The sequence below is a fragment of the Cnephaeus nilssonii genome (assembly GCF_951640355.1).
Source record: "Cnephaeus nilssonii genome assembly, chromosome: 8".
In the NCBI taxonomy this organism is placed as follows: domain Eukaryota; kingdom Metazoa; phylum Chordata; class Mammalia; order Chiroptera; family Vespertilionidae; genus Cnephaeus; species Cnephaeus nilssonii.
This window is the reverse complement of record NC_137079.1, coordinates 34060563-34132651: the sequence shown is the minus strand read 5'-3', so window position 1 is coordinate 34132651 and position 72089 is coordinate 34060563. Positions and strand designations below refer to the sequence as shown.

Here is a 72089-nt window from a genome sequence, read left to right as displayed (position 1 = left end):
GTAAAGAGAGAGAGGGACCGAAGAAGGAGGAGAGGTTTGGGCATGCAGGGCAGGGGGGCGGGAGGGGGAATCTAGGAGAAGCAGGGGGAGGTGGGCAGAGTGTGCCAATATGAGCCATAGAGAGAGCCCGGCTGGGTACTCTGTCCTAAGGACTTTTATCTGAGGTCTCAGGGAGGATCTTAATAGAATACTCATCAGCTTTCCCAGTGTGTCTCCTTAGCTCCTCAGGTACAGGGTTTCCGCTGACTGGTTGGCGCCAGGGGAGGGATTATTAGTCATAGCAGCTGGTCCTGATGTCACCCATGGCATTGCTGTGCCTGTTTTTTGCTGCTTTTCTGGGCCTAGAGCTGAAACACAACTGAGGCCTAGATGTCATCTCCAGGGGTTAGTACTGAGAGAGAGTGCGTGGTGGTGCAAGGCCTTGTAGTTTAGCCCGCTGCTAGGCACAGGGGGTTCTCTGCGCTGGTGACTCTCTGCACCTGGCCCATCATTCCTACGCTGCGCATGCCCATCTGTCTACCTCCTATTTCACTTCAATAAGGACCAGATTCTACATACACAGACTTCTTTTATCTTTCAGAAACCGAGCACATGTAGAAAATAAGTTTCTGTTTGTCTGACTTCTAGTTTTGTGTTTATTCTTTCGAACAGGAGAGGGAGGAGATCATAGCTGGGCCTTGCTGGGTCCTGCAGCAGAGGCGCCTGGCGGAGGAGGGACACCAGTTGGGCCAGGGCCTGCGGTAGCCCAGACAGGTTAGGAAGGACGGAACTGAGGCACAGGAGTGAACGAGGGAAGGGGAGGGCAGTTTGCCTAAAGTCCCAGGCATCAAATTTGATAGAATATGGGGAGTGATTGAACAGAGAAGAGAAATAAAAGAATTTAAACCATTTTTGTTATATAATTGTTATAATACTCAAAAACAAAGTAGTGTAAGGAACTTGCATTCTCATCTCACAAATTTAATAATTATTGAGAGTTTTGTCATATTTCCTTTATCTACTTGTTTGTTGTGTGTGTGTGTGTGTTTTATTTATTTATTTTTTTGCTCAAATATTTTATAGGAAATCCTGAAGAGCATGCCACTATACTTTCAAGTATCTGACAAGCACGCTGATTCCCTTATAGGACTGTAAGGCCATTATCACACCCCACAAAATTAACACTAGTCTCTTGAGTCATCTAAAGACCAATCCATAAAAAGTTTCCCCAACTGCCTTTAAAATGTCCTTTTGTTCAAATCAGGGTCCAAACAGGTCAATATATTATACTAGAGGCCCGGTGCACAAAATTCGTGCATGGGGGGGGGTGTCCCTCAGCCCAGCCTAAACCCTCTCCAATCTGGGACCACTCGGGGGATGTCTGGCTGCCGGTTTAGGCCTGATCCCTGCGAGGGGCCTGGGGCAGTTTGCAGGCTGGCCACATCCCCATCGGGGTGGGGGTCCTCACTAGGGGGGCATGGCCAGCCTGGGTGAGGGGCTGATGGCCGTTTGCAGGCTGGACACACCCACTTCAGGGTGAGGGTCCCTGCTGGGAGGCATGGCCGGCCTGGGCGAGGGGTTGATGGCCTTTTGCAGGCTGGCCCCTCCCCCATCGGGGTGAGGGTCCCTGCTGGGGGGCGTGGCCAGCCTGGGCAACGGGCTGAGGGCCATTGGGGGCTGTTTGCAGGCTGGCCAAGCCCCCGGCTTTATCTGGAAGGTCTCCAGAAGGTTTCCTGGTCTAATTAGCATATTACTCTTTTATTAGTATAGATTTGCTTGCTATGACTTGTAAGGCATGTGTCATCTAGAGCCATCTCCCCTGGTTTTTATGTTTGTCCATATCATTGACTTTGAGGAAATCTCATTTTTTGGCTGTAGAAGGTCCCACATTTTTGAGTTGTGTGTTTGTTTCCTTTTTAATCCTCACTGGAGGACATGCTTTTATTGGTTTTTGAGAGACAGGAAAGGGGAGAGAGAGTGAGAGAGAGAAAGAGAGAGAGAGAGAGAGAGAGAGAGAGAGAGAGAGAGAGAGAGAGAGGAGAGAGAGAGAGAGAGAGAGAGAGAGAGAGAGAGAGAGAGAGAGAGGTGAGAGTGAGACATTGATTGGTTGCCTTCTGAACATACCTTGACCTGGGGATGGAACCCACAACCTGGGTATGTGCCCTGGGAATAGAGCCCATGACCTTTTGGTGTATAGGATGATGCCCCAACCAACTGAGCCACATTAGCCAGGACCCTTGTACTATTTATTTTTACTATAGTTTTGAGCCTGGATGATTGCAAGAATATTGAAACCACTGGCAGAAATAGGGAAATCGCAAGGAGAATGCTCTAGTCTAGAAGAAAGGTAGGTTGTGTTGCTTTTTTAAAAATAAGATTTATTTTTAGAGTAATTTTAAGACAGCAAATTTGAGAGAAAGGTACAGAGTTCCCATATAACCCCTGTCCCCATACATGCATAGACTTCCCCACTATCAACATTCAGGATGGTACATTTGTTACATTCAGTGAATCTGCACTGATATATCATTATGACCCAGAGTTCACAGTTTGAATTAGGGTTCACTCTTAGTGTTATACATTCTGTGGGTTTGGACAAATGTGTAATGATGTACGTCCAACATCATGGTGTCATACAGAGTGTTTACACTGCCCTAAAAATCCCCTGTGCTCCACATATTCATCCCACTCTTTCCTCCCCTAGCAACCACTGATCTTTTTTATTGTTTCCATAGTTTTGCCTTTTCCAGAATGTCATATAGTTGGAATCATATAGTATGTAGCCTTTTCAGATTGGCTTCTTTCACTTAGTGATATATGCATTTAAGTTTCCTCCATGTCCTTTCCTGGCTTGAAAGCTTATTTGTTTTTAGCACTGAATATTATTCCATTGTCTGGTGTACCGCAGTTTATTTCTCCAGTCACCTACTGAAGGACATTTTGGTAGCTTCCAATTTTTTTCAATTATAAAACTTCTGTAAACATTTGTGTGCAGTTTTTTTGTGTGGACATAAGTTTTCAAGTGCTTTGGATAAATATCAAGGAACACGTTTGCTGGATCATATGGTAAGAGTCTGTTTAGTTTTGTAAAGAAACTACCAAACTGTCTTCCAAAGTGGCTGTATAATTTTGCATTCCTACTGGCAATGAGTGAGAGTTCCTATTGCTCTACATCCTCGACAGCATTTGGTGTTTTCTATGTTCTAGATTTTGACCATTCATGTAGTGGTATCTCCTTGTTTTAATCTGCATTTTCCTGATAATATATGACATCTTTTCATGTGCTTATTTGCCATTTGTACATCTTCTTTGGAGGTGTTCATTAAAGTCATTGGACCATTTTTTAATTGGGTTGTTTATTTTCTTAGTGTTGAGTTTCAAGTGGTCTTTGCATATTTTGGATAACAGTCCTTGTTCAGATATGGCTTTTACAAATATTTTCTTCCAATCTGTGTCTTGTCTTTTCATTCTCTTGAGAGTTTGTTTTACCAAGCAGAATTTTAACATTTTATTAAAGTCTAGCTTATTGATTATTTCTTTAGACAACTGTACCTTTGGTTTTGTATCTAAAACACCATCATCAAAGTCGTCAAGGTTTTCTCCTATGTTATCTTCTAGAAGTTTTGTAGTTTTGCATTTTACATTTATAGCTGAGATCCATCTGAGTTCATTATTGTGAAGAGTGTGAGGTCTGTGTCTAGAATAATATTTTTGCATGTGGATGTCCAGTTTTTTTCCAACAATATTTGTTGAAAAGACTGTCTTTCCTCCATTATATTGTGGTATTGATGTGGGTCTATTCCTGGGTTCTCTACTCTGTACCATTGGCTGTTTTGTCTGTTCTTTCACCAAAACCACAAGTCTTGATTACTGTGGCTTTGTAGTAAGTCTTGAAGTGGGGTAGTGTCAGTTCTCGAACTTTGTTCTTCTCTTCAATATCATGTTCACTATTCTGGGACTATTGTCTCTTCATATAAGTTCAGTTTGAAAAGAACACTTTAGACCAAATCCCCAGAATTAATTCATCTCCAGTTTATTTTTGTTCCAAATAAAATCCTATTGATTACACCAACAATAAAAATAAACAAACAAAAAAAAACCCCACTATGCCTCACCCCATGTTAATGCTATTTATGGCTGTAGATGGCTCCGCCTTAGGAATATCAGGAATTGTAAGCTCTGCAATGCAGGAAGGGCCTATTCAGTTTATTCCCTGCTGTTTATGCCCAGCTTTTCCTAATTTTATGAATTGTTTTGAGGAAAGTTAAATAAAAACACTTTCTGCTTTGAATATGTTAAAATGGATAAAAGAGGAAACGGTTAATGCATTATCTTTACAAGCATCCCTTTTCCTATTTCCAGAGAAAATATTTTCATTGAAAAATAAAATTCTCATATTCCCAGTTGTGCCAGTGACCATCACAGTTCCTCCTCTGTTTTGCTTTGTTGTGCTCTGGCCCCAAGTATTTCCCCATTCTCCTAGGATTTGGGACAAAACCAGTCCCCTCGGCTCTCTGCTGTGTACTGAGGCTTCTTCTCCACCAGCCCATTTCCTTCCTTGAACTCTCTCCCTGTTTCTAAAGAACACTCACCCTTACTGATGTTCTTGTTATCAACACTCTAACATAGCATTTGGCTAAGTCATTTGTGTATAACACCAACATAGGAGTTTATACGCAAACTATACCCCTTAAATTCCTGCTCATTTGAGCCTGTGTGCTTAGTGTCTGAATAATAGAAGATAAAATAATAAGATGTATTAAGTGTGTAGCATGTGTTCAGCTATGTGCCAAGTGCCTTGGAGCATGGTCTGAGGCTACTGGAGGTAAAGAAACTTACCTCTGATGGCAGAGGAAGTAGATGATGGAGCCGAGCTAGGATTGCAGTAGGTGGTCTGACTGCTTTTAACCAAAACAGTGTGTTCAAGCCATTTTTATTTATTTTTTATACTAGAGATCTGGTGCACGAAATTCGTGCACGGGGCGGGGGGTGGGGGGAGAAGATTCCCTCAGCCCAACCTGCACCCTCTCCAATCTGGGACCCCTCGAGGGATGTTCGACTGCCCATTTAGGCCCGATCCTAGTGGGATCGGGCCTAAATGGGCAGTCAGACATCCCTCTCACAATCCAGGACTGATGGCTCACAACTGCTCACCTGCTTGCCAGCCTGATCACTCCTAACCACTCCCCTACCAGCCTGATCGACACCTAAATGCTCCTTTGCCGGCCCAATTGCCCTAACTGCCCTCCCCTGTTGGCCCAGTCACCCCTTAACTGCCCTCCCTTGCCAGCCTGGTCGCCCCCAACTGCCCTCCCCTGCAGGCCTGGTCCCCCCAACTGCCCTTCCCTGCTGGCCTGGTTGCCCCTAACTGCCCTCCCCTGATGGCCTGGTCCCCCCAACTGTCCTCCCCTGCAGGCCTGATCGCCCACAACTGCCCTCCCCTGTTGGCCATCTTGTGATGGCCATCTTGTGTCCACATGGGGACAGCCATCTTTGACCACATGGGGACGGTCATCTTGTGTGTTGGAGTGACGGTCAATTTGCATATTACTCTTATATTAGATAGGATATTTTTTTATTAATTTCAGAGAGGAAGGGAGCAGGAGAGAGAGATATAAACATCAATGATGAGAGAGAATCATTGGTTGTCTGCCTCCTGCGTGCCCCCCACTGGGGATCAAACCAGCAACCCAGCCCGGGAACCAAACCATGACCTCCTGGTTCATAGATTGACGCTCAACCACTGAGTCATGCCAGCCGGGCCAAGCCATTTTGAATGTTGCTCTACAGCAACTCTCCTCCTGTAGTTTCCAACTGAGAAATGGGATGTTTGACTCTCCGAATTGAATCAGCAGTATCCATAAATGCCACTTTTTCATGAAATCCCCCCAGTAAGCTCCATGTTATTCTATGAGAAGCAGAGAAACCCACCCTCCTTTCCCTAAAAGAATGTGACAGAAGTGTCGCTATATCACCAATAGGAAGTGTCGATATTTTCACAGCATATTGCAGTTTTGGCAAACACCTTGGAATGCATTGCCATTCATCGCTACTTCTGAATTACATGCAGATCTTGCTACTTGATAAGCTAATAAGAAGGTACTACTCTATCACGATTATTCTAATATTTTGATAACTGTATTTCAAGGTATTTGGTTTCCTGTGATAAGTCCATTGTAATTGGTTTCTTTGGTGTCTTATGTGTTTTATGTTATGGTTTTGAAAATACTGTTCCCAGAAGCGGTCCAGGGGTTTCACCAGATTGCTCTGGGGTCCTTGGCTCAAAAATTGGTTAAGAACTCCTGTTTGACTGCCTCCTTTACGTTCAGAAATCGTTCCTCCTCAGCTGTGAAGCAATATACTTAAAAATGGTCAACTAGCTTCCTCACTGAGAGGAGTGTGTGTCACATGGATGAGGTAAGTAAGCCTTTGCAGACAGAGGGTGGGGCCTGCGGGTCTGCAGTCACTTAGGTCTCACCTGGGAGGGCGGCCCCACCAGGGCTGAGTCAGAGGGAGGCTAGGCAGCTGTACCCAAGGCTGTGGGAACCAGCCAGGTAAGGAGCAGCGCCACCCCCAGGCTCCTTGGCATTGGCATTTCTCTCTATCTACTTCTGACTTCTGGTTTCCCAGACTCTGTTGGATTCTCCCCAGTTGGGCCCCATTTCTTCTGTCTGGAGTTTCCATCTCTGCTTTGACTCATCTTCAGGGGCCCGACTCCTGGCTGCCAGAGCTCCTGCTCCCCCACTGCTCCCTGATGAAGCCCACGTCTCTAGAAATGTCCCGTCTGACCAAGCTGACCCCTTGCCCTGATATAACAGAGAGATGGTAGAACGAAGCTCTACTTGACCATGGAAATGCTTCTATCCACAATGGGAGGAAATGCTAAGTTTCTTCTCTTTTTTGGTCTCCTTCATCCATTTCTCCACCCCCACCTCCAGCTCCCACTCTGGCTACCACCAATCTGTTCTGTGTATCTAACCTTGTCGGGGTTTTGTGTGTGTGTGTGTGTGTGTGTGTGTGTGTGTGTGTGTGTTTTCGATTCCACGCTTAAGAGAGGTCATTCGGTACTTGTCTTTCTCTGTCTGACTTATTTCATAAAATGCCAAGTTTCAATTAGAGGTTCGTGCAAATAAAGATGCAGGCAGGTTTGGTTTGGTTTGTTTTTCTGTCTGCGTTCACAGATCCCTGAGTAATATCCACTAACCCATCCATCAGCCGAGTCTCAAACACCAGCCATGAGTGACTGGAAAGGTAATTCGTGTTTCTGGGAACATACTCATCGAGGGGTACAGCGCTCTCCATTCCACTCATGACTCAGTATTTCTCTCACATGTCCACCTCCCTTTAAGCTTCTTAAATTCCCCTTAGTGAGCGTAGCGGTTCCCCGGGAGGGCCGGATGACCACTCCAAAGATTCCTTGGGATTGCCAGGAGATGCCACTGCCTCCCTCCCTCCGCTGCCCGTCGATGCCGAGGCAGAGGTGCCCACTGAAGTCTCACCCTGTGACACTCCTGCCCAGGGCAGTGCCGCTGTGCTGGCCGCATGAGATGGCCCTCGTGGGGCTGTCATCATGGAAAACCCTGCTGCTTGTGCCACCTGTGCCTTCAGAGGCGGGCTTAACAAAGTGCCTGGCAGGTGGTCAGCATGCTTAGGTGTTCTCTGCATTGAAGGGAGGCCTTGTGTTCTCACCAGGCAACGGGGATTTGGGTAAAACTGCTCTTCTAACTTGTAGGTGGCTTTGACCTCAGCCCCTTGCCCAGGCCTCTAATGTGAGCATGTGAGCGCTAGACGGGGGCTAAGGAGGGAGCAGAGTGTGAGGTTCTGAATCACGCTTTCCCTCAGACCTTGGCACATGGCCTTGAGTCAAATTGACAAGCCCATCTCTTTCTTGTTTCCCACTGATCCTTTCCAGGAAACCCCTCAGCTCCTCATGGATGCAAATCTTGGGCAGGCAATGCCCTGGCCCTCAGCAGCCCTAGATGGGAATGCATCTGGGGTGATAGAGTTCAAGCACAGGCAGAGATCCCGAACCAGAGGGGAGGACAAAGCCCAGTCCTGCAACTGCGCCTCCAGCTGTCCTAAAGTTCAATTAAATAAGCCACGCGTGAGCTGAGCCTTTGGGGGAGGTCTTCGTAGCAGAGGTGGGATTTGTGACTTCTGTAAAATAAAGGATTGCCAATATTCTTTTCATTGGCCTACTGTGCTATTAACATATTAGTGGAAACTGTCGGTTGTAATGTGGTAAAGATTATTAAGATGAACCCATGGGAGCTGATCATTTGAAAATGTATGTTAATTGCAATTCTTATTGGCTGCCCTAAAATGAGAAGGAAGTGAAAGGAAGCCAAATCCTCAGTTATTGTTTTTTAAAAAGTTAAATAACCATTTAAAAAATTATTTTTATCTTTACCCATTCATTAAATCTGCTGTATGTAACCACCACAACAATGATAGCAGTAAACACTAATAATTTGACTATAGACAGTATTGTTTCAAGCACTCTACTGTTATAACCCACCTAGCCACTGCAGCAACACTGTGATTGGTAGTATTACTGGTAGTTTACAAATGAGGAAACTGAGGCACAGACTCAGTTAGAAACCTTACTTTATTATTAGGCAAGATTTAAAGATTTTAAGACTATCTTAAAATGGATGTAAGAATATTTCTCACTTTGTTAATTGCTTTAATGATCATAATTTAATGCACATATTACCCTGAATTCCTTTGTAGAACCATGAAACTCCTCTACCAGTAATTTCCAAAGTGTGGATTTGACCCATAGGAAGTTGGAAAAAGTTGCAAAATAAATGTGGTTACATTGGGTTTTAAAAAAAAAAAAAAAAAAACTGAAATAGAAGAGATTCATGGAGGATCTATGTAATACTTTCAACAATAAAGATTAAAATAAAATAAATAAATACGGAGATAGAACAAAAAAAAGTATACAAAATATCAGATTACATCACATATGATAATGGTAAATGTTTCATGAAACTTTTAGTTGTATAGTACGTGTCTGCCTGTCTGTCTGTGCTAGGTCACATATAACTGGGTTATAGTCAAAAGAACTTCACAGAATCTCCAGCCTGTGCTTGGCAGGGGCGGGACTGTGAGGGTTAGAGCTCATGCTGAGTTAACTGGACCTGCCTGAAAATGCTTAGCTGGTTCCTTATCCCAATCACAGCTAAGGTATCAGACGCCCTTGCCTTTGGAACACAATAACAGCTATCTGTCTATTTCCTTCATGGTGAGATCAAAAGTAGCATATTATCTTCATGGCATGAGTTAATCACAGAACCCCAAGAAATGGAGCCACACACACAGCATGATTCACATAGGATGATACTCACAAGGGAACCATGACAAGAAGGCTTCCTTGCCCCTCCCCCGGGACTGCCAGTCCTGAGCAGATCTGCATTGTCATCCCATTGAGGGTAACTGTCACGAACCTGGCAACTAGAGAGCCCTATATAGGAGCCTCTGGTGGATGTTACCCTAGAAGCGACAACACCCATGACGCCCAACCTCATCCCCCCTTGGGTTATAATAAGGAGCATCCTTGCCTACATTCTCTGAGGCGTGAAAGCCTCCTGGTGATTGGCTAAGCCATCTTCATCTTGTATCCCTTATGCGTAGCTGCCGTTCCCTGCATACTGGGTGAATGTGAGGGGGGTTGCTTTTGGTGTGTGCATTCATTTTGAAACATAATTTGAACAGAACCATTTAAAAAATAAGAATTACTTAAATAAATGCACAAAAAGTAAGTGACCGATACGTAACATATTTTGAGACTTGATGCATTCAGAGTCAGCACTTTTGTAAACTAGGAAATAAAAAGCAGCCCTGAAGACAGACCTTCTGGCCTCTCGTGCCATATTATTTTAGCCCAATGTTGCTGTCAGACTCAGAAACTTCCCTGGCTGTGCTGGGTTCAGCCACAGCACTGGCCGCCCTCACCCACAACCCTTTGTGGGAATAGCTGTGAGACTGGGTGCTTTTGTTACCAACTTACCATAAACTTTGCAAGTATGAATCATTGGCAGAAAATTCCCAAGGGAATTCCTGACTATTGTCAGTTTGGGAGATATGAAAAAGTTACACTCTTGGCCATGGCACCACTTGCTGCTCGCAGTTCTCTCGAGAAATGTTATGCTGCCACGTAGATAAAATTAAGAATAGGGCAAACATTTTTTTCCTTGCTATATTTCATATCCTGTCGAACTCTCCCTCTGTGTCCTCATTCTTGACTTTATGATAATAACTGCCTGCGGTTAATTACCTAATGTTATTTATCACGCTCTTAGAATGTGCTGCACTTTATGACAAATCTTTTATATTCACTGTCTCGTTTGATTTCTACCACACCTCATGTGGTAGGTACAACTACTATGCCCATTTTATGGTGAGAAAACTTTGGACTACAGAGTTATGGGAGACTCCCAAGGTCACACACAGTGAATGCAGACCGAGATCTGTTGAATTCTAGGCCCCTGATCCAAGCTGTGCATCTCTCTGTTTGGATGCCCAGGTTCCTGGTTGGCGTCCATCAGCCCAGTACAAAGAAACAGCCTGCTTCCCTGACTCTGTATTAGTCACTTGAGCTTTATTTATTATACACTTAAGCTTCTCAGTGTGTTATGTTGTTGTTGTTGTTGTTGTTGTTGTTTTAGGACAATATAGCCAACATTTTAATCTACCTAGATAACATAATCCCTTCACCCAGATTTAAAGCATAATTTTTCAAAACTAGGTAGAAGAGAAGAGAATCCTGGCTCTCATACTGATATGAAAACGAACACGCATTAAAGATTTTACTTAACACACTAATGAGGCAACTGGTAAGACGCAGTTGAAAAGAGAACAGGAAGAACAGAACCGTTCTTACAGATCAGGAATATTAAAATGGATGTGCAGACAACGGCAAAACCAGCCCCTTCCACAGTGGAGCAAACAAGTCCGCAGAGCTCCTACCTCTGGATAGAATTGATCTCGGCGTCTTTAGACAGCGTTGCGTTGCTATCAGTTATCTATAACTCATGGAGTTCTGCTTCAGCTCAAAGGCAGAGAAAAGCATGAATCGGATAGCCTGGTAGTACACTGCTCCAGGGAACTGCAAATCCAGCCACCACTCTACCTGTGAAGATTCATTGGATTCATTCACAGCTTCCCCCTTTGTTTACTTATGGACCATAGCTGCCTTCACACCACCACAGCAGGATGGAGTAGTCACAGGAGACTTCTTGTGGCCCCCAATGCCTGAAATGTTGACCATCTGGCCCCTCACACAAAACATTTGCCAACTCCTCCTCCATATAATGTCTAGTTTTTCTCTGAAGCATCTTTTTTTCCTCATACCAACTAAAGCACATGGCTTAATAGGCTATGGAAGGCGGGTGACAAGGAGCGTAGGAATTTCTTTCAGAGCAATAACTAACTGAGGGAGGTACTTGATGTATTAGTTGGCTAGAGCTGATATAACACAGATCCAGAGACCAGGTGGCTTAAACAATAGGTATGTGTTTTCACACAACTCTGGAGTCTGGAAGCCTGAGGGCAAGGTGTAGGTTCCTTCTGAGGCTGTGAGGGAGAATCTTTTCCAGGCCTCTCTCCTTGACTTGGAGATGGCTGTCTTCTCCCTCAGTCTTCACTCCCTCTTCCCTCTGTGTCTGTGCCCTAATTTCCCCTTTTTATAAGGATACCAGTCATGTTGGATTAGGGCCCATCCCAATGGCTTCACTCTAACTGGATTACTCTGTAAAGACTCTGTCTTTAAATATGCTCACCTTCTGAGCTACTGCGGATTAGGACGTCTGCACATGAATTTGGGAGGGGACACGATGCAGCCCATAACATTTGGTTAGAGGGGAATTTGGACACGCATTAGCTGTACTGTGAAGATGGTCAGCTTCTCTACCAATTTGTGAGAACTGCACTATTGCAGCCCGTCCAGACACAGAGCCATTCCCATCGCACTGCTTCTGGAACTCAGTGTCTATTGGAGAACATCTCTACAATTGTACTTCCCTGTGTTTGAAAAAGTTTTGCTCTCTGGCTGCAGCTAGCAAGTGTGGAACACTGACATATGAGCAGGAACCTTAGCAGCAATACATTCTACGTATTTCTTATAATTTTACAGCTACCATGTGTCTTGGTTTATTATAATAAAACAAGAAAAACAAGATCTTACTTTGGGTCTGAATCAGTAGCACCTTAAATAAAGTGTATTTTGCCATTGGCTTAAACAATAAAGGCAGAACAGCGAAATGCAAAGCAGTGTGTTCTTTTCTTACTCTGGAAAAAAATTGCTATCGGTTTCCCCTTCATTTAAAGACATGCTGTATATGTACTGTAATTTGGTTACTATTAATATTTTCATGTCCATTAAAAGAAGTATAGCTTTTTACAAAAAAAAAAATCGGCAACATGGCATTACTTGCGGTCAAGAGTAAAATCCATCACAAAGCCAAGTCTTGAGACCAACTACTTAAAATATAGAAACTCTGTTCAAAGATCATTATCGAGTGGCTATTATCTTCTAGGTCCATTTTGATATGTTACTTCCACTAATCTTCACAACAGCTCATCAAGGTGGGGGTTACTGGACCTCTTTTCATTGATGAAGAAACTGAGGGTCTAGGAAGTGAAGTAACTTCCTCATGAACTGGTAGCGAGCTCGGCCTGTTGTGGCTCAGTGGTTGAGCATCGACCTATGAACCAGGAGGTCACGGTTCAATTCTAGGTCGATCCCCAGTAGTGGACATGCAGGAGGCAGCCGATCAATGATTTTCCCTTATCATTGATGTTTTTATCTCTCTCTCCCATTCCCTTCCTCTCAGAATTCAATAAAACTATATTTTTTTAAAAAAAAGAACTGGTAGCGAATAAGCAGCAGGCACTGGAGTCGCACCGCCACCGATGGCCAGTGGATATGCACTTCCAGCTCTTTCATGAAAGCTGTGACTGTGATAGAACCGTATTACTGAAAGAGCCCCTTGGCATACCAAATACTGCATAATTTGGTTTGAACAGGAAGACACCACCTGCAGATTTCACGCAGTGCAGGAAGTAGGAAAGACGTGGTGATGAGCAATATTGCACTGAGTTGCAAACCGCTGGATTCCAAACGCAGAGGGAGACATCGCTGACCGGTCCAGCCTGCTCTTCCTGGCAACAGGATCTTTGTCTGATGTGTTTTTCTAATGCTCCGATTAGACCTCCCGTCGCTCAGATCCACAGAGCGCAAGCCCTATGAGTTATTTCCCTGCGTGTGGAAATTGGCACAAAGAAAGGGAAAGAGCCTAGAAGAAAACAAATAGATTCCATTTTCTCTCTCCTTGGTTATCACCATTAGCTATTGATTGTGTTCGCTGAAATAATTAAAAGCCTCTCCCAGTTTTTCAAAGCCTCGAAGAAAAAAACTGAGAACGTTCATGGTCCTTACTGTTTGAAGGAACTACAGCCAAAGCCAGTTCTACATCTGGACAGAGAAGGCATAATTTGAATGTTACGGAGAAGCTTTTGTTGCCAAAAAAATATTTCTATATCGACTTGCTATGAGCTGACGTTTTATTAGGAAAAACAAGAAAAACGGGCATTGTCTTCAGAAGGCCTGAGTTAAATAAACCATGTGTTTCCTGAGCAAGGCCTTCTAACCTTTAGAAACTGTTCATCAGATTAGACAGTTGAAATTCGGGGGTGGAGGAGCTGAGATACTAAACAGGGAGGCTTTGGTGGGTGTGGTTCATACCAAAGCACACTTGGCAGTTTAGTGATGGGCTGAAGAGGGCCCGCCAGGAGGATGCAAGCCCAGGAGGGCCCAGGCAGGAGGCCCACAACATGTGGCCTACATGGTTGGGAGGAAGAATAAAGCAGCGGTGCATTAAACGCATTCAGAACCAACGTAACCATTTCTCTAAGGCCTGATTCTTTTACCAGCCCCTCTGTTTAAAGTCTCTTACCTGTTGGCTTAATCTCTATTCTTTAATATCTGTAATATATGCAGGTAAGCGAGGCCCAAATGGGCACTGGGGAGGCCTAGAGAGTAGGATTAGGACAGACTTACCCAAGGCAGAGGGGACAACCACACAGGCAGTGCGATCTAGGGAGATAGAGAGCTAAGTCCAGTTCTAACTCTAAGCAGTTCTGAATTACTGTCCAGGGAGAAATATATATACACACATGCCTCCTCATCCCCATTCCTCCTTCTTATCTGATAACTGGAATTACGTGCAAGAGTTTACGTCCTTTCATTGAAGAGACGGAGCACTGTTTAAAAAGGAAATGCCCCCACAAAAGAGAAACGGTCAAGCTGTTATCAGCCATTTATATGTCAGCAAACGTTGATGCTTGTTGGGATAAAAGGATTCCTTTAAAAAATATATTTTTTATTGATTTTTAGGGAGAGAGGAAGGGAGAGAGAGAGAGAAAGATCGATGTGAGAGCGGAACATCAATCGGCTGCCTCCTGCATGCCCCTTGCAAGAGATTGAGCTGGAAACCCAGGCATGTGCTCTGACTGGGAATCAAACCGGCAACCTTTGGGGCATGGGACAATGCTCAAGCAGCTGAGCAACCCCAGCCAGGGCAAAAAAAAGGATTTTTAGTTACACTCTAGTCCTTATTGAATCTGAGCCTCTGGCTTTGGATACAGAAAGCTCTATTTTTTTTTTTCTGGGTATCCCACCACCCCACCCCAGCTTCATTGAGGAATAATTGACCAAAAAAAAAATAAAAAATTAACATGTTTAAAATGTACATTGTGATGGATGTACAGATTATGAAAGGATTCTCTCTATTGAGTTAATTAACATATCTATCATTTCACACATTTCTCTCTTTTTTTCAGTAAGAACTTTTAAGTTCTACTCTCAGTAAATCTCAATTATAAAGTATAGGGTTATCAACCATAATCATCATATTACACACTAGAGGCCCGGTGCATGAAATTTGTGTGGGGGGGTGTGTCCCTCAGCCCAGCCTGCATCCTCTTGCAATCCGGCACCCCTTGGGTAGGGTCCCTAGGCCTGGCCGGCAATCAGGGCCTATCAGGGCTTTCCTCCCCCCCCCCCCCACTTTGCTGGCAGCTGGCCCCGCCCCCGCCACTGCCACTGCTTGCCATCTGTGCAGTGCTGCCACTCCTCCCCCGCCACCAGTGGCCTCCCTTTGTGGGCGACAGGTGTGGGGCACAATCACTTAGCTGGCCTGGGCCTCCCGTTGCTGGGTGATCACTGGCCAGCCCCACACACCTGCCACAGCATCATTGGCCGGTGGCCTGAGCCTCAACTCTGTGGGGCAATTGATCACGGGGCCCCCAGATCGATTGTCCTGCAGAGGGAGGACCTGCTCACCTGCCGCAGCACCGCCAGCCGGGTAACCTGGACCTCCCTCTTTGGGGTGATCAATCAAGGGGCTCTGTGATCGATCACCCAGCAGAGGGAGGTGCCCCCCACCCGCTGGGGCTCCGAGTTCAATTGCAGTGCAGAGGGTGGCCTGGGCTTCCTTCTTTGGGGTGATTGATCTTGGAGCCCCCCCCCCCCATCAATTGCCCTGCAGAGGGCAGCCTGGGCCTCCCTCTGGGGGGTGATCATGGGGCAATGGCAGGGCCCCCCAACCAATCACATCACACCTGCCTTGGCTGGCCTGGCACCAGTGCGTGCCATAGCGTGGTCGTCTGGAAGGTCGTCCAGAAGGTCATCCAGATGGTTGTTCTGCTGTTCAATCATTCGCTCTGTTTGCATATTATGCTTTTATTATTATAGATTAGATCCTCAGAATTTATTCATCTTAGAGCCAAAAGTTTGTATCCTTTTACCAACCTCTCCTTATTTTCCCACCTCCCCAGCCCCTGGCAACTACTTTTCTACTCTGTTTCTATGAGTTTGACTTTTTAAAACATATTCCACATGTAGGTGATGCCATGCAGTATTTGTCGTTGTCTGGTGGGAAGCTCTGTGTTAAAATGGGGCATCAAAGTTTATGGAACTAGTTTAGTGAAGAGCCATCATTTTTAGAACAATTTTTTATTTTCAAAAAAAAATTATTTTTCTTAATAAACAAAACTTATTTCCATAAAAAGAATATGTTCCTCCAGAAAACTAAGATTAAAGCACGGGGCTGTGGTTGCTACTTTAACAACAGCTTTATCTTAGGTTCTTTCTAGTTCTCCTGCAAACTTGCAGCACAATATTTGGCAAATGAGCAGTCGTTTGGGGAGACACTCAGTAAATCTGAGGTGAACAAAAAAAGTCCATGTCTCACGATGTTTACACAGAACTATTAACACATCCTCTTATTGCTTCCCGATCCCAGTCCATATGCATATAGTAAGAACAGAGACAGAAGTAAAGTATATGAAATTCATGAGAGAATTATTGCCTAAATCTAACTAGATGAAATTTCTATTAGATCCTGGATACACACTGTGGTTTGCATTAGCAAGGTAACTGACTGTGACTAAGTGGCTTATACTTGGGCATCTTCTCTGCTAAAAGCAGAAATATGTGTCCGTGCATTGTGATCTGAGGTCCACAGCTCAAGAGATCCAGTTCTGGACACACTGGTCCTGTATTAGTAGGGAACACAAAAATGAACATCCATACATATTTATGTACGTGACTTATTCCTTCCCAGAACTTGATATCAAAGTGATGCATGATGCCTTAACAGCTGCTCCATACAGAGGTGGTACTTTAAGTACAACACACACACCAACCAAAAGCTCCTGTTAGTATTAATCTTTTTTCACCCATTTGCCTCTTGTAGGTTTTACAGTCTCTCAAAGAGTAAAAATGTAAACACACTGGAGAATGGAGGCAATGGAGTGGAGCCGAAGTTGCCTATTTACACCAGAAAAAGAAAAAGGAGGAAATTGGAAGGCGATCTGGCAGTATCTATAAAAATTTCAACTCTGCATTCCCTTTAGTACAGTAATTCCACCACTAGGAATTTACCTGAAGGATATTACTTGGAAAAGTAGCTCCGGAAGTTCATCATGTATGTGATGAGAGAGGTGGCTTAACATGTAAATTTGATTTTTCAAAGTCACACAGGTCTGCCGGCAGAAGGCTCTGCTCCACACAGTCACTCACGGACCCAGGCTGACCAAGCCTCCACCATCTTTGAGCTACACCCTTTGGAACTTGTGACATCCTCAGTCACAACAGCGGGAGAGGAGCGGAGCATGGGGAGCCTATACCTTCTCTTTTATCCTTCACTCATCATCCTGGTACTGGCCCATTGCCCTTAACTTAATTGCAAGTGATGCTGGGAGCACTAGGGGAGTACATAAATTATCTGAGGAGCCCCACTCTCTCTGCCGCGAACCATGAGATGCTCATGAGGTATTGTGTGTAGAAGCTGAAAAATCGAATTTTGCTAGTGGGGGTTGATTTAAATAAACTGTGGTATATTATGTGGTTGTTGCTTTTTTAAAAAAAAAGTAGATCTGAATGCACCAATAAGGAAAGATTTCCAAGACATATTATTTACCAAAAGAAGCATGACATAGAATGATGTATCTCAGAGTGGTATCTATAAAGATAATTTTTAAAGAAGCGTGCATTCACATGCAAATATATGCACACAATATTTTTTTCTGAACCACTGGACATGATTCTATTTATGACGGTTATTTTGAGGGATGGAGGAGAGGGTGGGAAAAGAAACATACTTTTCTACCAATGCAGCCACAGTACTATTTTTATCCAACATTTTAAAAGATAAAAAGCTAAATTTAACAGACCAGTTGATATATCATGACATTCTCATTAATTTTCTCAAGATCAACAACGATAGTATGCTTATTTGCGGGGGATTCCTTCTTTTAGATGCTGAAATGTGGGAAGAAAGTCTCATGAGGTCTACAACTACTTTCAAATGCTTCCACTAAAGAAGTGGTGTGTGTGTGTGTGTGTGTGTGTGTGTGTGTGTGTGTACAAACACAGAGCATGCATGTATGTACAAAACGTTAACTGTTGAATCCACATTGTAGATGCATGGGAGTTCATTGTCCTGGTCTGTCACCTTTTCTGTATACCTGAAAATTTTCAAAGTAAAAAGCTAAGGAAAATCAGATGAAACTAAATGATCTGAAGCATCCCACCATAAAACGAAGAGCTTCCCAGATCTCCCGTCTTTCCCACGTCAGGGTTGATGTGGATAGAGCTCAGGAGTAGCCACATGGAGACGTCTGAAACAGACATCAAAATCTGAATTCAAGACACATCAGAGAAAGCAGTGGTGCTGCTGGTCTGCAGTGGAACACGTTCTCTGAAAGCATTTCTGTCCCGGCCTATAAAAGGCGAGGGCAACCCTATTAAGCGTAACCAGGCTATTTAAACTGCTTAATCACTGTTGTAATCACAGTGCCTGCTTGACTGGTAATGCCGTTTAAAAAACTCTGTAGCGAATTTCAAACGCTTTTCTGGAATCTGTTCTTCCAGTTAGCATAAGCGAGAGACTCTTACAAACAACGTGCAGGGGGGTGAAAAGCCAGGTGACTTCAATGCATTCTCTCCGGGTCCTGGAGGTGGTGGTGACTGCAGAAGAAAGTACGTCCCTCCAGGTCGTTCTTCAGGGGCGAGTTACGCTGCCAGCCCAGCGGACGGCTGCCTCTCCCTGTGTCTTTCAGGGTCACTGCACAGGGAAGTTTATTGCGAGACACACAAACTCCGACCTTTTCCACTTTCGGCAATTAATTCTCTGCAGCCACAGCCCTGTCCCCACAGTGTGCGGCGAGGGAGCCCGAGAGCAGGAACCATCCCAGGTGTATTTTTCGTCATTTGACAAAGTAAACCGTCGCTTCCTCTTTGGAAAAGGGCAATTGTGCTTCTGCCGCGTCCAGGAGACTTTTTTTTTTTTTTTTTGCAAACATGTATGTGACTGCTCCATGCAGTCTGAACTTTGGACACTCCCGCTCCTGGAAAGTGGTGTGGCCCGGTCTGCCTGACAGGCAGCCAACGGTATGGAGACAGAAATGCAAGTTGCAGTGAGATTAGCACCGTCATTATTTTTATCGGAAATATTTAAGGGAGTTGGTAGGAGGCCCTTATCTCCTCTCTCCCCTTTTGCAAGGAGGAGGGTTAAAAGGCGTTTCTGCAGGAGGAGCCCGCGTCTGCCCTGCGTCTGAAATGCCTGTAACGTGCAGGGCGCTCTGGCAAAGGTCCAGAGGCTCAGCCTCCTTTCCCCCTGCTGTTTGTGAGCCCGGGGCTGACTACTGTTAGCAGACATAGAGCTCTCTGCAATTCTTCCCTCAGAACCAGCTACAAGAAAACTACCAATTATAGCCAAGAAACAGCCTTTCAAACACACATACCATTGTAATGTGGGCTGGAAACCAATTGGAAACATTTTGATTTGCCCTTTAAGGCCAGAGGCAGGCACTTAAGGCGAAGTCCTAGGATGTTCTGAAGAGCAGTCGGACTAAATTTAGCATCTAACCAGCAGTTGGCATATATGTAATGAAAGATTTAAAAGGGAAAAAATTCAACCCACAGGAACAGAAGATGTAAATGGATGAGAAAACAAGGCTCCTAATAAACAAATGCTTTAAAAAAAGCTACTCCAGGAATAAAACAGAGTGGTTATAATGCTGTTACTACTTCTCATACATGCATCTCAGTTGCCTGGTTGTTATTCATGAAAGTTTGTAAGTTGCTGACTGAACTGTGAGCTCCCTAATAGGAGGAATTCTGTCTTTCATGGCATCTCTGATGCTTAGTACGCTACACTGCCTGGTGCATGTTAAGCACTAAATAGATGCACACCGGTTAAGTGAACAAATTAATGCGTATGTGTTCACCGTACAGAAGCTTCTAGACTTGTAGATAAGCATGAGTCTGTGTGGGTGGGCTGGTTGTGAGCTTTGTGGACCCGTCTAATGAAAGGGCTCTAGGTGGGAATGGCTGAAACCAGTGTTTCTGCCTCTACATCACTGCTCTCTACTAACCTGGAAGTGTTCGCTGCTAATACTCTACACTTTCAGAGACAATATTTGTGGATCTGTGATGTTTTATAAGCAGCACTTCAGAATGAGATGCATGGAGTCAAGTTAAACCTCCGGAAATCTCCATGAATAGCCCAAAGAGCCCCCAGTTGCATGGCTGGCCTCGGTGGAGGAGCAGCTTTACAGTTTGCCTGGGGTCACAGAAGGAGCCAGAAGTTCCAGACAGAGGTGCACCAGGTGCTGAGAGTTGTATGCTTTTTCTCTGAGTCAACTGACACGTCATCACAAGGATGGACAGGAATCTAAACTACACTAAATGACACGTATAAAACAACGAAATTTAGAGTTATGTTTATCTTGAGTGATATGCAAATTACCCAGGTGATAAAGAACTAAGAGACCAAATACTTACAGATCTGAATGAAAGATGAGCCTTGAGCAATCCCTATAGCTGTCTTTTTTATTTTCTTTCTTCACTTGATGGACCCTAGAGTTTGACATTCATTTGTACCACTTTTTTTTTTTTTTTTGGTCTTTTAATGTTGTGTTAATGAAGCCACTTAACAAAAATGATATAACTGAAGAAGAATCTTGCAGTGTTTGGCTCCAATTGATGATAAGCATTTTTCTTTGATGACTTTTATCTCCCCTACTGTTCTCGGACTTTTTAAGATAGTCACCATAGCTCTAAAAACAAAACACACACACACACACACCAACTCTAATCTTTTCATTAAGCACGAATGGCACTTAGGAAATAATAGCACTATTATCAACTAAAAGATGTTTTTTAGTCATACAGTTCCTTGCCCCAGAATACAGAATCAGAGGTATAAATAATAAAGGAGGTATAAATAATAAGGATGTGTTCCAGATACCAGCGTGAAAAAAATTATCAAGTAAGTAAATTAAGCTCAAGTCTACAAGGACGACAACGTGAAGCTGAGCTAAGTTAACTGGTGGCAGAGACAACCACCAACACCTAACAGGTGTCCTGGTCCATGGTGAACCCTTATGAAATATTTAAATAGAAGATGGAGGCCTGTTTGCACAGACTTGAAAATGCTTTTAAATAAAGAAAAAAGATCTATTTAATAATGATGCATAAAAGGCTGAAAACACAAGAGTATGGCTTCCAATTTAAGAAATATATACATTGTTATTGGATTTTTTGAATTTTGATGCTAGAAAGAATAGAGAACCAACAGCAGAACTCCAATCCCTGTTGCGGGTTTGTGATGCAGGTAGTAGTAGGTGAATGGTCAAGTGCAGTCAACAGTGTGGGAGGGTGGCATGTTAATTACGAGCCATTCTAGTGGTCTTCAGAGCTTTGCCTGTGGGATGGCAGCATAAATTGAAGCTTGCATCCAAATGCTTTTGTACAGCTGAAAATGCTGATGGCTTTGCTTCAAATCCTGGACAAAGTTAAAAGTGACCTTAATGTGTTAGAGTCCCACCTTCTACTTCCCAGGTGAGACTGAATGGCACAAAACATGAAGGGATTTGCTGAAAGGCCATGGGGCAATCAGTAGCAGAAACAGAGCTAGAAGCCAGGTCTCACCTCCCATTCATTTAACACATTTTATCAACTAATGCTTTGTAGTTATATATGTATGGAGGTTTTTTTGAGGGGGTTAGTTGTGTGGCTTTTTTTAATATAATTAACTTCATATTAATATTTTAGGGGATTCTATTAATCAATTTAGCACAGTATAAAAATCTTGAGATGAATGAATGTATCCTTAGCATTTTTTTTCTTTTTAAAATTAATTTGAGAGAGGAAGGGAGAGAGAAAGAGAAACATCGATGTGAGAGAGAAACATTGATCGTTTGCCTCCAATATGCACCATAATCAGGGATCGAACCCTCAACCTAGGTACGTGCGCTGACTGGCAATCGAACCCACAAACTTTTGGGGTATGGGATGATGCTCCAACTAACTGAGCCACCCACTAAGGGATATCTTTAGCTTTTGGTGCACAGTTTAATCACTAAAAATTGTTTCATCTACCTGGTATGCTATACTTCATTACAATTAAGTATAGTACTTTAATATTCCCCAATCAATGCTTCTGTACTGACACGAGGGGTGGGAAATATTCTTTTCCATTGCAACACTGAAAATTTGCCTTCAAGTATGTCTGTACTGTAAACATCGCAAACGTAGTATCAAATCCACTGAAAACAAAAACAAAAGCAGAAGCCAGGTTAGTGTCCTTGGCACGGCCGTAGCGATTCTGTCTCCTCCTGAGCCACCTGAAGGCCTACTTGCTACAACCGAAGAGTAGGCTAATCATCCTTTTCTACACGCATCAGGAACCTGAGTTTTACTCCTCTGGATTTTACCTTGTGGCTTTCGCTGATTGTTCTCTGGGCTAGGTGTAGAGACGGACAGTAAGCCGCACAGTCCAGGGACTGAGATTTTATAGATTGTTTTTTTTTCTCATTTCCATTGTGAACCTTTATCACAGCGTTTGAATGGGCAACTGTTTTCCCAAAAAGGGAATTGACAACAGCGGGAGCTGTTCTGAAGCTCGGCCAGCTGGCCAGGACAGCACAGGGTGATGCAGTGCAGTGCTGTTGCCACAGCGGGCTCACCTCTCAGAAGCACCCAGGGAATCTGGTTATACAACCTCTGCGAGAAGTTTCTGTGTGTGAGTCGCCTCGCCAGTTTAAAGGAAAAACAACTGGCCCCATTCCGTCCTCTCTTCATTGAGTTTGACTTACTCAATTTGAAAAATGTGGTTTCAAAAACAAAGTGGAAACAACAACATGCTGTATCTGGTCATTTAAATAGTAAGAGAGGTCCCAAAGTACATTTGAAAATGCAGTACATTTATTCTTTTTTTTTTCAATATATATTTTTATTGACTTCAGAGAGGAAGAGGGAGAGAGAGTTAGAAACATCAATGAAAGAGAATCATTGATCGGCTGCCTCCTGCATGTCCCCTACTGGGGATCTAGCTGGCAACCCAGGCATGTGTCCTTGACCGGAATCAAACCTAGGACCCTTCAGTCCACAGGCTGACGCTCCTCTATCCACTTAGCCAAACCAGCTAGGGCTTTTTTTTTTTTTTTTTTTTCCCAGACTAATCATTAGTAATCTTGGTATACAGAGTACAGCATTTAACTCAGTGATTTGGCTTAAATTGCAATGGAAGGCAGTTAGATGTAGCAGAATAAAATGCTAAGATGAAACTACTATTCGAGCATCAGTTAAAATGTGGTCCTCTGGAGTTATTTTATTTTATTTTATTTATTGATTTCAGAGAGGAAAGGAGAGGGAGAGACAGAAACAGCAATGATGAGAATCATTGATCGGCTGTCTCCTGCAACTGCCCTACTGGGGATCGAGCCTGCAACCCAGGCATGTGGCCTTGACTGGAATCGAACCCAGGATCCTTCAGTCCACAGGCTGATGCTCTATCCACTGAGCCAACCAGGCTAGGGTCCTCTGGAGGTTTTGTTTGTTTTTTTTTTTTGGCAAGGAGAGCATTTCTTTGGTACAAGTACTGTACTAGGCAGATGTGGCAAGATCCCTGCTTCTAAAACTAGCCTTTCAGGAGAATCTCCCAGGGAGCTTTTGAAACATAAATATTCATGTACTAGCACTACGATCTTGGACAATACAATTGTGCCTGGAGAATCTTCTGGATCATTTCCTCATTTCAATTTACTTTCTCACCCCCCCCCCCCCACCTAAAACACCTCAAGGGAAGGATTAACCTGAAATAGTATAGAGATCTGAGCATTTTTCTCCAACTAGTAGCTGCCTGCGGTGATGGAGATGTCCCCTGAGGAAGGGAAGCCTGGTGACCAGTCTTTGCACCTCCGAGCCCAGAAAGAGAACCTCCAAATTGTCAGAGTGCCAGTCACCTCGGTCACCTTCCCCAGGAAGGCCAGCCCTGAAATGAGGTGAACTTCACTGCTGGCCTCTGGCTTGCCTCAACCCAGGATCACAAAACACGCTTTTATCAACATTACAATTTCACAAAGAACGTTTGACGTTTTCCTTCCTCTGGGATTAGTCCCTGAAGAAAAATGAAGCTGCCGATAGCAAACTGCTTGGCTTGAATGGAAACTAGATCAATGCGGATTCCACGTTGAGATAACAAGAGTGTGTTTCCCTCCTTTTCCTCTCACAGCTCCCTTTGTAGGTCACCGGGCAGACGGTGCCACCCAGGTGAAACTCGAGCTATTTTCTGTTTGGGATGACCAGGACTTTATAAAACTTCATGGCAAAGCAATGCTTGTAGAGTGTGCGTTCAATCGTTTGATGGGGAAACCAATGGGCTCCTGGCTCTTTGCAAGATGAGCACTCCCATTGCGTGCATGGCCGGCTTTAAAAACGGGCAACAGAAATGCCACGGGCAGAAGGCCCCAGATAACTGCCATCGTAGAGAAAGGGCAGAAGGTAAATTAAAATAACAAACAAACAAACAAACAAACAAGCAAAAAGAAAGAAAAATGAAAAGAAGAAAAGGAAAATACGTTGAAAGCGCTTTTTCCATAGGAAAAAAATATTTTATTTTTTTAAGAACAAATTCGGTTTGAAACAGACGTGGAACGTGACTCACGGATTTCATTGTCTGGGGGCTAACTGCAATGTGGAACTAAAGCGGACTGAAAACCTAGGACAGGCTATGAAAATAAAACAAAGAAAGAAAAAAATATTTATAACTCAAGCATAATACTGTGTTACTTACAAATTGGACAACGAAATTTTAAATAAATATTCATGGTACATAATTACGGCACAAATATGCAGCAATTTGGCAACCTTTTATACCATTTTTTTTTCCTCATTACAGTGCAAAGGGGAATGACACTGCCGTTTAACAAGCTGTAGCTAAATACATTGCAAAATTCAGATTTTATACAAAACATCTTGCTTAGACTTTATAAAAAACCAACATTGCTCTATGTACACAATCTGGGTAAGTAAAGCCATTTCTGTCTTGTTTGCATGTGTATTTTTTATTAAAAAGGTGAATAAGGCTACTGTAACACCCCAAATCCATATACAGTAAAATCTGGACCTATATACAGCATCTTCACTTAAACATTATGGTGCAAATTCCAAAGTCGGGTGACTACGGATGATAATACAAGCAAGGCATTTACAGTAACTTTCCAAAGCTGAACCAACTTCAAATAAAGGGACAGTTGGTAGATTGTCATATTCTGCACCAGACACAAAACAGACGCACAGAACACTTTTCAATTGGTCGCAGGTAACTCTTCATCAATTCATCTGATTTTTCACAGTTTAGCATATAACCAAAATGTAGCCAACTGATGATACACACACATTTGATTTCATTACAATCAGACTATTTCCCATTTTCCCCCTTCTTGCCCCTCTCCCCCATACTAAAGGTAATTTTTGATGGCTTACAAGAAATTCTTGTATGAATGCACATAAAGGAGAAGGTTGGGGTGATGGAAAGAATTACATATGTACTGTGGCTGGTCACCATGGTAACCTTCCACAGAAATATGATATAGATATATATAATATATATTGCAGATATATATTATACATATATGTACACATGTATACCACACACCCACTCATACATACACACACGCACTTTGGACCAACATCATTTTCAGGTTCAGGAAATAGAGAAGAATAATTTCTGTTGCAACTCATTTTTGCAGGTATTCACTGGAGGTTCGAGAACCTTAAAATGCTGTTGCTACTTTTTTTTTTCCTCCCAATTCAGAAAGCAAAGTGTTACCATAGAAACAGGACTATGTTAAAGATGTCTATTTTGCATAGCACATAAAAAGTAGGTTTCCTGTTTACTCGTTTTGTTTCCCAAAAGGGAGGGGTTGGGGGTAGGAGGAGGGAGGAGGGAGCTAAAGCCAAACTTTCGGCTGAAACCTCCCCCCTGGATGTGACCTGGTGGATTCTAGTGAACACTTCAGCCATAAGGCAAGGGAAAATACAACACAGAAAATAAATGCCGGAACATCTTGTCATTGTTAAATATATGATGCAGTAACATCGATTTCCTGGTATTTGGGGCTTGCATTTCCTAGTCTACAGTTACGTGAGACGCCTTCAGAGGACTTGGTTATTTTTGTATTTGCTCTCATTATTGTTATTTTTGGAGTGATGTTGTTTTTCCCAGAAGTAGCTGTCCAATTTTTTTTTTTTTCTTTTGTAAAGCACTGAGCATCGGGACCACTTAATTGCCACAAGTGAATTTCACATCTTCTGGTGTACATTGTGTGCAATCTTAAAATATATATTAGTAAAAATCTTTCACTTTATATCCCTTGTGTTCTATACACCTATTATAAATACATCCTATCCTCCTTCTCCCCCTCGATATCATAATTTATTCCCGTCTTAAGGACTCTAAGAGGTTTGCCATATGTGCTTCACCTTGACCCAGAGCACCTGCACTCGGCCTTGCTCAGTACCTGCGCCGCGGTCCCCGCAGCCCGGACAGCACCGCCATAAACCAAAGTGTTATAAGGCTCGATCGGGGAGGCGGGGTGGGGAAGGGGCATTGGGGGGACAGGGGGGATCTGACTACCTTTTACATGAGAATTCTTTAATAATGTTAATGATGATGGAATTACAGCCTGTTTGACCTTTGGCTTTTCAACTTCTAGGTCAGATTTGGCTCTCTGCTCTTCTTCTAAATGCTTTCCCTGTGTTTAATAAAATGTGATAAGTATAGCAGCTGAATCTGCTTTAAACATCAGCCAAAGCAGACGGACTTTCCTACAGCCTCGGAGCTGTACATCTTATTGCCAGTACCACAACAGTCCTGCGGGATCGCGCCTCGCCTCGCCTCTCCCTTCCCTCTCCAGGCCTGTTCCTCTACCAACAATGACCCTTTGTTTCACCCAGCGAAGAGGGACTCTTCTTTTCCTGCAAGTTGCTATTTGATAAGAGTGAATTCCTTCCAATGCACCCTCATCCACTGTGTGCGTGTGTTGTTGTGTCTCCTACTTGCCTCTTAAAAATCTTAGTGAAACCAAAGTGCTGTGCTACCTAATTGGGGCCCCCCCACCCTTTCCCAACTTTCTGTTTCAGAGGCAGTAGCATTGAACTGTGTTCGCAGACAGCCCTTTCCCCCTTCCACCGACTCCTAGTCTTCCTCGCTGGCAGCCTAGCGTCTGGCTGGAAGGCTCCTTCTCAGCAAACACAATTTCTAGAAATGTATCGTATTATTATTATCCATTCGACGGTAGCTGTTTGTTGCAAATGGATGGAGTAGGAGAGCCCCCCCCTCCCCCCCCCCCCAACGTTAATGTTCCATTCGTGATGCAGAACGTGGCGAGAGGGGAAATCACATGGGAAGTACGGCAGAGCCCTGGATAACAGGGAGTGTGCAACCGTGAGGCCTAAACGCTAGCGCTCTCTGCAAACCCCACCGAGCCAGAGGTCTATGCGACACGTCGAGGGGGGGGCACACCCGAGGCAGAAGACGGCGGCGTCTCCAGGCGCGGCATCCCAGGGCATCTACACACCTAGGCCGCTCAAGGGCTCTCTCGCGTCCACCCGCCACGGTCCTTCCCTCGGCTGCGGTGCAGGCCCGAGCGACCGCGGCACATGGCTTCGAGGAGGGGCAGGGGGGAGGCGAGCGCCCGGTCCCCGCGGGCACCTTCTACACAAGTCTTCCAGCTGTCGGTGAGCATCTGGATTCACCACGGCCGGAACGCTACAAGACTAGGTAAGCTGTCCAACTCAACGGGGCCCTTCGGAGAAGGCGTGTCCCCCTCCACCACCCCCGCTGTGCTTCAGTCCACTCGAGACACAAGGGGTCAAGCCGCGCCCCCGCGGGCGGGCGGGCGGACGGGCGGCAGCGGGACAGTCAGTTTCCTCCGGGAAAAGCGAAGGCACCGCGCACGTCTCAGACCTTGTAGTAAATGTTCGCGGGGCTCTGGGGGGGCATCTCCTGGACTATGTACACGGGGTGCCCGTAGTCCCCGCTGACCTTCTCGTAGTGGGGGCAGAAGACACTGTCCGCAGTCCTCAGCGGGATGATAATGTCACTGGGCTCCGAGCCGTTGTTGTTGCCGCCGCCGCGCTTGGGGGTGGCCAGCGTGCTGAGCGACAGCGTGGCCGTGTGCTGCGGCGAGTGCTTCCTGTGTCTCCGCCGGTACTTGAGCAGCAGGACCACCAGCGTGATGATGATGACGATGAAGATGATGCATCCTGAAGCAATCCCCGCGAATAAGGCCACTTCGGAACCGAGGATATTGTTCCCGGAATGCCCGGCGCTGTTGCCGTCGGTGCTGGAACCTGCAGAGGTGGAGAGAGCACAGCCGTCAAGCGCCGCCTGCTGCTGGGGAGGACCCTGGGCAACGCGGGCGTGAAGCTGGGCCGAAGCGTTCAAGGGCGGGGGGACTCTGACAAGCCAATTACCTCGGTTAATAGCTAAACGGGGAAAAGGCAGAAGTCAGCAATCGAGGTGGAAGGAGATGTGACTCGAGGTCGGGTTTTCGCGCTGCTCTCAAATCACATCGTTCCCTTTTCATACGTCGGCATCCATCCGCCGCCTGGATGGGCCCTCACAGCCAAGCCCTGGATCTTGCTTCGCGCCTGAACCCCATGTCAGCCAGCCCGCGGCCACAGCAGGGGGCGCAAAGGAAGTGGCCCAGGCGCTAGGCTGTCAGCGTCTGCTGCCCACGCTGCACTGTCTGCTTTCCTCTAGGAAAGGTGCGTGGGTTCCTGGGAATCCACGCCGGGAATCCAGCAGCCTGCCTCCTCCAGACAAGCCCTGCCTACTGGCAGAGCGGCAGTGATGGGGCCTGGGAAAACGTTCAACTCCTCACTCGTTTGTATTATTTGATTTACACTTAAAATATATTTGGAAGGCAGCAGAAACGCTCATGCTGAACAGACTGCCAACCCAAATGTTAAGCACTAAAAAATTGCCTGGCATCATTATATTACCCATTTATCAGTTTGTCACAAGAATTTGACACATCTTGTCACTGGAAGTTAGAAATAACAACTTCCCTCCTTGACGCTTGGAAAGAGATGGAATATTGCTACAGATGCTAAATTCACACGACTACCAACCAGGCGTACGGATCCCTAATACAAAACTGCTGAGGTCTGCTCAACAACTTCCATATAAAAAAAAAAAAACTCATTAGCATGGTAACAAATACATAGCTGTTTGTTCAGACTGTTAAGAAAATGAAATGAAATGACAGCCAATTTTATCTGGTATTGTAAATTTTTGCCAGGGATCTGTTTAATATTTTATATTACACTGACTAGGTAAAAAAAAAAGTGTTTTTTTGATGATAACCACCTGAAAAACACAGCATTATGTAATATTTTAAGATGTTACCATCTAAAATGTAGAAGAGGATCATTCAGGCTCTTTGTGGATTAGATATAATTAGGTGAGGGATTAGAACATTAATTATATATACATTAGCATCGGCTTTAAGCTAGTGTTGCAACCAGCACAACAAAGTGTCGGCCAATGAAAATAACTTTGTTCTGAGAAAATAGTGCTAATAATTGGCACTTACATCTGATGAATTCCACTCTTCCGATTGGAGGACTTTCGCAGGAATGAATTATTTTGTTCTTACTGAGCAATTAACAACAGCTAACTGAGAGCAAAGATTACTGACTTCAGTAACTACGAGTTGGTCCTACTGGTGTAGAAGTACTTCGACTCTGTTCTACCTCTTGAGATACGAAGTGTATGGTGCACACAGACTACACACACAGTCATGCTGCTGTACCTGGATTTGGTTTGACAAAGGGACTTGTTGTTGAGCTTCTTCCATTTGTACCAGCTTCTAGTTCTGGACGTCTTGTTGGATCATTATGCCTGGTTGACCCAGCAGAACTGGCATCTATATGAAAAACAAATGATTACTTACCGCACAGACATCTGATAAGATCTAGCTTTAGGATCTGGATATATATCTCAAGAGGCATGAATAGCAATGAACATAAGATTCTTTATGCAAAGGACTACGAGATACAAGAATATAACGTTCCTTTGAAAACAAAACGGTTATACTAGTTATTTCGGAGGTTTAGATTGTGAGGCCATCTGTGGAAACTATAGGGATTCTTGCATTTGGCAGGCAGAGCATTGCAGATGACATTTCAATTTAACTGAGCAAGTTGATTGACTACTATACCAATTTCTAATTAGAAGAGTAATTCTTTCTGCACAATGGGTCATCTATATGTGAAAAGGCTCAACAAACAATAGTCTTCTGTAGTCAAGATGCAGAAATGGGCAAAACTGCAGAGACTTAGTTTTCTTTCTGGATATTTTAATTTTGAACCATAGAGGTGCTTTGCTTTTGAGAAGAAAAATATACATACACGTATATGGCAATAGAACATTCTACCTGGCTGACCTTAGCTTTTATCTCCAATGAAAGAAATCTGTTACAGTGACTTGAGGAAATCTCAGTGGCTCAAGGTACAGAGAAAGGTTTGCTTTCAAAACTAAATGGAAGAGTGACTGAAGGCGAGCGTTAGCAATACTGGTGCCACGCTAGCTGGGGGACTCAACCAGATTACAGTGGCTTCATGAAGCAGCAGATGGTCTTTACCTTGTCCAACTTTCATGAGGATCTTCATGGCTCTTGTCTGGCACACCCCTCCCTCCTGGTTATCCAGGCCCTCCAAAGACCCATTTGATGTAGCTGATTGAAAATAAAATGGACAAAACAAAAAAATAAAGAAAAATCAGGAAATCAATAAGCCAACTTTACATGAACATGAAATGTCTGAAAACAATTTGAAAAATAAGAATTCACTCTTAAGTCATAAGTTTTCTGAAAGTATGGGATGCTGAAGGTCGAAAATAAAAATAAAAAAGAAAGAAAGAAAAATGGATACTGTCAACACTGCTGCATTGTATGCTATCTGGTTTCAAATTTACTTAAGCACTTTCTCCTTCCTCCATGATCCAGTGGTTTAGTTAAGAGTACACAGATAAAAGGCACAGCATCTTCCAAAAAGCTTACTGACTATTTCGGGGTCAGACTCAAAAGAGCAAAGTAGTTACTACGGTAATTTCAAAACGTGGTAATCATCACACAACACCTGCTTCCTCTACTACAGATTTCCTGCTTCAAGAACAATTAGCTTGATGCGCCCTGTTTGTCAAGCATCCAAGTTCTGTAAACACGAAAAGATTCCCACACCCCCTTTTTCTTTCCACAGCCTCCCTCGAGCTTAAAAAGTACTGTATACGTACTAGAATTCAGCTTTTCGAATTCTGAGGTTTGTCCCCCTCATTTTGTAAGTCAACTACAAAGAACGAGTGTGTTGTTATTACCGATGTCAACCTTGGTCAAAGATTCAACCACGCTCCCTGTTTTGGGACAACTCTGGATGGAGAGAGGGGGACCCACACATCCCACTGCTCTGGTTGGTACTGTGGCAAACCAGGATATAAGCCGAGGGTTCTAGCAGCCAGTCATCTCGTTCCCTTTCTGTTTCAAGAGGAACAGGAGGAGGATGGACAAGAACATCTGACCACTTTCAGAATTTCTTTTTAAACAATCTATGCTCTATTCCACTCGGACACATTCTTGTTCTGTCCTCTTAGGACGGTGAGTTCTCTGAATTGCTTTGTAACTAAAGCTGTAAAAGGCTAGGCTGCCAGGTACTTTGCTGAGGAACAGGATTTAAATTACAGGTCAAGTTCCAGAAGAGAAAAGAAGGTGGGGAGTGCTAGACATTTTCATTCCTCCACAGTTCAAGGGGCAAGGAACAGAAGTGTTTCATAACACACTTCTGCAATGTAAATCATTCTCTACTTTGATTATCAAAGTCTTCTTTACCAACAGTATACATTTAAAGGCACAGAAAAAGGGACAGACTTCCTGATAAAAATAAACCCAAAAGACATTTTTTAAATGGGCTGTTTGTTTTCCAAATGGTGGGTGGGCCAGCAAACAAATTCTGGGTCCGTGTACAGAAATATGCATGTCGTGGATAATTACATGAACTGGAAAATAAGACATTTAATTTACTTGTCTCTGTATTCTTGAGTTATCGACTTTTACTTTCATGGTTTTCCTTAAAAACAATGGCTACCTCTTGTATGTATAAATATCTCTTTGCTTATCTGAGTGTTTCCTTGAAGTTCTCAGTCTCACAATCATATCTCACGCTTCTGCTATTGCTGATTCTGAGTTTCTCCTGGGAAACTGGGCAAAAGTTGCCATAATAATTTTAGGGGGTAGGAAGTAGACAGTAGCCTCTTTGCAGAGTGTTAAGAAAATGTGTGGCAACAAAGCTAAAATAAATACTAAAAATTAAAAATTATGAATCTAAAGAAATCATCTCCCCCCACCCCATTTCTTCATTTTTCTCTTTCCCCTTTCCCTTCTTCAAATCTGTGCCTAAATTTCAAAGTACCCTTTTCTCTTAAAGAACTAGAACAGTATGGATATCTATGAGCAGGCACTATTTCTGGATAAATATAGAGCAGTGTTATAGATTTTTTCTTAATTATTTAGATCTTTCTCATAAATTAAAATATGTTTTCATACAGAAAGAAACTAGAAAACTAATGTCTTTTTTCTGGCTGCTGGGTTTACTTAGTTCAAGTGAAATCTCTGTTTTCAAATTCATACACACATAAATGCACCCATAGGCAAATTTACCCAACTCAAAGATAAATGACATTTTCTTATTTAACACTAAGTTGGCAAGTGATAAAAATAGGAGCGGAAGGGTGCTGTACAGAAAAAAAAATAGAAAAAATATAGATTTATTTTAATCTTGAGAAGGAAAGGTCAAAGATGTAGGTCTCAAAGAAAAAAAAATAAATGAACAGCAGAAAGAGTGAGACAAGGCAGGGCACAGAAGAGTCACTGGCAAATACAATTAAAAACGACATCTGCAGAGGTAGCAACCACTGACTACTCCTACTCTGTCACCCTGGAAGCACAAGAGATGCCCATAATTGGAGTGACCTTTTCTTTAGATTTTATTTGTAGCTCAATGCCTCTCCTCAATACCAAAGACTTTGTGCAGAGCTTCCTTGGGTCTACCCCAAATGATGTCCAGATAACCCCCAAACATAAAGAACGCTAAAAGTATTCAAAATTCAGTTGCGATCTATAATTTAGCATCCACAGACTATGAGATGGCAGGAAGAACATTGTGAGGATGAAACTGCATTGCACCCTGAACAATTGACGTTTCGTGTATTCCTTGGGGAGAAAGAAGCCGCTAAGCCCTGGTGTTGCATAGAGGGGAACCCATGGATGCTACCCTGGCAGAGGTCTTACACAATCGAAGCTACTGCTGATGGGGGAGGGAGGGGGTGAGAGGGGAGGGTAGGGCCAAAGGGGAGAGCTGGCCAAGAGGCAAAACATTGTGAGTGAGCACAGTTTTTCTCCTACATTCTGCTTCATTCCACTTTCAAGTCAACTTGGACGTTGCAAAGGTTACTGGAAGACACTGAAAAATTCATTACTAATGTTAAAACAGCCTGGGAACACTTGGCTATTTAAAAAGGGGCTAACTTTTAAAATACAGTTAGATATTCCGCCATGAAAATATTTTTGCCCTAAATTAGGAATGACCCAAATTGTCACAGAAAACCCCTGCTTTAAGATGTTACTACCAACTGAAATTTCAGCGGGTAAACTTTATAGCAAGCATAAAATAATTCAGAGTAACCTCGACTTCTTTTATGTTGGATCCCACAGTCAAAATTGACCTATCTCCTCTCTACTACTTCCTCAAGGGGGAGTGTGAGAGGGTGTGGTTCTCATTCAAGGGGTCTCCCTGCCCCCACACCTTGAGAAATTGCAGAGCCAAGTGGCCTGCCCTGATTGTGTCCCTTGGCTGGCAGAGAATACCAAGAAGCTTTCAAAGGTTGAGTGGCTGACTTTGAAAAACAACAAGAAATTGCTTATGCGTGGGAATAAAATCTATTTCCATTTCAGAGGAAATGGAATTATTTTTATTGCAATTATTTTTATTATTGATTGGAATGTATTGGGGGATTTTTAACATAAAGAAAGTAAAAATAAATTGTTACCTCATTCTACATTGTTTTTCTTTGTATCTCTCTACAAGCATTATCTAATCCCACCATAATCAGAAGTACTAAATGGATAAAATTGCACTGAATCATTTAGAGACAGAAAAATAACATTGTTATACCTAAGCTTTTTAGGGCCCAGACATTTTTTTTCCTTGGTCCAGGGAAAAAAAAAGACTTTATAAAATTAAAAATTACTAGAAAAGTTTCTCCATGCAGTTAGCAAATCGGTTTAATAAAAATACATGGGCATTTTATAGTCTGCTTTTAAAAGCTTTTGCTTCAGCGATCTAATTGCATGGACTGAGTATACTGAAAGCACTATATTGTTCCCCCAGGGCCTGGTTTTCAGTGGGTGGAGATCATTGCTCAGCAAAAAAGTACCCTGAGTTCACACTGCCTAAAAGTCTTCTTCATATTTTAAAACTACACAGCCAACGTCTGTGGTTTCCCATTAATTTGCACATGAACTTATCTGCAGTTCCTGCTCACTGGGAATAGTATACTGGTTATCTGAGTAGAAAAACAGAGCACCAGTGAGTAAAGCAGACTGAAAGGGCAAGAATATTTCTGGCTGTGTTTTTTAGTCTGTGACCAGGGAGAGGAAGTAATATTGCACTTAAAACATGTCTTCATTAGACTGTTATTGCTCTGCACCCAGGAGGCTAAGCTGCTGCACTGGATCTTGGCTGTTTTTCAGTCCATCGTATCAGTAACGTTGTGTTAATCAGACAGAGAATTCTACTGCTGGATTGGTGCTGATATATGGGTCACATTCACAAAAAGGGTAGAAATGAGGGGCAGCACAAAAAAATCCTACAGAATCATAGCTTCACTGTGAAGGAAAATTCTTAGGTTATAATGGAAAGAATGAATCATCAACATATACTAATGCTTTGGAGAGTATTTCAAACTACTCTAAAATGTAGCTTATTGCGATGGGGCTGGGTGGGTTGGGGAGATGGGTGGACACTCAAAAGCAAATATTTTTATTAATTTCACCAAAGAAGTCCACCAAAGAGAGAGAGATAATATGTATAACAGGGTCAGGAAAATCTGAGTTCAGTTTTCTACCAAGAATGAAAACCTTGTCTTTCTATAAAGCTTACGCATGACATAGTCTCTCTTATTTGAATATGAAACAAACAGCATTTTATGAGCATTCTCAAGATCACCCTCTTTGTCCTTACTATCTTTTCTAACATGTCATCCATCAGATGCTGGCCCTGCTAATTTTGATTTCTTAGACCAGCCTTCCTACACACTAGTCTCCTTAAGCTCAACAGTCTTCTGAAAACCAGAAGCCTATTACCTGGCAAACGTAGGAACTAAAAGAAGCAGAATCAAGTGAGGAAGATGGAAAGTAAAGCCAAGACATTAAAATAAACATGGCACAGAGACTAGGCTACTGTTTTCTTCTACCAGGGCGTCTAAAAGAGAAAAAAAATGGAAATGAGATATGTAAGTTGAAAAACAAGGAGGCTGATAAAACTATAATTACTTAATGCCAACATACAACCCAGGAAGCTAAGCTCTGTCTAGTTAACACCCCGACATCAGTTCAAATTCGAATGTGTGATGCAAATTCAAAATATGTACTAAAGAAACAGAGATCCCATTTCTATAGCTCAAATGAAGGCAGTTTAATGCCTTGGGTACCATGGTTCTCCTTTCTGATACCAAATTAAAGGAGGAAAACCAATCTCACCTGGAAACGATAATGTTCACTGAGTGCCCAAAGGTAAATACTTTAAAGAAATTAATAAAATTAATATACAGAAACATCTGTATTATGTGCCAAAAGGAAGAAGAAAGATTCACTTTTTCTAACTTAGCCCCCTTTTTGTGTTTTTCTTTGTTGGATTTACTGTGAAAGAAACGAGGTATCCACCACCACGACTTTCCAACAGCCCTGTTATTTTTGCCTGGCATATTATTAAAAAACAAAAAAGCTCCACATTCTTTCAAATAACATGGCAGTTTATCCCATAATGCCTGCTCTTAGGGTAAAAGTTTTATGAATACTTCTTAAATGGCCTCACAGAAGAAAAATACAAAGGCACATATTTTCAAAAGAAACTGTATATCCACAAAAGCTTTTTTTTTTTTCTTTTTAAATTCTCCACTTAATGAGATAGCTCTCAAGAGGCATTTGATTACCTGATTTTAGTGTGTGGGGAATAGTTTCCAGTTAAAACACTGGATAAGCTACTAGTGATGTAGGCTGTGTGGGTTTCTCACCCAAGGAAACCATGTTCCAGTGTGAGAGGAAGAATTATTTAAACTGAAACCACATCGCTATGGTTGTGCTTGGAAATTTTAAAGCAGTAAATCAGGCATTAAGAAGTAATAACTGTCTCAGCACCAGTGACTTCCATACAACACAATTACTTATGTTTCTCCACTAGACAGAACCATTTGGAAAAAATGAATTTAAAAATGGAGTCACAATTTAGACCTTCCCTCTTGGTTTCTAGCATTAAAATATGAATAAAGATACCAGGTATTGAGTATAAGTGGATGGTCTTAATAAAATGGTATAATTTTATTTCCACCATTTCAAATGTTCATCATGAATGATAGGATTAGGATGTTATATTGACAGCTCAGAAAAAAGAGTTTTTAAAAAATGTAACAGCCTTAAAACAGCTTCGTAAACTGTCTTTTTGTGTTCACTGAAAGATTTAATGACATATATTACTTTGCCATTTTAGATTACTTTTTTGGGAAGACAGGAGACAAGACATTGTAGATGGGAAAATGTGCCACTCTCGTGGCATAATAGTTTAGATAGACGTGATTTTATTTGCTTTGACAATCTAGACACCAATGGTAAGTCCAAAGGTACCAAAATGATATATATCATCTCTCATACATCAGATGAGACTTGGACATTGAGGGTCAACCTATTGAGAGAATAGTAACAATGTAAAGTAATAAATACCACATTTAGAACATTAAGAAATTCTGTCATAGCTTGCTCATAAAATTTTTTATCCTCATCAAAGATATGTTTATTGATTTTAGAGAGTGGAAGGGAGAAAGAGAGAGAAAGAGAGACATCAATGTGAGGGAGAAACATTGACTGGTTGCCTCTTGTATGTGTCCCAGTCAGGACCAAACCCACAACCTGGGTATATTCCCTGACCGGGAATTAAACCTGGGACCCTTAGGTGTATGGGATGATGCTCCAACCAACTGAGCCACACTGTCCAGGATACTCATACAATCTTTTCACTATTAAAAACTGTATACAAAGATCAAGTGATGATCATTGAAGATGCGAAGACCCACAGTTATCTTCGATAAATAGTCCTGAAAAGTCACTGATTACATACCATCCAATTGAAAAAGAAAGGACGAGAAGTAGTGAATGTGTACGTATGTGTATGTGTGTGAATGTAAGTGTATGCACACCTCGGGGGTATAGATCACTGAAAAAAATACCCACCAAGTATTAACAGTTTGGTGAGAAAGATCAAATAGTCCTGGCAATAAATTACATGTCCTCCTCCTTTTCTACGAGAGGCCTGATTAAATACATGAGATCATTTCTGAGTGGTTTACTTTATTTCCCCTTAAAATATTGCTTGCAATAAATGTTGTCTTGATTTTTAATGAATTCCGCTGAGGAAAAAAAACATCACTTGCTAAGTCTAAGATTTTATTGCTAAAAATGATAATGATTTTTTGCAGGTGGAATCTCTCATTAGATAAAAAAAAATCAACATGAGTCCATTAAAAAGAAAAGCTTTTCATCTAACATGCTTTAGGGTAGTTTGTCTTATCATCACAGTGATTCAGACAAAATTAACATCATGAGAATGTGATAATCAACAATAAAAGAATAATTACTTTTATACATGAAAGTGAACCTTACCATGGGCCAAAACCTACTAAAAAAGAGAAATTGTGTTTTAAAAATAGGTGCCCAGATGACCACTTCAATATAATAACCACACTCACATTTTAAAAAAAGAGAATGATGTAAGAGTTCTAAAGATAAAACATAATTCCCTATTGTCTATATTAGTTTAATTTAAGTATTCAGATTTTTAAAAATGAAACTTTCCGGTCAAAAGATACCGATACTATCCAATGAAAATATTCTGACACATGAAGAAGCATGTGTTTGAGTGAGTGATTCTTTCTAGCACACATTCCCTTGCTCACTCCTGAGTATTTAACAGTCTTAATCACTAACCTATCTTTGTGGAGCTATGGAAATGTCTAAGATAGCAAAGGGCCAGAGTAAAACCGTTCCTGGTGGGGAGGGGTGCACATCCCGCAAACCTCTTGCTCATTCTACGGTCACTAATTGCATGCAATGATATTAATGACCCCGTAATCGCCAGACCCCAGCACTGAAGTGGAAAACATCCATCTGAGGCTGAGCACAGCGCTGGGTGCTGGGACGTCACCAGTGACTGAATTAATGTTTGCTGACAGTTGAGAATACAACACTGCAGATGAGAAAAATGTGCCACTCTCATGGCATAATAGTTTAGATGGACATGATTTTATTTGCGTTGACCATCTAGACACCAGTGGTAACCCCAATAAAGGGCCCTGTCTGAACCTGCCCTACACATGAACCTTATTTTGTTCAGGGCGACATGCTCTGTCCTCTAAGAATCCAGAGCAATTTTCCACACGTTTGCTTCAATAAAGGAATACCTTCATCTCCTGGTTTAATATCTGGGACAATGAAACAAGGCTACCTCACTAATGCAAAGAACCACTTGCTAAGCACAGCTGTCTTTTAGCAACACTCAGCCGGGCTCCTCTGCGCAGTGATCAATTATGCAACTGACAGAGGTTCTGCCAATCCATCCATCCATCCATCCATCCATCCACCCACCCATCCATCCAACTGCAGCACCTGTACCTAGTCTCTTAATCCCTCTACTTTGAGAGATTTTTATTTGTATAATTTCACTATTTAGCAACTTTCTATTGAGGGCCTTAAAGTTCTTGGTCACATTAACAAAAAACATAGCATAGTCTTATTGAAGAAACTTAACAGGTAGTAGATCTAAAAAGAAAAGAAAATTCAGAAGATCTGACAAATTGCTATTACAACCACCTTGACCCAATGGCCCTGTTTTTTTCCTACTGCTCTGTTCTTCATTCAACTTTGGGGCATATGATTGAAATTAGTTATTATTGAAGTCAGTTCCACAGAATAGGGCAGGGCATCGGGCCCAACATGTTTGACAGAAGCATAGAGTTCATTAGGTATCCATATCACGCGAGGGTCTTTGCTATTGCTACGGATGTGTTATGAGTGTATAGACATATACTAGTGCTCTTTCCTGCACTGTATTTGTGATGTGATATATACAAATACTCTCTTCCCTCTCGCTGTGTATACATTCATATGCTTAGTGACGCAGGGAAGTGTCATATAAATGACATTGGTCTAAGGGTCTGACAGCCCTGGTTTGAGTTCTGGCTCTGACATTTCACGGCTGTGTGAACTGTTCCAAACAACTCACACTTTCGAAGTTTCAGTTTTCTCTCAGTGATAAAAATTTCTCCGTCACCTGTGTTTCAAGACTTCAAAGGGACACAGAAGATGTGAGGCCACAACACCTCCCCCGGAGTGAGCAAACACCCAGCCTGAGACTTCAGAATGTTAGCAACAAATGTGTGACTCTTAAAGACAATATAAATAAGGTTTTTCAAAGTAATCTTTTTTGTGTGTCTGTCTATGCCTCTTGGCTATTTCCTAAAGTGCTTTATTTTGCTTTAAATTTTGATCATCGTGATGAATATTTAAAGGCTATTAGGAAAGAAACTTGTTCCCTCTCATGCTTGTACTAAGTCTCTGGTATTGTTCAATTATTTAAAAGTCTAAGTGAATATTTAAAAAGCTATAAATACAGGTGCTACAGATAATAAGATGTATTTTATGAAATAGTAAAGGCGGTTTTATTCTGAGCAAATCCTAAATAATTTCTTTTTTCCCCCTAAGTAATCTCCTTCATTTCTCACCTGCTCTTGCTTTGCTCTTATTCTGCATGAGGCATTGGTTTCTCCCATCGCTTTGAGAATCAGGGTCACCTTATTTTTTCGTTGGCTATTTGGGAATTAGAAATAGTGCTCACAGGACTCTTTCTGTCTACCTCTAAATGAGATAAGCTGTCACTACTGCCTGGTGAGGCCATGGGCCATGAACAGCCTCACTCTACAACAGCCTTCTCCGCCTAAACCCTGAGTGAGCTGGGATGATTATCCCAATGGCCATGACTCCATCAGACCCATACGCCACAAGTCTCTCAGCACAGTCTCCAGTTAGGCAGAATCCAAGGCTTCACTCCCTAAGTGCAAAGAACACTCTGTTCATATTAAATTCACCAAGGAGTCTTACTGAGATACTCTGGGAGAGCCTTCATTGTAGTCAGAAAAGGATTTCACATTACGTTAAAAAATAATAATAATAGAAACAACGCTTCTAATTATCAGACTAATGAAATGATGTACTTTCCCAGCTAGTCTCGGTGACAAGGCAACTCTGACACATTTCTTTTCTAGGAGAACCTTTCTACTACATTAGGATGCGGCTGAAATTATCATTAAAAACACAGCATTGCCTTTGTGCAACAGGGAACCGAGAAAACTCCTGGCAAATGGTTAAAGGCAAGTGGGGGAAATGATTAGGCAACTGGAAGACTCCTCCCGGTGCATCTCCTTTGGGTCTTACAGAGGATATGCTCCCAAGCCTGGGCCATTCCACCAACTAAAACACATATAAATGTATGTTTCCTAGCAAGGGAAGCCCAAGGACAAAAGAACTTTTATAACACTCTAGGAAGGCAAAGAGGGAAGATCTTATAATTAAGCTCTGCAGCATTCCTGAAACTTGTAAACTTTCTGGAGTTTCATTTTATGGATGGCTTTCAAATAAATGATACTTTCTGAGCGCATCTTCCCCGCCCTTAGCTTGCAGAAAAGCATAGGTTTGTCTGGTCTTCTGTCTCATACATCCTCCCCCACTCCAAAGAGACCCTTAGCCATCCGCATTTGGTGCCAACCCCAGAGGTAAGCACTTTACACATATGACCCCCTACTTAAACACACATCATCCTGAGAAGGCAGGTACTGTTATCCCCAATTTACAGATGAAGAGTTGAGGCAGAGACTGGATAAGTTACTTTTTGAGGGGCATTCAAGAAGTCAGGTCTGTCCACCTCCAGACTCTCAACTGCTATGTTAATCGTGTGTATGTGATTCCCCCAAACACCAAGATTCTGATGAACATCCTATCACAAAGATGATAGTTATAGGTTAAAAATAAAAAGGTGTTAAAATGCTTGAATTCAGCAATTATATGCAAGGCATCAAACATAAATCCTCACCCCAAAGTCAGAGGACATAAGTGACAGGCTGATGTATCCATATCACTAAACTTGATGGAAATGTAGCTTTTGTTACATTTATCATAGAAATAATTAACCAACGAAAGCATATAATCACTTCACAGACACCACACATCCCATATAACAAAAGGCTAATATGCAAATTGACCGAACAGGGGAACAACTGGTCGCTAAGATGCGCAATGACCACCAGGGGGCAGATACTCAATTCAGAAGCCAAGCTCAGGGCAGGCAAGCACAGCAGCAGTGGCAAGAGCCTCTCCTGCCTCCACTGCAGTGCTAAGGATGTGGCTTAGGACTAGGCCCGGGGAACAGGCCTAAACCATCAGTTGGACATGCCCCGAGGGCTCCCGGACTGCGAGAGGGTGCAGGCCGGGCTGAGGGATCCCCTTCCCCCCAGTGTCCGAATTGTGTGCACTGGGCCTCTAGTTCTTATATATTCTTCAAAAAAGCTAGGTATAAAAGAATATAAAGAAAATTTTTTAAAAAGGAATATTTGAAAGCTCCCACAACTATTTTAACTATTTTCCAGGGGAAAATACAGTACATTCAGTATATTTTAGTGCCATTTGCCCCACCTACTCCCCAAATACAATAAAAAAAAAAACAAAACACAACAACAAATATATAGACACATCCAACAAAAATACAGAAATGAAATCTGTTCTTCTGTTTTGATTCTTTAAAAATAGTGTTTCATGATATTTGTGTGGAAGTGTTTTAATTTATTTTGCAATTTTGCTCAGCAGTGGAGTTTATGCCTAAAAATAGCAAAGCTGACTGTGGAGACTTCCCATTTTATATTCTCTGATAAAAAAAAAAAAAAATGCTTTGGAGAACTAAGCCAATGAAGGGCCGAAGAATGGTGACTCATTCTAACTCATCCAGTATTTCTCAGGGAAGAATTTCCCAAGGCACAGAAAGTGAGGGATGGCTTTCGGAAGGATGACTGTGAACATGGCAGGGTGTACCTTCGAGAACAACTTTTAATGGAAACAATCAGACAATTTCCCACAAATCCATGTCTTGGCTACGATTTGAAGTAAAATAACATAAAAGCCACATCAGCTAAACTGGGAGGTGCTCTGAGCATGTAGTGTTCTTTTTCTAACAACTCTGTCCTGGCCACTGTTTCCTGACACAGTATTCATCCAATGACACTCATTTTTGTCTATTTTCTTTCTCACATAATTTTGTAGTGTAATGAAAACCTCTTCGTAGCTATTTTGCAAGATTTTATGCGAAGGCTGGTTAACTAACACACAGAACCTTCATAAGGTTGGATGTTGCAAAGGGCCAACACACCAAAACTGTTGACTCATTCGCCTCTATCACCTCTAAAAAGAAATTGCAAACCAAGCACCAAGAGTGTCTACAAGAAAACTTTAAGACACAAATATGGATGAAGGCTCAGAACAGTTAGAAATGCTTTCCTAGTATTAACTGAAGCGTTTACTAAGACAGAACTGCCCTTGACAACAGGCAACTTCAGAGATAGTTATTTCATAAACTTTTTTTAAACTTTAAGGACATAATAAAAGTAACTATAGGGTATGTAAAATGCTTACTATGCTTTTAAGGTAATTAAGAATCTGAATGCAGTATAAAATGGGGCTTTTTCAGACCAAATGACCTTAACATCCCTACCTTTGGATCATTTAAGATTAAGAGATTTTATTATGCAAATTAGGCCTGAGGCTAATTACAGAAATAGGTCATTTGAAAAAGTTAATTCTAAACATTCAGAAAACCTGCATATATCATTTTGCCACATGACAAAGCAAATAACCAGCTATGAGGAGAATTAATGAGGATTCATAGCATTTTGTCATGTGATGAGTATATACTCAGTAGGCTTAAAATATACTTCCAATTAAAAATTAATATTTACTTCTGAAACTCAAAAGTATGATGCCTGTATTTTAAATCTGGTAATACTACACGTCAAATTAAACATATTTAAATAATTTACAGCAGATCCTGTCTATCTCAATGGGAGAAAAGCTACACTAAGAAGAGATCCTATATTGGATGTGTATGTCCAATCATAGTTGGGAACTGGAGACTTCCATCACTAACCAAAACTACAACAACAACAGCAGTTTCTAGAGAAGAAATTAAAATTCAAAGAAATAAAGCTATGTCTTATAAAGCTCAGGCAGCAGGACTAGAACCCATATCCCTGGGCCCAGTGCTCCTGGAATCAGGAGATCTAGGGCACCAATCAGTCCATTAGCAATTTGGACTGTTCCCCTGCAGGATAATGAAGTACTACTCGTAACTATCAATTCTCTTCTTTCTCGCCATGGAAAGAAAGCAGTACACAATATTGATGATTTTCATACTGATGATGAAAATCATATTGATGATTCTCTTAGTTATGAAGATGCTAAGTAAACACTAAGATCTGAAATTAAGCATATGCAGCATATATTGTAGCAACTCAAAAACACCAGTATTATTTATTGACTATCTCAAAATCAATTGATGATTTGAAGTATTAAACATATACTTGTAAATTTTAGGGTTTTTTCTCATGCTACCTAGTATAGTACTATTTTAAGTAGAATGTGACTATGAGAGAAAGAGAGAGAGAGAGAGAGAGAGAGATTAAGATTGTTTGATGTGTGCCCAACTGGCATGGCTCAGTGGTTGAGCACTGACCTATGAATCAGGTCAAGGTTCGATTCCCGGTGGTTGGGGCACATTCATGGGTTGCTGGCTCCATCCCCAGTGGGGTCATGCAGGAGGCAGCCAATGAATGACACTCTCTCATCATTAATGTTTCCATCTCTCCCTCTCCCTTCCTCTCTGAAATCAATAGATATATATGTATATTTTTAGAAGATTGTTTGATGTGGAAAGTAGTCACTTTTTAAAATCTCTTAATTGTTTTGCTGCCTTTGGATTCTTGAAGAAGCAAAAATGTTAACATTAACTTTTTAAACTATTTTAGAATGTGTTCTTCTCATCATTAGTTTCTTTCCCAGGGAAAGCTGTGTATCAGTGAGCTTTGCTGTAGGCTGGGTGACAAATTGGTTTCTGCACTTTCCCAACTTCTGAAAGGTCTTCCTATGTCTGTGACGTGGCGGAAGTCTTTCAACTCTCTGTGGAGAGTCTGCGTGGACTTCCCGGCACTCTTCTGAGCTCTGGGCCCCTCACCCAACCCTGTGACAATCACCCAACCAGCAGCATTCAAACCGCCGCTCATTGTTTCAACCTTGAAATGCTCAACTCTATTTTAAGAACAATTCCTTTATGCCAGGCTTTTGCACTGTAAATCAGAACTCTACGGAGAGTTCTGGGGGTCAGCAGAGCTCAGCTACCTGCAATGAATCTAATAATGAGTTTTTAGAGAAAGAAAAATAAGAAATGTCATCATTGTGTAGATTAGTATCATAATTACAAAGTAAACCGTGGTTCTAAATACAAACCTGTCATGTGTTGATAAGTCATTTATTATTAAATGCTCACTACATTAGACAAAAAGATGTTGCTTGTTTAGTATTTATATTTATTTCCTGCATATTCAGACTCAAGGCTAGCCCCATGTTTGCTGAAATCCCACTTTCACTCACTGGGAACTTAGAAATGAAAAGCCGTCTTTATGAAGTCATAAACTAAAGTGCATGGAGGAGAGAATCTGGGTCTGTTGACTGGTCTGCATGGAAGAGCCAATCCGTGGGCTTGGGCTGCAGGTACAGCTCTAATGACATACATCTAACAACACAGGAACATCTGATGCTCTACAGCATCTGCTCTTCAGGTACCCCCCACCACCTCCATATTCTTTCTTTCTTCCACCCTACCGAGGGGAATTAACCTTCTTAATGAATTCATCTGAAGTCACTTTCAGGTCCCTATAAATGGTATGCCAAACATTAGTGTCCTTGGTAAAGTCTTACTTACATTGTCTTTAAAAAAAAAAAAAAAGCCACTAGGCTTCCAAAAGCTTAAGGTTTCCATTTATTTTACTTAATAACTATTTTAGATTCTCAATGATGTCTCTATTATTTCGTACACTTTGCCACCCAATCTACTTGTTTCATCCCTTAGAATGCTTTTATTTTCATTTTACAATAATTATTTCTTTAAATATGTAATTCACCACTTTTCCTTTTTGTGTGTTTTTGTTGTTGTTGTTACTTATTCTTGCTCAGCCACTCTCTGTGTATCAGGTTCACCTACAATTAGGTTTTCAGTCTCTGTGGCATTTAAGGTTTACAGCAAAGGACAACAAGAGCATTGGATGGCTATGACCACTTTTGTTTTAATTGCTAATGTAGTAAAAATAACACATTATTGAGCACTAAGTCACTATTCAGTGAATTATTGATCCTGAGCTTTAGAAAAGAGCAGCTAATAGGTTGAGAGAGCAGAGTTTTAACCTGGTCACCAAGAGATGGGAGGGTGCAGCCAATGGACAGCAGTCAAGTGTTCCCTAAGGAACTGAAGACTGTGGTAATAGATAAGTGAGCAAACTTTTAAACCAAAGAAATTAAGAAAAAAAATATTTCATTGCTTGAGTGACGTGAAGAGCTGTCTCATCACCCAGACCGCACTGACAAAGCCCTGGCCCTAGAACGACCCTGGCTTTGCGCTAGAATGGGATTTGCCTGAGTAGGCACGTGCTCCAGGGGGTGCACCATGTGACTTCACAGCCTCACGAGTGGACAGCAGTTCAGATACGACTCAAAGGGTACATAATATCTGTTCCTGATGCAATGTATCAAATTGCTAGATAGATTTTCAAAAAGTAATTGGTTGAGCAACCCCCACTTTTGTCTTATTCTTCTAAATCTGCTTTTGACGTGCCCATGTACAACTGTGGTTTGTCTGTAACACCCATCCTTCGAACCTATATGCTCCATCTCACTGATGCCTTCATGAGGAAAGGGTACCATTATACCCTTATTACTGTTGAATCCCTAGTACTTCGGCACAGTTTCTGGCACAGAGGAAATATAAATGAATGAATGAATGGATAGATGGATGAATGGATGAAGAGAAATGTCACAGCACAAGAGTTACCCAGCAAAATCTCACCAATGGTCCTTAAAAATGCTTTTGTTAGTAGAGATTGCTGAGTATATTCATATATATATTCATTTATTTCAATGCTATAAAAACTCTAGGAGGATTTTTTCTCTTTAGGTATTTATATTTAATGAGTACTATTAGTATAGGGTCCCACATTCAATTAAGGTTTCTTTCCCAAAAATGGATTATCACCAAATATTTGCCACAATAATACTTTTAAGATAGCAAAACTTGATACAAACCTATTTAGCTTATCCTAATTTCTATAAAATAAATAAATAGAATTATACTTACATATAATGTAATAATCTTTGTTCTTCTTAAATTCTAGACCCCAAAGGTTAGGGCTGAATTCTTGAAACTTGATAGTGAATTTTACATCTTGGTCTGGTCTGGCACAGTTGAGGAGAGGGGTATTTTCCTTTTTAATAGTGCATCTGTCTGCTTGGTCTTTATCAACCATATAAACTTTATAATATTCATACTGGCCAATAGTTTTAGAGTCCATTTTGGGGCAAATAATATCCAATTTGTCTCCTATCTGTGGGTATAGTACCAGTCCTTGTCCAGGTAGAAATCTAAAAGCATAAAAAAAAACATTGAGTTGACAAAAGTTAACAGTATTAATAATTATCACAAAATAGCCAGACGACGCCAATAACTCCAAACTACAATTTTATAAATCCAAACTTTTATTTACCAAAAGTATCTTAGTTCAGATCAGCCTGGGATGAATGTATTTAGGAATTAAACTTTAAAGAAAAGAAAGAACCACTCTCCTTACTCAACACCAGCGATTTTCAACCTTTTTCATATCATGGCACGCACAAACTAATTACTAAAATTCTGTGGCACACCAAAAAAATATATTTTTTTGCCAATCTGACCCCAAAAAAGGCATAATTTTGATTCATTCACACCTGATGGCTATTATTGTGTTGGCTGTTGTCATTTTTCACCTGATAATCCAAGGGAAAAGAGTCAGTGCCTCTGACTAAATAGTCAGGTACTGCATGTTTTTTTAAATTCTTGTGGCACATCAGTGTGCCTCTTGCGACACACTGGTTGAAAATCGCTGCCCTGCGCAATGGGACCAATCAGCCCGCTGACGTTTCTTTACTACCCCCTCGCTTTAATAATTCAGTACTCCTTTGTGTAACTTGACAATAACTTTTCCTGCTGGTGAGTCAGCCCTCCCCACCTGTTTGTTATTTTTTAACCATTGGCAGCTTTCGTTTATTGGGCATGCCACAGAAAGATGGCATCAGCGCCAGGGAACAGTGGGTGCCCTAATACTTTGTTGTCTTGTTAGTTTCCATTGGCTGTTGACGTTAATTAACAGACAAGTTTCATCAAGAATGTTTCAAATTACTTATCATAATTAGTCAGTCACTGATCAAACAATGGGTTTTTTATTGCAGTGAACAAAAGAAATGTCTTACAAACCCATAAAAGATAACTAGAAATAATTAGTTGTAGTATTGATTCAGCTGCAAGATGAAGAGTCCCTGACTTGCAAGGACAGCAGCTACTGTCCTTGCTCCACCAACCCTTTCTTCCCTTCCCTGGAGATGTATTTGCTCCAATTAATTCTTAGAAGCAAATCTTTAGAACTAAGACAACTGATACAATATCCCCCTTAGTGCTTACAGCTAAAAGCTTCCCCCCACCCCTACCTCTTTCTTGCTAGCCATGCTGCTGAAAGATCGTTCTTAATGGGGAGTTTCTCTGAGAAACTGAAACAAGAGCTTCCTAATGAACATCCTTCTACAAGTGCTAACACCAACAACACACTTAGAAATCCCAGCTCTTTCCTCTGTACGCAGCCAAGCCTTCAGGCTCATTAAAATATTAAAGCCCAAGAACAAAGCATCATGTCTGAATCCTGCCAATCCGACCCTTTATTTAACCAGGGAAGCCCACCAGCCATAACAATTAATGGGTTGTAATTCACCGAGAGAGAAAGCCAGGATGGCGGGGCACCCTCAATGTCAAATCCGTACTGAGGAAACAGGTTATGATTTATGCTAATGAATGGTATTAATTTTCTGAAAATTGCATGAGGGTGGTTATGAAGCATCACAGAACATAACAGAAATTACATTATAGATTTATATTAAAAACCAATACACTTTATGGCAGGAAAAATGCATGTTGCTGACAGTGGTTTGTCATTTTCCTTGGGAACGCTACTTTACAATCCTGAAGAGAGAGGAGTCCCCCCACTTTATTTTTGTTATTAAGCTTTTTTAGCCAGGACATATGACATTTATTCATTAACAAAAAGAAAAAGAAAGAATGAAAGGAAGGGAGGAAGGGAAGGAAAGCAAAAATCACCTAACATAGTATCAAAATGAGTATTTTTTATCACAATGACGAATTTCATACAAACATGTGTGCATACTTGAAGAATTCTCTAGAACTTTGGACAAATGAAAATTACCAGTTAGTAAGAGTCTCTCTTTGATCTTCTTGACCACTTTCCCAGTTTCCTGGGGAGATACTTTGGAAATTCAACTCCAAAGGACTGAAGGACTCCTGGGTATTCCCCCAACCTCCTGAGTGCCAGTGTGGACTCTCTAGGCAAGTCCATCTTTGTGAATAAGAAAACAAAGACTCTAGGTTCTGGTGGAGGGATGGAATCAGAATGTCTGCGGAAGAGGATTTTTAGTCTTTACCCTTGCCCCTTACAGGGCTTCTGATATGTTGCTGGCAATCAATACCAATGAAATCGTGTGAGCCTTATCTCACTCACCTGCCTGACACATCCCTTTTCTCAGTTTTATTCCTTAACCTTCTTAGGAAACCTTCACTGCATCCAAGAACCAGAGGCCAATTCCTGCCTGGGGTTCCCACCTCACTTCAAATATTTTCTACCCTAAATCTTCTCTTTTAGTAGCTGACACAGAGCACCCACCACATGTAAGCTGTTGTTAGAAGTACTAGTATTCATAAATCACAGCCAAGGCCTGCAGCCAGGATGCCTGTACCTGCCTCCTCTCAAAGCCCTGATCTTCACACCCATCAACTTTCACCATGGGCCAGTGCCCCAGGGGCTTGCCCGGAGCCTCAGACATCAGCATCCTTAGCAGCTAGATGGACCCATTTTCTTGTCTATCCAGTAAATTCTTTTCAAAATATGCATCAGCTCCCCCACCCCTGCAAGCTGTATATCATCTCTGCATATCTTAGAACTCTCCCACATCACACCCTATGTCTAAAGTTTGGCTCACTGAGCTCTTTCTTCATTCAAAATGCTCCCAAGACCTTGTTTCCTTTATGAGATACATTTTCTTCCTGCTTAACCAAGGACTCATCAGAGATGTCCTCCCACCCATGTAAGTAACTCCTCATGACTCTCTCTTCACTCACCAACTCGGAGTTACAGCTTTTGCTGGTGCTGATGGGTGAGGCCAAGAAGACGTGACACATGGGCTGATGTGCCAACAAAGATCTCCACGTTCTAGACCATATTTTCAGAAGGCACAAATCCCATGAAAAGCGGTACAGTCAGTGATGGGGGAGCCATAACCCATAAAGGGAAGGGGAAGAACCTCAAGTTTCAATAAGCATACTTAATATGCTCGTGGAAAGTAAATCTCAATAAAACTCACTATTTCTAATGCTTGAAACGAGTCAGTTCACTTTGCAGAATACATTGTGGCAAAAAGTAAGGGAAGAATGTTATCCCTTTCCCCTGAAAAAGTAACTGTTTCAAGAGTTCCTTAAAAATATTACTGCTTCTTTATGCAAATACACAGAGGTTTACTTTGTAAGCATGCATATACACTGAGTGGCCACATTATTATGATCTCTGAACGCATAATAATCTGGCCAGAGGGAGGGGACATGGGCGTTTGGCCGGCCTGCCTGCCGGTCGAACTCCTGGTCGATGGGACAATTTGCATATTAGCCTTTCATTATATAGGATATATACTGAGTGGCCAGATTATTATGTGTTCAGAGATCATAATAATCTGGCCACTCAGTGTATATAAACTGGTCAGCATAGCAGTGGCTTTAATTGATGAGGTTATGGTTTCCCCATAGACAAAGGGCGAGGCTGCGTTTGAGCCTGAATCACAGATTTCTTGTACACGTCACCACTATGTGCCTTCGAGCCCCTGCAGCCTCTTTCTTCCCTCCCAGGAACCCTCACTGTTTCTAAGGCAACAGGGGAACAAACAGGAGTAATGTGAGTATAACAACTAAAGCACCGTATTTCATGCCAGACTCTGAGAGACAAAAAAAAAAGTAGAAGATCCTGATCATCAGGAATTTACAATCTATCTCCCTGAGGGCCAGAGGTCCCAGGTGTGTCTGATTCAATAGCGAATGCCCAAGGGCTGACATATGGTAAATGCTCAATAAGTAATGTATTCGCTGAAAAAAAAAATATGGAAGAACAAATGGGAGCCAAAATATACACAAATAAAGTTAAGTCAAATTAGGTGCCACAAACTATTTGCAATTACAGGCATGGAAGGAATGCCCGAGTTCGGACCACCTAGCGTTGGGACAAGGGTGTGCTGAGAGCAGAGATGAGATTTCCAGAAGACAGCATCCTAGGCATGATGGTGTTTCTGCAGAACAAGGAGCCGTGCAGATGGAGTTTTGGAGCTGTTCTCTCTGGAAGGATTTATGGGTATCAGCAGTCTTCTACAGTCGCTTTCTATTAAAACTGCAAGGCAATTAAACACCTCCAGAAACACTAATAACAAAAACACTGCTGCTTTTGAGCACTTACCCTGTGCTAAGCACTGATCAAAGTACCTTACATCACATTCTCTTCATGTAATCACTGCGCACGTACCCAACACGCAAAACAGGTGAGGATACACCTGTGCCAAACACCAGGCACAACAGGAAAAGCCCCCTTTCTCTGCACACTTTTCAGTTCTGACTGCATTACATTAACGCATAAATCTGGTTTGTGAAATGAATTTTTTTCTTAAGTTGAGCTTTTCACAGCCAAGCCATAAAGTTAAAGGAAATCAAGAGAAAATCAGTCTGCACACAAGCTTGCGAGCACCTCCGACTAGCTCCAGGCCAATCACCGTGGTTGTGCCCAAAGCCAAGGCTGCTTCTGAGGTAAGAGAACCAGAGGCCACGGCTCATGAGGGCAGCAATCTGATATCCCTGCCTTCCCCTAGGAGGCCACCAGCCAAAAGGTGACCAAGAACCAAAAGAAACTTCCCCAAATATTTTGCAATATTCAATACTACACTTCTGTTGACTAGGATGTGTCAAAAAACAACTATGATGGTGACAACTGGCTAATTTTAAATGACTAAACTGGCCATCCAGAGTGGATGTCAGATATAGATTTCTTTTTGTGTGATGAAATAATGTTCATCTTGTAACCACAATGAACACGGAGGAAAAGCCCCATAGTGATAATACATATCACACAGGTGAGGTTGTTTTTATTAAACTAGATCCCAAGTAAAAAGTGGTTAGAGCAGGGGTCCTCAAACTTTTTAAACAGGGGGCCAGTTCACTGTCCCTCAGACCGTTGGAGGGCCGGACTATAGTTTAAAATATATATATATATATATATATATATATATATATATATATATATATATATATGAACAAATTCCTATGCACACTGCACATACCTTATTTTGAAGTAAAAAAAACAAAATGGCAAAAATAACTGGCGGGCCGGGCCGGATAAATGTCCTCGGCGGGCCGCATGTGGCCTGCGGGCTGTAGTTTGAGGATGCCTGGGTTAGAGGCATCATTTAATCAAGTCTGCTGGTGTTTAATACAAAACCAAAAGACAAAGAAGATCGATCGTGCTTCATGTCCTACGTAGGAGAGAGAACACTGTCAGGCCAGTTTCTTCCTGAGCCAGGCTACTTAAGGGCAGAGCCGTCACCTCGCTGCCTTCCTGAGAGGGGGAAGCCGGATTTGCCTCCCCATCAGGAGAACTGGGGCTCAGCACTGTTTCCCGGACATTGGTGCTATGGCTTCTCATGGAAAGGCTTCCGTGGGATGCTACGAGAGTGGGGCGGGCTGAGCAGAAAGAGGCAACTCCTGTGTTTTTTCCCACCCCCCCCCCCAATGAATCATTCCCAAGCAAGACAATAAATGTGATGACTTTGAATCAAATATAGTACAGAGACAGTATAATGTGGAATAAAATGGACACCCGAAGTAGGGTTCCACATGTAACCTGCCCGAAATGAAATGATTCGATGTATGTTTTTATCTTCCGATTCCCTATTGAACTTAATCCAAGTTTTTAAAAGTTACTCTGAAAACCAGACTGTAATTCTTCCCTGGGGAATACTTTGAATCAATCTAATAACCTAAATTAGACATTAATATTTAATAATCTAAATTAGATCTCTAATAATCGAAATTACACATTTCAACTTCATGTTCATCTTTGGAGAAATTATTTTTACAATACAGACATTGTGTGACATGGTATTCTTTAAAGTTTAAATCCACTCTAGGAACCCATGCTTGCTTAAAAAGCTAGCACAATGCATTTACAGCACAAACCAGCCACGTAGGAGTTTAGGGATCGTGACACGCAATTTTCTTCGATAGAGCAGAACATCACAAGTTGTGATCTCAAGCCTGGATTCTTCTATTGACCAGTATTGCATTACCAGGTCTCGCGGGACAAATCAGATGGAGGCCATGATTGCCCAACTGACTTCTGAACCTGGCTGGGTGGAACGAGGGGATGCCTGGGAAGCCAGGAGCTGAGATGCTTGGGGACAGCTCTGTTGTGGAACCACAAGTGCACTTTCCAGCCCCCTGCGGGTGCCCCCTTTCCCTTCCTCTTTCCTCTCCTACCCTCTCCTGCCTGGCCTCTGACCATAACACATTCACCTCAGGACAACCATCCAAAGACTTCTTCCACTTCTCCTCGAGGTTCACCTGGAAGAACAGCCAAATGACTGAATGGCCCCTTTGATCCTGCTAATAAGTCTGTGAAAATATACATGAAATATGAAAGAGCTGGGTCTTCTTAAAGAAAGCAATAAATATGCCAAACTACCATATGAGCAAGCGCAACTCAAAATGTTGTAACAAATGCAAAACTATGAAGCTGGTGCAGAATAAAAGAGGTGAAAATGAAGACATATTGACCAGAAGGACCAGTTTCTGTGGCCAAACAAATGACTGGATCAGGCAAAGCCCCTCCAACCAGACATGACAATGGTGTTTCTGATTTAAAAAGTGTCAGCTCAGACCCAGAGCCATTTCTATGTACCATTATGCACAGAACAATCTACTTAAGTACCTAACATTTCTGCACACTTATGGCGGGTACTGTCCACCTGAAAATAGAACGATGGTACTCATGTCACAGGACCAAGGCCAGTCTGCCAGTGTGCACATTGTGGGGACAGGAGTTCTACTCGGGATGATCTGTCTCTGGAGCAAACTGCCAAGCAGAATTGGATTCATAAGTAAATAATTACTTTTTTTCATGGAGCATTGCTTTTATGTTTCCTTTCATTTCAAAATTATATCATCAGAATATATGCTTTATACTCTAATTTTTAGCTGTCTGGGTTTTTTCAGAAGTTTCTGCAATAAACACCACATGATTTTTGTGATCAGATTGGAACATTATTTTTGTACCGTTTCAAAGAACAGACTCTATCATTTCTTGAGCAAGCTTTCATAACTCTGGCTTTTAAAATAAGCATTAAAAATATTTAAAGCCTGTAGACTTTTCAACTCTTTTTGATGCAATTCCTTAGAAAGCTTAACTAAAAAAAAAAGTTATTATAGACCTGGCAGTTGGCTGAAGTATCATCCTGTGCACTGGAAGGTTGCGGGTTCAAGTCCCCGCCAGGAAGCAACCGATTGATGTATTTCTCACATTGATGTTTCTCTCTCTCTCTCTCCTTTCCTCCCTCTCTAAAATCAGATTTTTAAAACCGTTATTATCTGAATTGGGATCTATTTAACAAATCCGTTTTTGAGTCCACAAAAGCTGTTGTAACAGCTACTATGCAATGTACTAGTTCATTCAAACACAAAAAAAAAACATATGGGATAGACAGAATTTATGCTTCAGCACTGAACTGCACCCGTCTGGGAGCTGGCTAACAGTGTAGGGATGCGGAATGCCAGCTTCAGGAACTGTAGGGACGGGTTTACCTTAGCAGGTGGCGTACCAAAAATCACAGCGTATCACGACGTAGACTTGTTCACAAGTCAAAGTTCTGTCTTTTTACCACATTTTAGAAAACACGCCCTTTTCCCATAAAATGCTTCCATTTCATTTTACTTAAATGCCAAAGGCTGCAGGGAAGGAGAGCAGTCAGTTCATAAACTGGGTGAGTCTGAGGTTCCGAAGGAGGAAAAGCACCCTGCTGCTCTGCTGTAACTGGCTGGTCTTTCCGGTTACCTACTGACAAAAGATGCACGCTGCCCAAGCCCTTGACCCGTAACTTCACCGTGCACTGGGGCCTTGCAGTCTCTAGGGAGACAGAATAGGATGAACACAGAAGCCCAAGATTCCTTTCAGAAATGCTCTATGCACTTGGGGAATATAAACACTGCGGAAGAAGGACACGTTCATGAGTGTGTGGATTTGATGGCACATTTCATAAACAGGCAGGATACTCAGTTTTGCATTACGTTCATTTAATGCTAGATTGCTGCTACTGCTTATTAAGATATTTTCTAAAAGCCCCAAACAGGAGAGTTTGTTATAAAATATATAAATAAATAAATAAGTAAAAACAGAGCCCCCCCAAAAAAAAGACTTAGGCAATATCGGCCATAAGAAATACTTGGGGTAACATTTTTCCTTTTTTGTGCATAGCACTTTACTGCCCCCTTTTGCACTTTAACATCAGAACAATTTTCTTTACAAACATATTCTGAAACCAGAGAGATAGTGCGGTGTAGCTATTGGGTGTCAGGTTTATACAGAATTAGGTTACCAGATCCCACTGCTTGGAGTAACAAATAATTAGCTTAAAACTTCCAGAGAGTGTGCCACTACCTCCTCCACTAGTGGCTTTAAACCTCCAGGAAAAAAGGTAGTAACTGACATTTTCTGCTTTAATTCGAATGTGTATGTGCGCTGGAACAATTGTCTGTTTTCACAGGTGCCCCTTCTTTCACACTTTTCTGAAACAAATATTATCTGCAACATGAACCTGATGTATTCAAGGAAAAGAAAAGGGGCATAAAAGCAGGCTATACAATTTGGGGCCATTAACGTGTTATAAATCCGAGAACTCAGAGGAGGGGGTATGCATTTCAAACTTCACACCAATGACAAGCAAAGTCTTTTCAAGAAAGGGAAAGATGAGAAGCACAGGAATTCAAGTGCACTGTGAGCCTATAGGCCTGTAAACCAGTTTAGCAACTCCTCAAGGTGAGGCGCTACAGTATTTGTGCCTCTTCATCTGTGCACATACTCAAAAAAAAAAGCATTAAACTAGTCCACAGGAAAGTTTTATTTATAAAATTCTAATCTGCAATACATTCTTGGCCCAGTGACCTCCACTTGCATTTAAGAGTCTGTGCGTGCTGATGTGTATACTTTTATTTAAACTTAATCCATTTCCCTCTGTCATTCTGCAATTACCATACAAGTCAAAATAAGATTAAATTTCGCAGCCTACAGTGCTGCACAACTGAATGAAAACTGACTCCTTCTGATGTTAATCTTGTCTTTTATTTGTGATATAATGCTCAAAACACTGGTGGCTAGAATAAATTTTATTTTTAAATCCTCAAAGGTAATATTCTCATAGCTTACATTTTCTTGCAGGAAAATAATCCAAGTCATTACTTCGCTTTTATCCATACCATGATTTTCACTGTCTATAAAAACATGCCATTCATGATAGGACAGCCTATCGCAAGCTGAGGTTAAAAAAAGGTACCTTCATCTGTAAGTCAAACTTTAAGTGTGTGTGATACACAGATATATCATTGTTTTCTTTTCACAGTTCACAGAGACCCGTGGCTCTAAAACAGCCCCTCCTTCAAAACTTTCCGAAAAAGAAAATCATGCCATGAATGCTGCACTGAGTGTCAGGTAGAGCAACACTGAGGGACTCGAACAGGAAGCCTGGGATGCAGCGCTGTGCAGTGGGAAAACGAACCAGAGAGTGAATCACTAAGGCCAGCCTTTGTCATGCTGGCTTGACCACGCTGGCTCCATCACTGAAACAAGTGTTTCACAACCCTGGGAGGCAGGACACAGTGCGGGCTTCTTTCCCAACTGTAAGCTGTTTGCACCTGCACGGTCTTGTTCCAAACCATGCTTTTAGCCAGAGTCTATAAAGGAAGGTGGAACTCTCGTTATTTATAGGTGAGGCCCCAGAAAGAAAAATGCCTTTCATAGAGAAGGAAATTTAAAGGGCATTTCCAGCCGGTTCTCTGTTGTTTTAGATAGAAGCGTGGAGATCTATGTGATCATCTACCCGAGTGGGAAAATCACAGAGATGAAAGGCACGCGTAAATCATACCGCGAATGGGTTGGCATTTTAACAACTCAAAGAAATGGAATTAAGGTCTTAGCACATAGCAATATCACAGCCTAGAATTTGGGTGTATCTTTTCTATCAACCCCTCCCCATGCCTTTCATTCCCATCATCACTTTCTTTTTTTTTTTTTTTTAAAGAATCTTGCCTATTTCGAAAAACAATTCACCCATGGTTTATGGGGGAATGAAACTTTGGTGGGGCCAACGGCTCTGAAAGAAAGGGTGGACACACCAAAGGCGTCCAGTGCTTGCTCTCCGAGCTGAAGCGTGCCTCTAGGACTCAGCCTGTTGCATTTACCCTTGGACCTCAGCGCCCTGTCCTCCCCGCGCCTTGTACAGAATGAGAGGTCAATAGGTGTCAGTGTAAATAAAGGATGAATACTTTGATAAGTAAGGTTTGAGAAGAGACAAAATTCTTTTCGTTCTCTCTTGATGTAAGATGAGATTCTTCTTGCCAGCCAAGCATAATAAGGCTAGCAACACAATTTATAAGGCTGTGCATAATCGCTTTATAGCCGCCTCCTGAATACTTCCTCCTTCCCGGCTCCAGAGCAGGGTGAGGGATAGGTGGGAGGTGGGCATATGACAGGACACATTTTCCTGCACCTTCTACAGCCTGGTGACAGCCCAGAGAGTGGGAGAGAGGGAAGAGAAACCAGACAGGTTGCACAACAGCCAGGTCTGCACTGCTAATTTGTGAAAAGAGTAAAACCAATTGGGTTGCTACTGGCTTCCCTAAAGATTACCCCAAAATTGTGTGTATCTTAGAAACATGAGAATGGTGTGCCATTGTAACCCTGTGGGACAATATATTTCCTGCTCAGTCACCGCGAGCAGCCTGGCCTTACCTTGACCAAAAAAACAAAACACCCCCAAAGGTAAATAGAGCTAAGGTATTCAGCTGCTCCTGAACTGAAAGGAAGGCAATTGGACAGGAGGAGATAAGAGGATGCCCTGGGGCCCTCTAAGAGAAATAAAGATCTGGTGATCTGGCCCTCCGGCTGGCTGCTTGGTGTGCAGGTCTAAGCAGATGATAAGTCCCGGGGAAATGCCATCCGGAGAGGCTCAGTCCGGAGTCAAGAGAACCCCAGGCCCACCAATACTTGCCGCCTGGCTTCCTGAAACACACTGCTCCAAACTTGCCGAACATCAAAAGCCAGATGGGCTATACTGAATGAATCCACAGGCAAGACGCCAGAATCCCAGTTTGCTGTAGAAATAGGCCTGGACTTGATTTGAGTCTTCTCAGCTCTGACAAGCTGGAAGCTGGCACAGCTCCCAAAATCCAAAATAAAATGGCATTTAATTGTGACTAGACTCTAAAAAAGATGTCATACTATCTCCTTAGCTTGACACACACTCCGCGTAGAACCAAATGCAGCTCTCCTCGGAAATCTGACTTTTTCTCCCCAGCAAACAAACAAGCAGATATTAAAGGAGTGATACCCACTAAGTGCATTAATATTACACACTTTCATAACTAGTCCCCACTGGGTACAACCTTGTTATGTCCAAGACTTAAAGGATCGATTTAGAATTGCATGCCCATCAGAGAAAAGACTATACGTCAAGATGGACAAGGAAAGAATTGTACCCAAAACTTTCTTTTTCTGTACCTTGTGTGTACTGCTTTGAGCAAACACATAATTTAGTACACAATTTCTACTTATTCCATGCCACAGCATAAGAAAGAGAGGCAAGGAATTTGGAGGGGTTCTGGAACCAGAGTAATCAGGTTCAAGTGCACACTGTAGCACTTATTAGCTATAGGACTTTGGGCAAGATAATTAACCAATCTGTGCCTCAGTTTCCCCATTGGTACTATGGGAATCATAAAAGTACCACTCCGATGGTGACTATGACGGCTCAATGCATTGGTCAAGCAATGAGAACAGCAGCTGGCACATAGTAAGCTATATGCAACCTTGTTCAATAAAATATACTATGCCCACCAGGGAAGTAGGTTTCTAAATAAGAAATACCATTTAATATTAATGCAAAAAATGCTACACTGCCCTCCCTACAGGCCGAATTCGTGTTTTTATTCAACAACCCAATCTCTTACTGTACATGCAGTAAAACACACAAAGTGAATTCTGCCCAGATACTCCTCCCTCTCTGGTGAAGTTGAAGGAGTGGGTCTAGGGCTATGAATGTCACAACAAAGCATCAGGGGTAGAAAGCACAAAAGAGAGTACCCAATTTTGGTAGTAGAAGGGGAATTAAAAGGTGCTTCATAGAGCAGAAAAGTCTTAAAGAATGTTTAAAAGTCTGGCAGCTAAAAAGCCACAATGGAACATCAGAGCCTATAAAAGGTGAAAGTGCCATGTGAAAAATTTTATTAACACTTTACTTTTATTTATTCTGCGTTTGTATGTGAAAGGCAAACTGAACCAGTAGATATTCAATTAATTTTAATTAACAATAGCTGACATATATGGGCTCATTGTGGCAAGCACAAAGCTAAATACACTCTTTAAATCCTGACCACAATTTTATTACTCTTTTATTCAGTACTATTAGATAATTGTTCCCATTTTAGAGACAGGACAACTGAGAGACACACAGGGGATACTGCTTCCAAAGTTTCACAGCTAAAAATGAACTAGCCTGGGATTGGGCTCAGGCAGCCAGATTCCAAAAGCACGTACTCTGATCTAAACTAAAAGATCACTTACCTGGTTGTCTTCCCTAAATCCAATTGCCTGACCTTTCCATGATCAACACAAGCCTTTTGACACAGGATACTGCTAATTCTCCTATTAATAAGGTAGCTGAAAAGCCATTGGGTTCACTATCCCACATGGTCGATTTGTTTCGTTTGTGGGTTCTGTCTTTGAGTTATGCTCTGATAAAATAATGTAGGTGTTTGCAGATGTACACTTTATAGAGACACAGCTCCCTTAGCTGAAATGTTATTACTTCGAGTTGCTTATTGCAGACATCTACTGTGTATTTTGCTTTCAGATGCCTGCTTTCTCTCTAGACTCAGTTTCCCTTCCCTGGGGCTGCTTTTCTGGACACCCCTCCAGAATGAACACCATTGCCTTTCTCTGTGTCCCCAAAGCACACAGCCCTATGCACCACATCACGAAATGCCTTTGCTCCCACCAGGATTCCCTCCACTCCCCTTAGGATGTAAATCTTTTGAGGGTAGAGATTGTTCTTTGTATTCTCAGGGTCTAGTAATAGACCTCACAGTTCATAAATACTTGTTGAATAAATCAAGTATTATTTGGAATTATCCACCGTCACTTATCTAGATTCTAGATCATTTGGTCTGGCCCTGCTAAAGCATTAGGGGTGAGTTAATGAAATGTTTGACCAAATATAGCAGGCTAATTTTTAAGTTGATCATTTTGTATGGCCCTTGAATGATGTTATAAATACCCAAATGGCCCCTTGCTAGAAAAATGGTTCCCTACCCCTGATCTAGATGATCCCTGATGGCCTCCAAAGAGGCAAGAATGGGGGCACACAGCAGTGAGGCAGGGCCACATATTTCTTCAGAGATCCCAGAACAGCCTTTATGAGTACGATGACCTAATGTTGTGTAGTTTTCCAAAAAGTTTGCTCAAAGGCAAAGGTTCTCAAGGTGTGGTCTCAGACCAGCATCAGCATCAACTGAGAGCTAGTTAGAAATGTAAGTTTCAAGTCCCACCCAGACCTCAGGAATCCGGAATCCTGGGGGAGGAGCCAGCAGTCCCCTTTGAACAAGCCCTCCAGGTGATTCTGAAGCCTCAACGTTCTAGAGCCCCTGGTCTAAAGATAGAGCTCCAGGAGCAGGCGATATGTTAATACAAAGTAGGCAGCCATAAACATACATTTAGGTTGTGTCTGTTCATTCAACCAATACTTACTGGATGTCAATGCTAGCTAGTAGAAAATGCTGAAATGAAATCATTCCTGTCCCTGCCTTGTAGGGATGGGGAGGGTGGCAATGAAGGGGATTAAGACTTGCATGTGAATCATGACAGTGCAGTGTATACGGATCTTCCTATGCCCTGGGTATTTAACTAAATTGCTGTGGGATTACAGAGAAAATACTTAAAGAAATGATGTTTGATCTGCTACATCATAAAGAGGGGAAACTGTGAACTTTATGGGCAGTCTATTATAATAAAGATCCATTTTCCCACAGACAAGGGTGGGGTTTGGGAATGTTCGTTTTTATCCAAGATGTACCCCAAATGTAGTTCTGGTAGTTAACTGAAAACTAACATGTTCTATCTCTTCTGCAGGTTGATAAACATTCTGAGCTGGCCTTGGACATAACTGGCCCAGCCTCACTCACTATTATGGCAGTTCGTATTCAGGGCAAATGTGTTCAGGCCAGATTCAGAAGCATTCCATCGGTGGTGAAACCACGCCGGGCCTCAGGTTCCCAGGCTGGAACACGAGAGGCCGATGAGAAGCTGGAGGAGACATTTCAGACTCTCTGGCTCTGTAGGTCAGAGATTCTGAGATGCGTAGAGCTTAGTATCCTGCAGGGAGGGCAGACTGCGGAGCTACAGTAGAATAGGCAGAAGGCAGGGAGTTGCACCCCCCTCACCCCAATACACACCCCTACCGAACAAGCAGAAGCCCAGGACTGTCTATAGCCACGTGTTTTTGTCCAACACAAACACACACTGACAACACCGGTTTCAAAACATGTGGGTAGCACTCGTACCTATTCTGGGGTGACACAGGAGTAATGCATCCATAAAAAACAGAGTAATGCCTCAGACGCTATAGGTGCTTAACGGGCAAGTATTGGATGAATGACACAAGGCCTGTAGTCAAAATCAGATGCAACCAAACTTAAATGGAGAAAATGAGCTGGACTGTTTAATAGTTTTATACGGAAAGCATGAAGAATCTCCAGCGCCTGCAAAGTTTTCAGAGCAAGGCAGAGCCCCAGTGTTCCAGTCCCAGCCTTCAGAATGTCTGCCCACTACTGGGTACAGTCAGAACGTTTATCTAACCATGCTTTAGAGAAAGAAAAGAGCGAACTATTAATACTTCCCTACTGCCAAGTTTCCCTATGTTTTCTTTAGAGAGTTACTAAGGGCAGAAACAACTTGTTTTTCTTTAATGGAGCACTCTCCTACTATGTTATTTATTTGAAATCAGCAAGCATGCACTCACCTGTCACAAAATGCTTTGGACTAGAATTACATGTTTGAATTTATACGTGAAAAGGAAAATAAAGCGCCACTGCTGATTTGCTGCGGGAGCAACAGAAATAGGTTTACCTGGCATTCAGTGGGCACGGAAAACATTTCATAATTGATCACCTATACTTTTTACTGGTCAGCCAGATTCAACCATCCTTACGTGTAACACTTCTGAAATATGGTCAGAGCAGGATGATGGTTAGTAAACAAGTGGCAGGGCTTTTTCCTGCATCATTTCTCTAATCACTTTAACCCTGGTCCTCATAGAAAGCTGGAGGCCAGGGCAATTCAGCTTCTTCTTTTGTCATCTGCCTGCCATAAATATGCACCAGTCTGCAACTGAAAAGCTGAAGGAGGCCGCAAGCTTGCTGGACATTTATCATGCTCTGTTCCCTGTTAACAAGCAAATACTTTAGCTGAATGGGCCATTAGCAATCATTGTCAAATGCAGAATGCAAGGTGCTTGGATGTGACCAGCTTGTAAATTAGGGGGTGTCCCTTCCGTGGGATGAATCCAGACAAGCGCAATGGATCTTTGGATATGGATTACTGAATTAAGTTAGAGAGGAAGGTAAAGCAGTCGGCATTGGCTTTGGCAGGTCTACGTGCAATCACTTAAAAAAATGGTTTTAATCTATGACAGGCACATAATAACGAACAGAAAAACAGACAACGTATGCAATAAATCTACAGCCCAAAACAGAGGGTCAAGTCAGCTGCCTGAGAATTAGGAATAAAGTCAATGAAATGGGTCTGAAATAGAATATTTGGGATTAATGAAGATCTTCAGGCACTCACAGAATGTGTTAGTCTACAAAGGCCCCATGTAGTGTAAGCAAAACAGCGCCGATTCCCCTTGAGCCAGCCACTCCATCAGGAAAGGCACCGGGGGTGTTTGTAGCGTTCAGTATTGTCAATGTCTTAAGAGTTCAGACTCTCCTAAGGAACTGCTGAAACTTTTCTCCAAAGCCAAAGAGGAGGCAATAAAGCAAGTATTTCCTTTCTGGCTTGACCCAATTGCAGATGTCACTCTGCATGTAACCCAATCACGGCTTCAATGGCTTATTTTGTTTAATGACTAAAATGGAAAGTGTGGAAGGCAAAAACAAAAGTACAGCTTATTTACAAGGTTGCTCGGTACAGGGGGCAATTAAGATGCAACAGCATGACGATTTTGTTGTTATTGTATTTGACGTTAAAGCTGGGCAGCGCTAACATTTTTACAAGCCTTTTATTTACATGAAGGGTGCCTATCCCATTGGACTCAAAGGTTAAAACTCACATTTATGAGTAAAATATCATCTAGAGAGAGCCCGTTGGATTACTACTGACTGGAATGAAAACTAAATTCCCCCTTTTATTGATTTTATTATATATATATATATATATATATATATATATATATATATATATATTTTTTTTTTTTTTTTTTTTTTTTTTTTTTTTTTTTCCCTAAGGTGGGAAGGACAAAACTCAGAGAAGAGTTCTCTGGCTAAGGGAGAGGGACAATAACACATGTTTACCTTTTCTTCTCCCGCTCTGCGCTTGATGGCTCAGGGTCTGGGAGAAGGTTGAAATCAAAAGGTCTCTGTTTTCTTTTGCGATAACTCCAGCCCTACCTCTCCCCTCTGGTCTCTGTTCCCTGCCAGCATGTCCCTGCCTGAAGCCCAAATAGATTAAGGCAGGGACCGCCAAGTGCAGTTAATCCTACAGAATGGCTGCCGCTGTTAGGCCAGGAGTTAAAAAGGAAAATCTTGCAGGCCTTAACAACTGCAGTGATCTGAAGTTTTAATCAGCCCCAATCTCAATCTCTGAAAAAGGCAGTCAATGAAATCTACCTTTGCCATATTATCTGCCACCAATGAGCAAGAACTGAGCAGCTTTTCTTTCCTGCTTTCACCATCCCAGGCCACAAGTAGGGCTTTCATACTTTCTAATCCGAGTTTCCAAGTCTGTGTGGTTCTCACATAATAGGCAACAGCCTGGAGCAAGGGCCCTCCGTTTCTACACCCTTTTCAGAGACGTGTCATTTCCAACATCAAGCTAATCTATATGTTGCCATGGCTTCACCCTTTATCTGCCTTTACATCTTATGAACTGCATGGATTTACCACATTATTTTTATCTGAAAGACAGAAAATGGTGGTTTTATTGCCATACAATCAGATTACTGCTGCTAGTTTCTCTATGCCTTTTTACCATACTTCAATCAAAAGGGATCAGTTTCTTTATACTCTGCCCTTGATTTACATTACATCTGTAAAGACCTAGTCTGGGTTGTAATCCCCTTATTAACTATGACCAGGGTTGATTTGCCTAAAAATAAAAGCAAATTGTGTCAGACCCTTTCACTTTGTTTTTGATTCGGAACTACAAAATGGATTACTAAAGAAATCTTCAGAGTTCACACGGCTAGTATAGTACTGAATTTAAAATGAGAATTAAACAAGTTAAACAGGGGAGCCATGTCAACGGTTTACATTTTCCATCATGGGAGAAGGGCTGAATTGCTGATGTCTTTGTATTATTTGGCTTTAGAGAGACAATGAAGCCACAGGAGTTTTTCCAAGCTGTTCGGAACACTGTCCCATTCGCTATCCTTCCTTCTTTGCTTTTCTTAGATTCCTCTCCCAGCCCCATTCTAATTCCTCCCCTTAAAAAAAAAAAAAAAAAAAAAAAGGTGGAGGGGGGGGGCTCTTTCCTGAAAGACCCAACTCCTAACTAGAAGCTTATCGTTCTATGGGTTCTGCATATTTTAATCAAAATATTTTAAACAGTCGAACACTCCTATTTAAGGCTCTACTCCTCCACACAAAGGGTGAGCTCATAAGCAAATCTATGTAGATGTATGATAAGTGACCTGAAAAACAGGCTCTTTATGTCAGCAGCAAATGAAGGCAGAGATTAGGCAGGCAGGATACCATTTTAATCATTATTTCTTAAAGAAGAGCGCTTCTTTTTTTGCCTAATTTGCAAGGGGAGAGTTTAAGAATAAAGTTTTCATAAAGTGCTAAGGAAATATCCCTCTTTAAAAAATTTTTTTTCTCTTTTGGTGAGGGTCTAGAGTATTTCCCTCCCCCGCCACTCCCATTCCTATGACGCGTCAATGCAGTCAGGTTGGGGTCTCAAATCCTTTCCTCTTAGGAGCACACACTGGGAAATGCTGCTCTCAGGTAGATGTTCAGAATCAGCCTCCTGGGAGCTACCTGGCGCATTTCAGCGGAAGGCAAGGTAGCAAAGATTTAGTGGCTCCATTTGAAGGAAATTATGGCGGTGATCCACCAACTAAAGGATTTATCTCAGTAAATTTACAGAGAAGAGGTTTTATGGGAATTAACTGAAATACACCCATTATTATTATTCTTCAGCTGACTCCATGTGGAGAAGCCATACCAATCTGTAGTATTATTTTTTGTTTATTTATTTTTATTTTTTATTTTTATTTTTACTTTTTAGCTGACCTGGGAAAGATGTCTAATTCACCTGTCCTCATCCTTCAGCCTAGGAGTCAGAAACATTTAGGGATGTGGAAGTCATTTGCATTTCTTTGCATCGGTTGGACAAGTGTCAACAGCTATGCTTTGTGGAAGATTTAGAACCAAGTGCTTAACAAATCATCTTAACCCTCAGCTCCCATTTCTGAGGCTTGAAGCTGTAATTGCTGAGGTTAGAAAGTGCAGTCCCTAGACACACGATTCCCAAATAAATTCTCTCCTCGTCTGAAAGAAGGCTACCAAGCATGTTGTGAGACATCGCTTTAGCTCTGTCTTTGTGCTCTCTCTGGCTCAGTTGTCCGGTGGAACGACGACAGTCCATTACCTACAGTTTATCATCCTGACAAAACGTGAGGAATGTGGATGTGAAAGCACTAACAATTCCACCCCTGGCGCTTTGTGCTTTTTTCTCTCTATATTAAAACCGACAAGATTAACCCAAACGCAAACTGTGGAGCATAGTTCAAGGGGCTATTCAATCAGTGCTGAATGTGCATTTGTTTATCTACAAAAATAAGAATTTCAGGCACAATGGAAGGCAGGCTGGCTTATATATGGTATTGAATGGGCTGTTTAAACAGCACTATCCATTGTAGTTTATTTTATCAATCTCTGACAGGTCCGTATTTATTCGGAGCCTGACTGTGATGGAGCCCATGTATTATAGGTTATCTGGATATTATCCGGCCATTCTTTTCTATCAAGTCAATCGGTATCAGGAATTTAGTATTATGTAAGAAAAAAATGCCATGGGAAAAGCAAAATGCTTTGTTAACTAACTAGTATGTGATGCGTAGGAAATAGCACCCCTAGACATAAGAAATTAATGCTCAACTGAAATTTCCAACAAAGTCGGTGTAATTCATTCTAGAATACCATACCAATACAGACTTGCTTCCTCTCAAGTGAAATCAATATTTAAAAAAAAAAAAAAAAGAAACAACTATTTTATTTTGGCAAGAACATCATGTTTGGAAAAAATTGTCCTACTGAAATGTTAACTAGAAATGAATGAAAAAGCCAGGTTTTGCTGTTCTCTCCCAAGGTTAACACACACACACACACACACACACACACACACACACACACACACACTGCTTAAACAACCTAAATGTCTACAGCTGATCCAACTCAAGCAGAGCACATGGATGCAATGTTAATAATCATCAGGGCTAGTGTTTCAGTATGTAGAACTTCTTTCAATTACTGCATACACTCTCAGGGATGGGAGCAGCAGACAGTGTGATTCAAGTAGTTATGGAGACAGTGAATTTACAAAGGATTTTCTGGACTCTGTATCCAAACAGCTGCTGCATGCTCCCTCTGTCCACCACCTGCTAAAAAAGCTGACCCCTGAATGAAACAAATCTAATTACTGATGGTTGCTTCATTACAAATGAGTTGTTCCCCAGTTCAGATGAACTGATGTGAAACTTCAATGCATTTGATTACCTTCTTGCCACATCACACTGACCGACCAACTTTTCTCTGGAAATAAATATGCAACTTCCCCAACTAAAATGAACCCGTGACATGAGGGGTTTTTATTCATTCCTCCAGGAAGAAATCCTTCTGCTCTTTCACGCTAGCATTGAGCTACATACTTTAAGTAGACCTGTTCCAGGGACAAATGACCCAGTCCTCCAGGCTAGCCATTATCGTGAGAACGATAAAAGAAATTCTACTCTTGAGGACCGGAGCAATCAAGCCAACAGCAACATCGGCAGTGCAAGGAGGCGGGCGGGCTTCTTTCTCTAAAACGCAGGCCTCCAGGAGGTCTCTAAATCTGTGACCACAGCTAGGAAAAGCAGACTAATGCTAATAATCATCAGGACGGTGGGTAAATAGCAGTCGCCCCCACACACGTTAGGAAAAGAAATATTAATGTCTAAACCTTACATTGAAATAATTATTGCTCTGCGTTTTTTTCCAAGTAGGTATTTCTAATGCTCCTCCCAGATACACACAAACTAGTAGCTAATCATGCAAAGATATATATGTATAAAGAGCTGAACGCTGGAGGAGTTAATGGGGATTTCTTTAAACTAGATTTAAGTACAAATATGAAATCCCAATGAGGGGCGAGAGGGGAAATCAACCCCCAAAGATGGTACATCAGTGAAAGTGCAAAGTGGAGCGGCGGCGCAGGCAGCCTGGGGGAAGAGGTAAGGGCTGGCGCCACGAGCATTGCGCATGGAAGAGTGACCTCTGTAGGCACAAAGCGAGCACTGGCTGGCCTCATCCGGGCTCCCCGCCCGCCGGGCCGGACACCCGCTGCTGTGAGCAGGTCTGAGCCCGGCGCTTTCTGGCACCACCTGGTGCCTCACCCTTCTGTATCAGCGTCAAGATGTCACTGCCACTAATTTCTCAGCAAATACGGTATCTTACATTAAGGAACAACAACCAAAAGACGCCCATGTAAGGTGAGGCTAAATGGAAGGAGGTTGCATTAAGTAACTTTTAAGTGTGAGCAGTGTTGTGACGTGCCCTCGAGCATCGTGCATGAATTTGTGTGATCCGCTTTAGTGCTGTGACGTTTCTCGCCCTTGTCATTGGGAATTCTGGGTTGGCAGTACTGGTGGGTTTGAAATGGACCACTTCTAAAGGAGTGGATATACTTCTTTAATTAAGATGTGATTTCCAAATCAATCCCCCTTCTCTTGACTCCTAAATCCATGGCCAACTTGCTCAACTTCAATTAGGCCATTGATTTTGCTTCTGGTCTCAAACGCTTACTCCAGGAACCAGCCAATGCCTCCATAGTTTTCCCAAGTTTTCTCAGGGCTAAAATTCCGTGCTTCTGTACAATATTTTTGGCTGAGATTCAGAATGCATCCCGAGAATGAGGTAATATGCAATACTGAGTGCACAGAGGAGTAAGTGCGAGATAGTTAGCGACGGATCGCCTTTTCTAAATCCTAAATGTACTCTGGTAGCTCACACTGAAAGTTAATCTCCACAAGGCCTGGCTTTCTCCTGGCCGCACGGTTTGATAAAAAGCAAGTCGGGTCTAAGGATCGCCTTCCAGCCCAGGCTCCCCGGGCGTGAAGGCTTCGGCTAGGTCGACTGGGCAGGGCCTGAATTAAGCTTTTGGAAAGAGCGTCCTTAAAATCTAGTCAGCTATCGGACCACACTGAGTTCGCGGCCACAGGTTTAGAAAAGAAGAGAGCGGCCGGCGTGCAGGGATCTCCAGGAAAACCCTAAGGCCCCTCTATGGGACGGGGAGCGGGGAGCTCGCCCCTGGAGTTCTCCCGCGGAGCCGGCGAGCTCTCCCTGCACTCCGGGGCGGGCGGCTGGCCGCCTAGGCGCTCAGGCTCCTGGTCCCGACGGGCGGCCCGGGGACCCACAGGCTCCCTTCTCCGGGGTGCGCCCCACTGCCAGGGGCCCGCCCTCGGGGCCCTCCCCGTGCTCGGGCGCTCGTCGGGGGCGCAGCATCCCCGCCTCTCTCCAGAGCTCGCCAGCCCCTGTGCGCCTGCCAGCCCGGTTTGTGGCCCTGTTCTCCATCCTCGGAAAGAAGGGGTCCGATTGCCATCAGACACCTTTGCGGACGTGGCACAGAGCCGCCAGGAGCTTTTTAACACCCGGGAGCTCCAGGGGGGAGGAAGGCGGGGAGGGAGCATCTTAGCCCTGGCGCTCCGACTGGAAAGCCGAGCGAGGAGACTCTACCAAGTGTAATGTGGCATGGATGGGAGACGGGAATCTGGGGGGGCTAATGGGGGGAGACCGAGGTTCCAGAAATAGGCTCTGAGGCTCCGCGGCCCGACCTTTCTCTCGTACGGACCGCGCGGCGCGGCAGACCCGGGGTGGCGAGGGTGATCGCGGATGCCACTTACTTGGAGTTCGAGGAATTCCAATAGATGGGCTCTAAAACTATCGATCTGGAAATCGCACTTCTGCATAAAACCATCAAAACTCCCCAGCAGTACTTCCACACGGAGTCCCTCCTCACGGCCATGGCCAAGCCGCTCCCAGCTCCGCGCACTCGGGACGGCGGAGGTATGGGGTGCGGGCCGGAAGCCCTAATTCTCCAGACAGAAGAGGGGAGACCGCAGGCAGATCTGGGGCGCGCTGAGCAGCTCCAGCGGTCACCGACGCCAGGAGCGCTCCCCTCGGGGCCCTCACGGCGAGAGGCTGGAGCGCACACACGGGGCGCGGCGGCGCGGCGGGCTCGGGGCTCCGGGTCGCCGCGCCGGACCCAGCTCGAACCGCCGGCTCCCGTGCGACTCCAGGGTGTCGGGCGCGGGACGGCAGGGAGGGCGCGCGGCCGGGACACAAAGGCGGAGCAACGACTGGGCGCGGGCGGCGGGCGCTGCGTCCCGAGCGGGGCTGCCTCGCACTATAGATCCAGGAGGATGGGCAGTGGCCCGAGCGCGCGGGCGCCGCGACGACGCGATTCCATGTCCCGGAGCGCGGAGCAGCGAGGAATGTCTCCAGAGCGCGGGCGCCTCCCCACTCCTCGCGGCTCTCAGCCTGCAGAGCAAGCAGGAGGGGCTCGGTCCCAGCCGCGGGCGCCGGACGCGCGCGGGCCTTTGTGTGCGGGGAGGGCGCTGGGACCCGCTCTGCGCGCAGCTACCAGATCCGGACAGCGCCGCTGTCCCTGCCGAGGAGAGTCAGCGCGGCCGGCGCGCTGTCAGAGCACTATAAACGCGGGGCCCCGCCCCACAGAGCGCAGCCCATTGGTCCTCCGCACGCAGCGCCTGTTGGTTGGGCTGCTGGCCCGTCGGTCATCCGCCCCCGTCCGACATTGGGCCCCGCAAGGCGGGGCGCCGGCTGACAGGTGAGCCCCGCCCTCCGGCCCCCGGCGGCGACGCGAGCTGAGCGCAGGGAAGTCTGCGAAGGAGAGGAGCCCGCCTGCTCGCCGCGCAGCGCCTGAGCGGCGGGGCCGGGACGCGGACGGGGACGGGCGAGTGGGAAGCGGGGACTGCACGGAGTCACCTGTCCCAGTTCCCAGGTCGCGACTTCATTGCCTGGCAGGTGTCCTAACTCTGAAAGAGGGACAACGTAGAGGGCGAAACTTTACCGACAGAGTCGAAGGCAGTGCATTTCCCCATGCGTCTTCCTTCTTTAAATATAAAGTGGGATCCCTCTGTATGGTCTGACTCCCACCCCGCACGCGCACCCCTTCCTCTACCAGGCCTCTCAGTGATGCTTTTCAGACCCGAGGGCTAATGGGGGGAGATGCCACTTACTTGGCGTTCGAGGACCAACGTCAGCAGGGGCCCAACCTAAGTCAACGGGGCCTAGAGTTGCCAAGTGATCCCCAGGGACCGGGCGCCGGTGGGGCAGCAGACATTGAGGGCGTGGACGTCCTGTCCCTGAATCCTCCGCGCCTTGCTTAGCATCGAAGGCAGCACTTCTTGGAAGTGTCGCCGGCCGCGGGACTTTTCCTTAATTAGCCTCCGGGACACACGCCTCCCTAAGGTGGCTGGGAATTTAGGGGGTGACGGTATCAAATAGCGCCCAAATGGAGAGGTGGCAGGAATTCACTTGGGTTCTTGGCGAAGTGCTTTGCCAAAGAACCACTTGGACAAGCGCCACCCTGTCGACTACTTCCACGGACCCACAGCGCCCACTAGCGGCCAGCTTGACATCTCCGCGTGCGAGAGCACAATAGTCTGTCTACCCACCCAGACCCAGCACAGCATCCCCCACCCCCACTTTTCCCCTCCATCTAATCGCGCAGAAAAAGTCCAAAAGAGGACCTTTCTTAAATGACCAAGAGCAGACAAACACGGAGGAAATTAGGCACAGTACAAATGTACAGTTCAGTTTGGGGAAAAAATGTATGCCGTATATCCACAACATGCTTTCAAAAACCCCAACCCGTTTCCTCCAGGGTTTAATGTTTCAGATGCAAAGAACTGGGCAGTATTTCTTTACCCAACTTATGCGCTAAGCTAAATTTAAAACAGAAAATGTATGTTAGAAACATCGTGTTTAGATACTAGTTTGCTTTCACCCTTGTTTTTAACATTTGAAGATTTGATGATGCATTAAGTATTCGTTTTGTGAGATCTAAGCCATAAATTAATGTATATTTTAACTGGGCGTGTAAAAAAATAGTAAAGGCTAGTTTAAGATCGAAAACGTTATTTAGGATACGCGAGGTTGTGAAAACATATTATTCCAAGTTGATCTTTACTCGAGAAAACTTTATATTCCTCAATTGCTAGTTTTAAATAAGCCTCCAACTCAAGGAAATAATTTTTAAAACTCAAAGGCTGTAAAAACCATTTCCAGGACATCAGCAGATTTCCAGGAGGGCTAAAAAACACAGGAAAGGACAGGCAGTATTATTCATAAAGTCACAAGGGTAAAAATAAGTCGTTAATAAGCTTAAACCATTCAAGAAATTTGTTTCTTAAATTTCTTAAATATTTCTAAAATGTTCTTAAATTTCTTAAAATTTTATTTAAAAGCTACTAGCTTAAAGATCTTTTAAAAGTGAATATGTTAGTACGTTTTTATTTAGCAAACTTACATTGTGAAGTTTAAGTTGTGACCTCTTAGCTCCTACATCCTCTCTTCAAGTTAACTAGAGGAAATAAAGGAATTTTGCATTGTCTGAAAATAGCCATAG

General features: G+C 42.8%; 1 protein-coding gene across 1 annotated transcript; it reads right to left on the bottom strand.

The window, feature by feature from the left end:
• Positions 1–24371: 24371 nt before the first annotated feature.
• On the bottom strand, positions 24372–70111 carry EFNB2 (ephrin B2). Its single transcript, XM_079779059.1, has 5 exons — positions 69343–70111; positions 46664–46947; positions 30490–30582; positions 29659–29772; positions 24372–28192 (listed from the first exon to the last, which is right to left on the bottom strand). Exons 1-5 carry the CDS (start codon positions 69462–69464, stop codon positions 27801–27803), a joined length of 1005 nt encoding a protein of 334 aa, XP_079635185.1. The 5' UTR covers positions 69465–70111; the 3' UTR covers positions 24372–27800.
• Positions 70112–72089: the final 1978 nt, after the last annotated feature.

Bases quoted from the DNA above. Each gene is read 5' to 3' on its own strand.
- EFNB2 (XM_079779059.1), bottom strand. From the start codon at position 69,464: ATGGCCGTGAGGAGGGACTCCGTGTGGAAGTACTGCTGGGGAGTTTTG. The intron at 46,948-69,342 runs GTAAGTGGCATC...TTATGCTTTTAG, and splicing joins TGGAATTCCTCGAACTCCAA to ATTTCTACCTGGACAAGGAC. The intron at 30,583-46,663 runs GTAAGTATAATT...ATTTTCAATCAG, and splicing joins CAAAGATTATTACATTATAT to CTACATCAAATGGGTCTTTG.